This window comes from Pseudopodoces humilis, chromosome 19 (assembly GCF_049639895.1).
Source record: "Pseudopodoces humilis isolate 2021_Gansu_Grassland_sample_001 chromosome 19, ASM4963989v1, whole genome shotgun sequence".
Lineage (NCBI taxonomy): Eukaryota > Metazoa > Chordata > Aves > Passeriformes > Paridae > Pseudopodoces > Pseudopodoces humilis.
The window spans coordinates 6,351,448-6,420,156 of record NC_142218.1 but is presented as its reverse complement, the minus strand read 5'-3'; the positions used below and the strand labels follow the sequence as shown (position 1 = coordinate 6,420,156).

The following is a 68,709-nucleotide window of genomic DNA, read 5'->3' as shown; positions in this document are numbered from 1 at the left end:
AGGTAGGATGTGTCACACACGGTGCCCCAAAAGCACATCAGATGTGTAATTTTTCACAGTACAGCTCCAAGCCTTGCTTGGTTCTGGCAAAGGCTCAGCTTTGGTTTCCCAAACCACAGTTTCCTCTTACAGTTATCAAGATTCCAGAAAGACTGGGACTCCCAGTGCTTCCATTTCTTTGTGTTGTCCTGAAAGCCAATGCTTCCACCTGCTTCTTGCTTTTTGCTTGTTCAGGCACATTTCCTGGAGGATTGGTGATGGACACAGAGCTGCTCAGGGACTGGCAGGAGGAACTGCTTCAGAGGGGTGCTTTAAATGCTGTTATTATCTGCACTAATAACTGCTGGATTGTCAGTGCCACAGAGTAAAGCAGCCAGGGGAGTAATTACCTGCAATTATCCTGCACAGTGTTCCAGGTCTGAACCAAAACAAAGCTTTTTCCAGTGTCTGCAGGCATTTGTCTTGGTTTTGTTTCCTGATCTAACAAAGCCAGTTCCTGGAATGGGTTTGAGGAAGCAAATGAACCCCAACTTCTCTCTGAGAACATTTGTGCCAGGTTTGTCCCTTCTCCTCTCCCACACACAGTTTTATGACACAGTCCACATTCTGAGGGCTCCCAGCATCACTGTGAGCCAGCAGCAGTGGGATGAAGTGCTGGAATTGTGTCTGTGTTAGAGTCACTCCAGAGCACTGAAATACCTTGGATTATGTGAGAAAACACACGTGCCCACACTCCCAGTCCTTGCCACAAAAGTGCAATAAGGGACAGGAGCTGCCATTGCTCCCAAACCTGGGGCTGTGGAGGGCAGGGGTGTGAGGCTGGCCAGGACACAGAGGACCTGGTGCAGGCTGCCAGTAGAGCCCTAAGGAAGCCAAATGGAAAGAGAAAAAGAGAATAATTTGTCCTTTAAAACTGACCCAAAGGTGAATGAAATATCATGGGAAGCAGTGAAAAAGACATGAATTGTTGTCTGCCAAAGAGCAGCATAAGGTTCCCCAGAGCAAAGGGGAAAACACTATTTGTAAGTCAAAGCCTGGGGACAGTGCTGCTCCTTGGGCTGAGGCAAAAAGCATTTTATCCACCCAGGTTTGTGCAGCCCAGGTTTAAAAATTTGCCTGTGAAACATTGGACTTCAATCACTCAGCATCAGAATGACCCTTCACACTTTGGATATGTGCCTCAGTGTCTGGGATTAACAGGACACCTCTGCCTTTAATTGAAATCTGATCTAATAAAAAAGAGAGTTGTCCCCTTGTCTTTTTTTCCACTCCACGGGTTAGGGGGCCCTTAGCACAATTACTCTTTCAATTTGAAAATTCATTCTGACAGATTGCAGAGACATCAGGAACAAGCATGGAGCTGGCAGCAAACTGTGGCTATTGCTGACCATCAGGGATCTCATCTCCCAGCCTGACCACCAGGGAGATACCAGATATCCCAGCCTCATTGTTGGAAAGATTTGGAATCTTTGGGTTAAGCCTTCTCCCTCAGAAGTGACACTGTGCTTGTTTGGGACAGGAGGTTCATTCAGGGGTTCATTCCTCAGCCCAAGGGAAACGGGAAAGGTTGTGGATCTCACTGGCACCGCCCTGCTCCTATCCTCCTGAGGATGAGGAATAAAGGACTCCCCACCCTCGGCTCTCCTTGTCCTGGGGGAGCAGTGAAGCTTGTTTACTGGCTGGGGACACAGGCACCCACAGTGCGGGGTCCCACTCACTGCTGGGGTACTTGCAGCCTCTGCACCTCCCCACCCTGGCACCTCTCACCTGCACCCCCATCCCCTGCCTGGGCTCCCTCCCTCCTCCTCCTCCTCCTCCCGCTCCGTCCTGCCCAGCGGTGCGCTGGGACCCGGCGGGCGCAGGCGGGGGATGCTGGCGGGAGGCGATGCGGGGTCCGAGGGGGCTGGGGGCTGTCCTGGGGGAGCCGGGTGGTTCCCGGGGGTCCTGGCGGCTAAGGGGAGTCCTGGAGAGCCCCGGGAGCCTGGGGGTTCTGGACAGTCCCGGGTGGTTCACGGCAGCTCCTGGAGACCCCCGAGGACTGGGGGGATCCTGGCCGCTCCCCGCCCCTCCAGGCGGAGAGTTTGCAGGGGAGAGGGATGCAAGGAGCAGGGCGGCTGCAAGACTTGGGGCGAATCGTGGAAAAAAAAAGGCGAGGGAGGAGCCGGGGTGGGCGGGAAAGCGGGGAGGGGGCTCGGGGACAGCCCCGGCTCCCGCTGCCGCCGCAGGGTGCGCGGGGCTCCGCCGGTGCCTGCAGGCGCGATGGAGAACGGCTCGGCCAGCGGCAACCAGAGCCTGGGCAGGATGCCCCGGCAGCCCCTGGAGCTGCAGGTGGTCACCATCCTGCTGGTGCTGCTCATCTGCGGCGTGGGCATCGCCGGCAACGCCATGGTGGTGCTGGTGGTGCTGCGCACCAAGCACATGGTGACCCCCACCAATTGCTACCTGGTGAGCCTGGCCGTGGCCGACCTCATCGTGCTGCTGGCCGCCGGGCTGCCCAACATCTCCGAAGTGCTGGCTTCTTGGGTGTACGGCTACGCCGGCTGCCTCTGCATCACCTACTTGCAGTACCTGGGCATCAACATCTCCGCCTGGTCCATCGCTGCCTTCACGGTGGAGCGGTACATCGCCATCTGCCACGCCATCAAGGCACAGCTCCTGTGCACCGTGTCCCGCGCCAGGCGCATCATCGCCTCGCTGTGGCTCTTCACCTCCCTCTATTGCCTCATGTGGTTCTTCCTGGTGGACACCACCCAGGTCACCTTCTCGGATGGGGCGCAGGTCACCTGTGGCTACCGGGTCTCCAGAAGCCTTTACATGCCCATTTACTTCTTGGATTTTGCCGTCTTCTATGTCATCCCGCTGGGGCTGGCCACTGTCCTCTACGGCCTCATTGCTCGCATCCTGTTCGCGAGCCCCGTGCCCGGCACCCCGCAGCATTCCCCGGGCTCCGGGCACCAGGGCAGCTCCCTCAAGCTCTCCTGCCGGGGCGGCAGGGCTGCCCTGAGCTCCCGCAAGCAGGTAGGGGCTCCCCGCCGTCTGGGGTCTGCTCTGCCAGGGGCTCGGGGCTTTGAGGGCCGTTCTGGCAGGGATGAGGCGCCACAAAGCTTTGTTTCCCTTTCTGGAGGGAGTGGGGAGCGTTGGTTTGCTGCAAAGGAGCCCCTCAAGCCCAGCGGGAGTCTGGCAGCACGGATGGGCTCCCCCTGCTTTGGTCGGGCTTGGTAGAGCAGGACAGGGATTCAGGCGGGGAGAGGCAGGAGTGCAGGCACTTCTGCTGGCTAATTAATTACTGATTGCCTCCCCGAGGAGGAGAGGGCTGGGTCACGTTATGGCAGTGGGACTCATCTCTCAGACAGCGTCCTGTGCAGGTGAGCTCACATTTAAAGGAGCAAAGAGAAGGGAGAACTGTCTTCCCTTGGAGACCAGCCCTGGCTGCAGCCCCCCCATCCGTGCAGCCGGGGGAGTCACTGCCACAGCGGTGTGTTTGCATTTCGGTGGTTCCTGTGTCTCTCAGCTGCCTCCTATCTCTCCGTATCCTTCTCCTCCCACCTCCTTCTGTCCTAATTGCTCATCCTTCTCTGTTCACATGGGCAATCACTGCCTCGTGTCCCATCTCTTTGGGCAGGTCAGTATACAGACAAGGGACAGTCCCACTCTGAATAGGCAGGGCCCATTCAGCTTTCCTTTTAAAGAAAGGGGTTGAATCTGGGACTTTGGCTTGAAGTCCATTAAATCACTAGTTCTGTTGTGATTTCCAAAGTAGGCTTCAGCCTGCCCTATAGTCCTTGTGTTTCCAGCTCAGTAGCTTGTTGTCTGCCTTGCACAGGAACCTCCATTCCCCAGGAGAGACGAGTCAGGGTCACAGAGGGGAAGCAAACAGCTCAGAGAACGTGTATTTCTTCATGAACTTCTGAATCTTTCCAGTCCAGCTTTTCCTCCCTTTTTCTCTGAAAGGTTTAAAGCAAGTGCTGACTTCTTCAAAAGCATTTGCCTGTTCTCCCATGGCCACTGGCTGCTGCAGGAGCCTCAGGCAGGGTGTTTTGCAGTGAGGGCTCTCGACTGGTTGATGGATCTCTCCTTCCAGAGCAGCTTGCTGGAGGGGCTGTGCTGCTCCCCCTGCAATGCTGTGCTGTGGAGTGGCACAGCATGCTCCAGCATTTTTGGGACAAGTGGCTGCTGGGGCATTCCAGCTCCTGGAAACATCTTCTGCTCTCTTTGCTGTTACACCAGGAGTTGACTCGAGATTGGCATTACCTCCCACAATATCCTAGCACACAAAGACTTCCTTGGAAAGCCTGACATCACAGTGCTGCCATCATAAGGAATAAAGAAGGCACTAAGTTTTTAAACTGTAAAGCAGTTTTCCAGGGCTTCCAGTTGGTGTGTGTGTAGCTCTGGAGGTGCCTCTGACCAGAGTACAGACACCCACATCAGCATTTCTCCTCTGGCCTCTCTTTATAGGGGAACTGGCTCTTCCAGGTCCCGTGCCCAGAGTTCCCTGGGAAAGCTCCTAAAGGGGCTCTCTCAGAAGGGCCTGTTTTTCTCCCCTGCCTGGATGGCTGAGGGAGATTTTCTGTGGCTGTGCTCCTACAGAACTGCCCTGCTTTTGGGGTGTGAAGGTGCTGCAGTTCTCTCACTGGTGCTTCTAAAAGCACTTAAATCCTGAGCAGGACAATAAACAAGGTGTGAGCTTTGCTGTATTTACCACTTCTACAAGCACCTCCAAGTCTGTATTTCTCCTCCCGAAGAGGGACCACTAGAGGGAGTGGGATTCCTAAAAAAAGGCTGTACAACTCAGAATGTACGGTGCAGGAATAAGGAGGGAGGATACTGGCTGGGGAGAAGCATCTGTGGCTTCCAGGAGAGGAGAAGAGGCTGGACACAGCTTTGTGAGACACCACTTGTACATTTTCTCAAATCTTTCCCAAAAGGCAACAAACTGTAGCAGCAAACAAGTTTCAGTCTTAGCAACAGCCTCAGCACTCATTGTATCACTGCAAGATCTTATTTTTGGAAGTGTCCTCACATTTCCATTAAACCACACACAGCAAACACCTTCTATTTTGGCCACAGCTGGGTAATAGTCCCTTTCTTCTAGGGAAAGTTTTGTTGCCACAAGCAATGACTCCCAGTTTCTACTCACGGCATTGCAGGAAGGTATAGTTTCTTTTGATGAAGTAAAATAGCACTCCAAGAAAAGCTGAGAGACTCTAAATGTGATCCCAGTGCTTATGTCCATACTAAGAACTGGATTATTGCACAACTCCCTTTCTGACATTTGAAACACCACTGCCTAGATACGCGTGTGGCATCAGTGTTTAGTCATACTTTCCTCCTTGGGGACGTGTGTATTGTGTTAGTATTTGTTTGAGGAGGATTGCCACTTACCAGAAATAGCTGTTGAAATTATTAGGATGACTGGTGTTTCAGTGCAAAACCCCAATTTCCTGAACGAGCTTATTTTGAGCTGAGGGCAATTACTGCTCACTTTTGAGTTCTCAGTTTCTTTTTGTTCCCAATATGTTTATGTAGTACTCCCCTAGTGTGCTGAAAATTAAAGTAACCCATGGTAAGTAGCTAAGTAAGCCCTATATCAGCACAAGTAATAAAAGATTCCTGACAGTCTCCTCTGCTTCCAGGGTTGCTCTGAACCAAAAGCCTGTTCCTGGAACGATGTAAGTGATGTAGGAAACCAGGAAACCCTAGGCAAGGAGATGAAGTGCATTCCCTGACACCCCTAAAACCTAGGTCCCTACCTTTAGACAAGTATTTTCCCCATTCATTTACTGTTATGTAAAATTTTCAAATTTGTTTTCTGGTACAGACATTCCCATGCTTATCCTAGCTCATTACAAGGATGGTGAATACCTTTCCTAAAGAGATTTAGAGGCTCTTCAATAGTAGATGACAATCTATAATTTCTGGTTTTATTTATGCAAGATTATTTCCTGATTAAAACGGTTTCAGCAAGAACTAGTGCCATGCCCTGGGTGTTTCTTTTAAATGCTTAGAGAGGGGAACTAGCTGTCTGCACCAGTGCTACAGTGGGAAAGTTGTGCTGGAGATTTAGCACCATCTGGCTATTTCTCTTTTTGCATCTCCCCCCCATCAAGGTGACCAAGATGCTGGCTGTGGTGGTGGCCCTCTTCGCCGTGCTGTGGCTGCCTTACCGCACACTGGTGGTGGTGAACTCCTTCGTGGACCCTCCGTACCTCAACACATGGTTCCTCCTCTTCTGCCGCCTGTGCATCTACCTGAACAGTGCCATCAACCCCATCATCTACAACCTCATGTCCCAGAAGTTCAGGGCTGCCTTCAGGAAGCTGTACAAGTGCCAGGAGAAGGGTGCTGAGCACCCTGCCCCGCCCTGCACCCCGGTGTACTACAGCACTGTGAAGGACTGTTCTCACGACAGCTCTGACCACAACCTCACCGAGCAGGAGGATCTGAGCAGGCTCCCTGCACCTGCAAAGAAACATAAACAAATCCCCTGAGACTGAAACAACGCAGGCAGTGGGAGCTAAGTGGCTGTACACACTGTGCTGGGAGAGTGCCAAGAGGAATTGCTTTGGCACTGCAGCGAGCTTCATTCAATACTTCTTCAGGGCATTTAAGAAAACGTATTGTTATAGGCAAATTAATTTGCTTTTCCTTAGTGCTAATTTATTCTTGTTTGGTGAAGTGTTAGGCACATGTCAATATTTAGCATCTCCAAAGCATCTGTTGTTAAATATAGCAGTGCCACCCCATTTTGTTATGTGCAAGTGCTGAGCTGGACCAAAGCACTGAAAGGAATCCCAGGAACAGAAGACTGTTCAAGGAAAAAATACACCCTTTTTCTAGTGTGAGTCTGTCCTACCCAAACTGACATGCCACAGACACCCCATGGAAGCTGCTCCTCTGGAGTCCTTTTGAAGTTAATGAGGACAATTAGGCATTTCCACGTGTCTCATCTCACCGCTCTCCTGTGAGGAATACATCCCCACAGAGGAGATAAATGCCTCCAAGATACAAGCCCATTGACTGTAAAGGGACTCTCAGGGGGAGACTCCTACACTAGGAATAACCAAAGCTGGGTGTCATGGGCCTCATATCATGTCTCTGGAAACACTGCAGTGCTGGTAGCACAGAAACCCGAGATCCAGACAGATTTGCTACAATTAGCAAACTAATAATGAACAAACTAATAGTAAATGCTCCCTAATGTAACAGAAGTACTTCCCATGTTGTGGTCTGAGTTTCTTTTGGATAACTTTACCTTTCCTGTCCAAATTCCTCTGCTTGCTTCAGCTGGAAGCTGTACTCTTGTCCTGTAAGCCCCAGTGATCTGTGTAGTTGTGTACCACAGAGCAGTGTTGCTCTCTGCCCCAGCTACAGGTGCATTTCCATGGCAGGTGAAGAAATTCTCTTATTTCCTGGAAATCATTTGTGAAGCCCTTTAAGTGTTTTGTGATTACTGACACAAACATTTATTGCTGCTGTCAGTAGATATTCATACCCTGCAGCATCCAGGAGACCAAGGACACTTGCCCCAGACTTGCAAGAGACCATCTGGACTATGAGCAAAATCAAAAAGATTCACATGAACCAAACCCTAAGCTCATGCCAAATAAAACAAGTGTCTGCCACCAGTTAGCCTTGAGTGACTGTGAAGTATCACTTGAACAGCCAATGCAGCCTCACTAGTCAAATTACCTTAGTTTGGCTTTCACCAAACTATAGTGTTAAAAGAGCTTAGAATTTTGCAGCCACTCGGGAAAATATGGGTGTGATATTTTCAAGGGCACAAAATGTTAATTAACCATTCTGCATCTACAGGAAATCACTTCACTGAATGAGTCAGGACAAGAACTCAAGTCCCCTCAGTGTGTTGGAACTGTCCAGGACCTATTTTGTTGTGTTTAGGGAGGTTTTGCATATATGATTATTATATTGCATGTTATTAAACCATCAATGTTACCCCTAAAATAGATGAGGATGAGGGAACAGAACACTGGCTTTTTGCAGTTATTTTAAACATAATGCATTTGGAGTTTAAGCATTCATGCTATTTTTGCACTGTTTTGTGTATATTGTATAATGTGAATTTATGAACAGAGTTCCTATTTGTTGTTGTTAAGAAAGTTCTGCACAGAGATTTGGGATTTACTTCTTGAAGAAAATGGAGGTGTTTTTGCTAACATGTGAGGATTTGCTTGTAACAATCTTTTTTATACTACAGACATTTTTTTCCCCCTTAGAACAGATTTTTCCTTAGCAGCTCAGAACAAGATATTGATAAAGATGTGCAGACAAAGCAAAGCAGTAAGGATCAGGGTAAGGTGGAGGAGTGGGAAGGGGATCCCTGGGTGACTCCTGGGGCCTTGAGCACAGGCAGAATCTTCCTGGGATGGGCTGTGCTGTCTCCTCCAGCCCTTCCCCTGAAACTGAGGGGGCAGAGCTGGATGTGGGAAGAGGATTTACTGCTGGAACTTGGAAACCCACCTGCATCCTGACCTAAGGCATTTCTCAGGCACGGGATGGGCAGTTTGACAAACAGCCTTGATCTCTGCAAACACAAGGAGCTGCTTGATTCTGAAGTATCTCCAGCAAGATGTTTTCCACTCCTCATCACATTTCCTATCTTCACTCTTCCCCTTTCTGCTTCTCCCCCCAGATGGAGACACCCTAAAAGCATTATTTTCTTAATTAAATTTCAGGCCAGCAGATAGAACAGATAGTTCTGAAATATTTGTTCAACATACTTGAGATTCAATTAAAACCTGATTCTCTTCTCCCCTTTCTGCTCTCAGCTGCCAAGTACTGCATAACCCTTTGCTATTTTTTGAGAAGTAATTGGCAGATAAATTCTCCTGGAACCACGAGATCTCCAACAAATGCACCAGTGTTAAACTCTGTAGATGAGGAATGAGTTCCTGGTCCTTCCCCCTGCATGTATTCTGACACTTTAGGAGGAGCTGAGAGACTTTTAGGTGGAAGTGGAGGCAGAAGGTCAGCACTCAGCTGCTAAGGAGATTGTGGTTGAGATATGCATGCTGCTAGGAAATAAATCAATAACAGAAAAGAATTAAAATAAATAACTCATCACTGTAACTTCCTTTGGATATTCAGGGCCTGAATAAAAACCTCAATTCCTTATAAGAAATCAGAGATCACCCTTGAAGCTTCAGCCTGCATTACCTAGTACCTTGCAAAATCCCACCCTGCTCATAAAGTCTCAAGCCGTATTTTACCCTCAGCATTTATTTGTCTCAACAGCATGAGTGTGGGCTGTGAGTTTATAAACATGCCAGCAAATAAAGAATCTATTGCTCCTAAGTAATTTATTGCATTGAAGTGTAACTCAACATGGTCTAACCTGTTACTCTCCTAATTAAAGCTCATTATTTCTAACCCCTGCCCTTTCAAGGGTTGTTAACCTGGTAAAACACCATCTGGTTTCTTCAATTACAAACAAGTCCCCTGGCAGGAGAGGAGGGATCTGGCAGTGCTGCAGAGCCCTGGGGTGAGGGGAAGAATTTGTGAGTAGTGCAGAGAGGGGGATGGAGGAGGCAGAGGCTTGGGGAAGAGCTGATGGGAGAGTGGTGAGGTTTCTGTGCCTGAAGAACCATAGGTTGGCTGAAGCTCCTAGCATTCATCAGGGAGTTTCAGCTTAGGAGACACCACATCCAGGACATTTACCTGAATTTGGCTGGTCCCAGTGATAGAGGGCACACAGCAACTGCCTGTATGCAGGGCATGGATGGGACCTCAGCAAGGGTTATGTACTCTGGCAAAACACACAAGTTTAAATAACTTATGAAAATCTGTAGTTAAAGGCCCTATCAGGTTGTCTTCTTTGCCTCAAGATTTGGGTGGTGGGAAACCGGGGAAATAGGGCATCTATGCCAGCCTATGTCACAGGAGAGAGATCATGCAGGTGGTTTTTTGGGAGAGCCTGACCCCTACAATGATGGCCAGCACGCTAAAAGCCAGCCTGCTCCAGGGACAAATTATGGAGTAACACAAAATACCAGCAGTTCCCTAAAAAGAAAAACAGGATTAAAAGACCATGAGGGCATGCAGCACCTCACTGCAACCAGAACAGGCTTCCACTCTGTGGCACCCAACCATGTTTCTAAAATAAAATAGTGGTACCTTTAAATGAAAAATGTTCAGGTCACCAAAGAGGATGCTGAACAATTGCTTAAATTTTTAAGAGCCACAAGAAAGGGTTGGACCACACAGTAGGGAAAGAATTGGATGCAGCCCTTTTTCAATCTGGTCTGGCCCCAGCTGCTTCTTTGAGCTAATTAGTTCAAGCAGATCACAATTAAAGAGCTGCTAATAAAACCTCGGGATAGTCCTACAGCAATATTAATGCAATCATTCACAGTTGTTTATTTTGCAGTTCCTGTTTCCCAAGGCTTCTGGAGGGCTCTTGAGCCAGCGCTGCCCCCAGACCTGCCTTCAGGCTTGCACTCGCTCAGGGATTGCTCCTCAGGACTCTTCAAACCAAGGCAGGAGTTCCAGAAGTGCCCTGGGGCACACAGCACATCAAAGCTTGCCAGTCCTGTGGGACTGACTTTAATTTACTGCAATACTCTCAGTTTAGCAGTTAACCAGCCCTACACATTTCTGTCCTGACAGAGGCTAAATGAAGACTTTAATGGGAGGGCATTGCCTGTGCCCCAAATCTGGGGTGTGTTCCCTGGTACTGCCTGAGGGAGACAACATGATGGCTACACACAGGCCCCTGTGCCATGGGTGATGAGCAGAAGTATTAAGGACAATTTGTGCTTTATAATTGATGAATTTTCTTTAATAACCACCTTATGAATTGGGCTCTGAGTGTGCTGTTTCTATAGAGACAGGGGATACTGTGAGTGCACCAGTGGCTCTTCACTGCTCTGCCAATAGAGAATTAATGCCTGAAAACACAAGCTGTGAAGCCTATAAAAACTTTAACCTCTCAAGGAGAAGGCCCTGGGGTGGTCCTGGTGCTAACATGGTTTTGAGGTCCTCAGCAAGAGCCCACTGGGCTCCCAAGCTGACTGATCCTGTCTTTGCAGGCACAGTGTGGGTGGTTGCTCAGAGGAAGTAAATTAAAAGCTACTTCTTCCAGCTGTGCAGTGCCAGTATTTCTGACAAGAGGAGAGGGTTCCACAGTAAGGCCCCTTGCTGCCAGCCCCAAGCTGGGCATGGGATGCCCTTGCTGGTGGTGCCTGTTCCCTGATGCATTAATGCTCCTGGGGCTCAAGCTAGCTTCCAGGAAGGGTCCTGAAGCAAAGGCAGTGCTGTGGAACCAGACCCATTCCTGGCTCCTTGGCCAGAGAGGACTACAGGAACCCTTCTGCATGTTTCAGCACCTTCTCAGTGCCAGGGTCACCTTTACCTCAGCTCTGACCCTTCCTCTTGTGCAAAGATGAAGACCAAAAGAGAGGGTGGCTCCTGAGAGCCCCCATGCCCCACTAGGACAGCGGAGGACAGTGTGGCTGTCCCCAGGATGCCTGGGCAGGTCACTGTCAGAGGACACTGGGGCTCAGATTGCACCTTCCCTCCCACCAGTGGAGGGTAAGGCTCCTGCCCTTCGACACAGGATCAGGCCAGTGCCTTTAGCTTGGTTCTCACATATCAGACACCTCCCTGCCTGCCCTTGGGGACATTTGGCTGGACACTGTGGGGACATTATCCCTGAAACCAGCAGCTATTGAGGCAGAGAGACACGCACTGTCCCCACTACCCTGGGGAAGCTGCAGATTTTTTGTTCTGCCTTAATTAATAAAGCAATGTGTCATTGCTTCAGCAACAGACCCACCTCCCTCCCTACTGCCTCTGTAACACGTGAGCCAAAGACCTGCTCCATCCATCAGCCTGAGATTTATGAGGTGCACAAGCTCCAGTTACCCTGCTGCCCCTGAGTGATGAATGAGATGTAGCTGGTTCCTTCCATACCCAGAAGCAAAGCAAGCCCAGAGGAGAGTAAAGCCATCATTTCATTAAACTCAGCTCCTTAAGTCTCTACCAGGGCATAAAATCTGCCACGAGACCCCTCACACCCACAGAACGCAGGGACAGCACTTCTGCCCATGAAGGCTGAGCCTGTGTCCCACCAGCCTCTCTGCACAGCCTGGCTTTGCTCATGTGGAACACTCCAGAAATAGAAAAAGGATTGGAGGTTTTGGCTACTCTGGATTCCTTAGGCCCCAGGGCCCTGCTGCCCTGGGCTGGTGCTGGGCTCTGCTCATCCATCCTCCCCCATAAATCACCCAGCTGCCATTTCCCTCTGCCTCGTGCCTGAGACAGCCGGGTTGTTTCAGGAGGCTGAGCGAGAGGATGGGGCACAGGCAGCGGAGAACAGCTCCTCCCCAAACCCAGGAGGAGCAGCCAGTGACACACAGCTCGGAATGAACTCGGCAGCAGCCCTGGGCTCGGGAGGCAGCAAAGGGACCTGGCAGCAGCCATCTGCATGGCCTGGGCAGGCTCTGGGCCAGTGAGCTGCCTCTCCTCCTGGCTCTGTGCAACCCCTGCCAGAGGCCAGCATGATGGGAGCACGTGGAGTGTGCTCTCAGACTCACAGGGTCCTTAAAGGCTGCCTAAAAGCAGTTAGTGGAAACAACTCTCTTTGCAAAGTATCCCCATCAATAAAAAAAATGCAAAATTTTATAACAGGTAATTAAGAAATAGCTAAAAACATCCAGATGCCACCAATAAAATTCTGCACTACTCTGCTTTAGAACTGGCATGAATGTGTCAACATGGAAAGAAATCTGGATATTCCCCTGCAAAAATCCACATGGATAGAGTGAGCAGATAACTGTTTATTATTGCACATAATCCAGCAGAACAACCAACAGAAAACTCTGGACAGTAGTACACAGACTGTAGTAAACAGCTTGCAAAATCTGTGATGAGGGTATTTTTGTGTGAAGAGTGAAAGGTATCTGCATCTTTGTAAGACCTGAAAAGTATAACACAAAATCCTAATCAGTTTTGAAAGCATGCACTTTGAGGTAAATCTGGTATTTTGCATCTAAGGAAATGAAATCCCTAAGGGGCTCTCTCTCTATGTATATATATCCATATCTCAGGGCAATATGGATACAGTTATACATCACATAAAAGCAAATCTACCTACTTTTCTCAGAAGGTTACTAGGAAGAAAGCACATTACTGAGTGCATATCACATGCATAAAAAATAAGGAGGGGGGGAAGGAATTACCTTAGCACTGTTGAAAAAGATCCATTTTTGTGCTTAGTGATAAATAAAAGCCCCTCAGGTCTCTCAATGGAAATTGTCTTGGTGGTGAATGAAAGCAGTTGGCATATTGAAACTGCAGAGTTGGCAAGTGAATGCCAGCAAATGGAGATAAAATGTTAAAGGAAGCAGAGCCTGGGGTTTGCAATACATTTATATTTAAAGAAAGAAAAAAAAAATAAAAGAAAATAAGGAAATTGCTACTAAACTATGCTCTGTGGAAGTGTAGATGATGCTGCACAGCTTTCCCAGGACTGGTACAGCCACATGGCTTTTAGGAAAGGATTATATTCACTTCTTCCACACTTAATACCACATATTGCTACTGTGGCAATGTTCCTGAGCTGAATAAGGTTAAAAAATAGACTTGGTTCACAAAGAAAAGTACTGAATTATTCTCACTCTCTTACGCCATAACTAGAGTAGATAAATTAGGCAGGTTTTGCCCCCTGTCTCCAGTGAGTGTAAACCCCTGTGTGTCTGCCACTCCATCTCTGAAATCCTTTCAGATTGACCTTTGAAGCAGACCAGGCATCTGTTTTTTTCCTTAACTATCATTTCCCCATTCTTTCCAGTCCAACAAGGTTTTCCCACCCAGTCCTGTGCTGTGGGACTTCAGGATACACAGAGGTGCACAACCAACTATAAATAACATCTCTGATTATCTTAAAAAGGGATAGGAAATACACATTGCTCTTAAAAGAAGGAAGAAACATGTCCAAGCACTCAGCCTCACACTAAACTGTAACTTCATCTGTGTTGACTTTCTAAGCTCGCACTAAGGATCAGAGCAGACTGTGGTGGAAATATCTCCTTCCAAAGGTCACTCCCTGTCACAGCTTTGGGGAAATTGATACAAATCGCCCAGACCTCTCAGCCTTGCACACATGAGCAACAGCTACAACTGCCCCACTGTACTCTGCCACGGCTGAAAGCCTGGCTGCTGCATATTTCTGAGCCCAACATCCAAACACACTGCAGTCACTCACATCTCTGCACCTTTTTTCTTTCAGGAATAAGGTAACCTCTCCCACGATAGCCACCCTACATCCTCTGGCTGGAAAGTCTGTTTGTTGGGTGCAATGAGAGGCCAGGATCCCCTGCAGCCCGGAACACCAAGGGGAGGAACCTGCAGGTGTATGGAGGCATTTTCAGCAAGAACCTCCTTTTCACTGGAACTCACAACATTTTCATAGAAAAAAAGGGGTAAAGGGACAAATTCAACACACCTACTGCCTTCCCTGTTACAGTGGGAAGCCACCCACTGCAAGACACTTCTGTGCAGAGCATTGTTGGTGGCAGGAGAGCGCTTGGATGGTGCCTGGTCCCAAAAAAGGCCCCATCTCCACCCAGAGCACCCCCACAGGCACCAACAGCCTTGGATCCACCAGTCCCTCACACCCCACCCCGCGGGCCCATCCATGGTGCATCGGCCACCATGGGCAGGACTCGGGTCACACTTCAACAAGCCAAATTTCAACTTGCTCCCCCTCTCAGTCCTCCATACATGGAAAATGATGCCAGGTACCAGGGGAAAGGAAAGACTTTTTGTTCATCCCTTTGGATGACTTCCAAGCACGGAGAGCAGCGTCGTCCACCCCGAGCCACAGCGCGGCTCTCATGAGTCATTCTGGTTGCTGCATTGCTTCATCTCCATGCCGTGGATGACAATCTTTGGAAAATCTCTGACACCGAGTCAACCAAGGGAGTTACAAAACACATCAGTGTGCACGCATGAGACCTTCTCACTCGTTTTCCTACAGCTACAGATAAGTCCCTCATCCCTGGCATGGCAGGACAGTTGATGGCTTTGGTGAGAATAATTTAAGGCAACTGCTATTTTATACAAAGAAGAGGAGACCACAGTGCAGAAACCCTGGCTTTTCCTTGGTAGATTGCAGAGGCCAGCCACAGCCTGGGAGCAGGAAACTGAACTGATCTTCAGACACTCTCATTTAAGGTTGATGTTTGCAGTGTAACCTTGGGATTTCAAGTCCTCCTCTTAGGTGTTTCCAGGTGGCTGAGCTTTAATCCCCGCCAAGGTCTGAGGTCTCCACCAGCAGCAACGCCTGTCCCAGACACAGATAAATAGTAAAGTCAAGGGAGAGCAAAACACCTGTCCAACACAATACCACAGCTGTCTGCAAGGCTTTCACCTGTGCAGGCTGAGTGAGACTAAAAACATGACAGAAAGCTGTGCCCAGCAGAGCAGTTTTGTCCCCCAGGAGGTCCTGGGAAAGCAGCCCAGTCTCTCCACGGGGGCTTAGAGGTGTCTCTTGTGTTACATTCACAAATTGAGGATAAAATCTCATTCTGCTTACCTTGTTCAAGAGGCTCATCATGTCAAAAAATGTACAAATAGGATGGCCAGACCAATGTTCAGTAAGATGACCATGCAGATCACGATTGTGTTAGGTCCCTGAAGGAAAAACCCAAAACAGAGTATTACACACCACAGCTCCAGGGGAGGAGACAGACACAGCTTGATTCTTCTGTTCAAAAATACCACAATCACCCCCTCTCAATGCACTAAAATCTGGCACCTAACAACCAGCCCAAATTTCAAACTAGTTTATCCTATCCTATTCCTACTTCTCTGCAAATTCATTTGAAGGAGGTTAAGTCAGGCTTCTTTTGCAGCTAAATTAGATTAAATGAAACCGTGATAACAGGAATTGCTGATCCCATGTCAGGCTGCTCCTCCCAACTCCCTTCGGCATCCACATTGCCTGTGTTTGTAAACTGGCCATTTTTAATATCATAGAATCATAAAATGCTTTGGTTTGGAAGGGCACTTTGAACATCATCTATTTCCAAACCCCAACAAATGAACCCATGTGAGATTGCTGTAACTTCAGACCAAAGTATTTCCAAGCCATGCTTTTCTAAAGTCACATTGGAATCATTCGCGTCCAAAGGGCTGCAAGATGGGACTCAAAGGGCTAATAAAATGTCTGGGTTTCCAGCTGTATTTGCCAAGAGCAAAATTGAGTTTCAGTGACTATATTTTAAACCTGGGAAATTGGCTGGTGATTCAACACCACAGTTCAGCTTTTGAGGTGCCCCTACAGAAAAAAACATAAGTGAAATGGATAAAACAGAAATACACTTGAGCTTTTCCTGTTCCCCTCCCCCAACTTTCATATCCAAGTTGGCTGGTAATAGGGTGGGAAAAGAAGGTGAGAAAAGTGGATAAAATTAATTGGATGATGCCTGGTTTTGCACAAATTTTGAAATACAATGTGTCTGAAAGGATATCTGCCCAGGCAGAGAGAGGAGGTCAAAACGGGTGGGTTACGAATGTCAGGCCAAACACATAGGCAGGGAAGGCAGCAGGAGAGGGGGATACCAACACTCTCCTCCAGCGGCTCTATGATCCCAAAAAGAGCCACCAGGCACCACCTGGCGCCCACTGACTGCAGCCCCAGGCCCAGGGAGTCTGCATCCCTCTGGGTCCTGCCACACCTCATGGGAAACAATAAAGGAAAGGCAAAGGTGGCTCCCAGGGATGGCTCACGTCACCTCTTCACACTCCTCCGCCTTCTGTGCTGCCACCACTGCTTGGGCCGGGCCGCGCTTGGCCCCTGCCCTGGGCTCGGTCCGGCCCGGGGCCCTGGCCTCAGTCTTCCTGTCGGCCGCGGGCTCGGCCCGGCCCGGGGCCCTGCGCTCGGGGCTGGGGCGCTGCTGCGGCTCCTTGGGGCGAGGCGGCTCCGCCTTGGCCTCCGCCGCCACCGATGGCTTCTCCTCCCGGCCCTGCGGCGGGCCGGGGGTGCCCCCCCGGCGCTGGGGCTCCCCCCGGGGCTCCGGGGAGGGCGGCTCGTTCTCGGGGAACGGCTCCTCCTCATAGTCCGTGGCGGGGGTGACCGGGGATGTCCGCACGGCGTAGCTGTGGTAGCCCTTGAAGAGCTCGACGTCGGGCTCCCGGGCCATGCGCTGCAGCGGCCCGATCTCCATCTGCTCGGCGGGGCGGCCGCGGCCCCGCGACGCCGGCCGGGCCTCGCCCTCGGAGGGCGCTGGGCTGCCGCCCGCCTCGGCCCAGCTGCCCGGACGGAGGGCCCCGTCCTGCCGGGGGGCCGCCTTGGCCCGCTTGGCCTCGGGAGGGGTGGCGGCGGGGCTGGGGGCCGGGCTGGAGCGGGGCCGCGGCTCCTCCTGCTCGTGCAGCTGCGGGCTCTCGGGCGGCGTCGGGGGCGGCGGGGCGGCCTCGGGCCGCGGCGCCTCCTCCTCCATGTTAACCGCGTGCTCCGCGTTCTCGATGATCTCCTGCAGCAGCTTCCGCTTCTGGTACTCGGGGCCTGAGGAGAGAAGGGCTGGTGAGAGGGGTCACGCCGGACGGGGGACAGCAGGGTACCACGATGGCACCATCGGGGCTTCCCCCCAGCAGCAATGGGTTTGGGGACCGTGGTGCGAGGGTCCAAGCTGGAGTGTGGGACAGCGGGTACTCCCAAACCAGACCCTGCTGCCAGGAGAAATTTCCTTCAGGAACTCCCAAAGGCTCCTAGCCTTACTGTGGGCTGTCCAGTTGGGAAGAGTTGAAGGAGTGGGCAGGAGCTGCAGATGAGGTTAAAGAAAACAAAATCTGCAGCCCAGCTTCTTGTGGTCACACAGATGAGTAGTGCTGAGGCTAAGGAGGACAGCTCCCAATGAATTCTGCTGGGGTTTTTTATTTAATGGCTGGGAAACTCCTCCAAGAGGCTTCCTTGGTGTCAAATAGCACAGTAACTTCACAGGATGCACAGGATGACCAGTGAAGATCATCAGGAAAGGCAGGGTCCCCAAATGATCTATGTGCCATCCATCATAATAGGAAAAATATGTTTCTTATATATGGAACAGGGTTGGAAGTTATAGAGCTGTATGTCTTGTCTGCCCTGAGCTCCCCAATAGCAGCAAAATTACCTGGCACCATCATGAAAGGTGACTCAGGGCTTCAGATTTCATTTCGACCTCATCTCACACACTGACTTGTGAGATCCCAGCAAGCTTGTTTCACTTCAGTTGTTCACCTATTATTAAATCTTTACTCCTTATTAACCCTACTACAAATTGCAGCCCAGCCTGGGTCAGGGGAATTCATACAGAGCCTGACACTGAAGATACCCACCAAAATGCATCACTAAAGAACTGGTAATATCTTGTGGAATAACAACCCTCTACAGTGCTCCACATGCTGAGACATGCTGGGAGAAGGGTCCCCACACATCACTGTGATGCTCATAGCAAGTGAGAACACGAAGAGCATCCTGTGCAGTGTGAGGTTGCAGAGCAGCTTCTTTGAAAGCAAAGCACCTGCTCTGGCCTCATTCTGCTGAACCCCAGTGATGCTGATGAGTGCAGATGTACAGGGCTTGCTCTGTGCTCCTGAAGAACACAGATCCTGGAGTCACACTGCCTCTGTTTACCTTAAGGTCCTTCCCATCATCTCCTTCATCTCAAGGACTGATGCGGACCTGAGTCTGGTTGAGAAATTTGGCTTGGTGCTCCTTTCCCTCTCAGAAGTCAGTGGTATGATTTGCACACTGCTACCTCCTGTCCATGCAGGCAATGCCTCCACTCGAAGGAGCAGTGGGGAAAAGGAGGGCACTGATTTCAGCTGCTCTGCTCTGCCTGCACACTCCTGTCAATCAGCAGGTGACCCATTCAGGGCCATTTATTTCTGGCTGCAAGTGAGTTATTTGGAAGCCATTTCAACAGTTGTTCAGACTCCTCAAAATAGGCTGCCTGCAGCTCCAGGCTCCTTGCTCTCTCCTGCTGCTTTCTTCTCTTCCTGAATAATTTACAACACAAAAGCCCCCAGCTGCCTAGAGGGCAGGAACTCACCTCCCCACCTTCATCTCCCAGCACATTTCAGCAAGGGTTTTGGCTTACATCCTTCTCGAAGTTACTAGGGATGATACCCTAACTGAAATTCAGGGCTCAACAGTTATTAGGGATATGGGGCTTGCTGAGCAGGATTGCCTGTGCCAGACACAACACAGTCAATCTGCCAGGACAGCAGGGAGAAATGCAGGTACCAAACACTGCTGGGCTCTCCTGGCTGCGTGAGCAGCAGCTCTCAGTCCTAGCAAAACCCAAGGCTGGACTGTCTGTCTGTTCCTGAATGGTGTGACCATGCGAGAAGAGATACATTCTTGTGCACTTTGGGAATTGAGAGGTTTAAAAGAATCATAGAAGAATAACATGCATCAGGAGCTTAGAAGGCCACTGAGAGAGGCCAGGACCCAGGTGAGGCTCTTCATAACAGCAGCAAGAGGCTCCAGCACCTGAGGAGCCAGGAGTGGAGGTCAGGCTGCCCCAAGTTTTACAGACTGTTTCAATTGTCTCATTGAATTGCCATGGGTGGAAAAAGTAACCTAGCTAGATGTCCAAAACCTCCCCTCAGGAATTCCAGCTTCCTTTGTCTCTGTGCTATAAATACCCCAGTGTGCAAAGGGTGAATGTAGAGCTGTGAGTGGCAGCTGGGGGCTTATGTGAGGATCAAGAACCATTTAGCCATTGTTAAATGAAGTGCCACAGGCTGGCTCATGCCCATGCCCGGGTGCCCTGGTGTTTCCCCACTCAAAGCCAGCTCCAACAGGCCTTGCTGGGTGCTGGGGAGGAAGAGGCAGCCCTCCAGCATGGCATTTCCCCAGCTCATATGTGCAGGACAAGGCGAGAGTACAGGGAATTTAGGAAAATCTGTCAGCATGCCTCTCCCCAGCCAGGCACCAGCTGTTAGCTGTTCCCATTTCCCACTGTGTGCCTTGTGCCAGGGTGTGGTACAGGAGATGCAGAGACACCCAAATCAGAGCAGAGGCAGGTGTCCAGTTTTGCTGAGCACAAGTCAACCTTTGGCTTCTACCCCCATTTTTACTGCTGTGATAGTGCCTTGTGATCATGCCTCAGTAACCATGGGACACCCACTCCAGGCAATAAATCCAGATAATAAGAAAGGATGAAAATGTAGGCACTTGGAATTTTATTTTCTGCTCTGTTTTTACTGTCCCTCTCTGTACAGGAAAGTTTTCCAGGAAGAGCATATCTCTAGCTAACTCAGTCCAGGGAAAAGTAATGGCATTCACAATGCTGCTTCTAATATTACACTCCCCATCTACTAATCCTCGGTGCTTGGTCTCACAGAAGGAACCTCCCAAGTGTTTTCCCAGCCAAATAATTAGCAGTGATGCTAACAAATGAATAGAGAATCAGGGAAATAGTATTTTGTATTAGCTTCTTTCTTATAGGATATTACAGACCCTAATTAATAGAGTCTGATTGTTCTGAGGCACCACAGGATATGGGTTTGTGAGTCAATGTGCAACGCTGTTCCAAGAAAAAGCCACAAGGGATGTATCTACAGGAGAGCTGCAGATAGACCCAAGCTTGCTGCCTGTCCTGCCTGCTCTTCTGAGGGCTTTGATGTGTGGAAAAACATGAGAAGATAAGAAACCGTGGGGTTCTCCTCCAGGCTGTGGTAACACAGTGAGTGAAACAGTGGTGTAAGGAAGGCAGCAAATCAGCCAGGGCAAGGGGCTGGCTGCAACTGAGCAAAAGAGGATTTAGGATAGACAGGAGGGCAACTTGTGGAGGTATTAAGTGGGTGAAGCACTTGAATGGATTCCCCATGGAAACTGCAGGATCCCCCTTGGAATATGCCTCTGATCCTACCTGGCTGGTAGAAGTCTGGGGAGAGCTCCCTGGCCATCATTCTGGCTATGCCTGATTCGTTGTTGGCTGCCTGAGCTGCCTGCTCAGAGCCTTCAGCCTTGGCTTTGGCATGAGCCGTCCTGCAGAGAGAAGAGGGGAGAACAGTGAGCATCCTCTGAGCCAAGGTCATCCCAGCTCACACAGCAAACCCTTGCTGGCACCAAAATTGGATCAGTCCATCTGGCATAACAGCGCTCAGAATTTGCCCACATGACCCAAAATCCTACACTCGGGGAGAGAAGATCAGATTTTCAGCATGGAAGGGGCCCAGATGCTCAAGGGTAAGGTGGAAAGGCTGCACACAGGGATCAGGCAGGTGTATTTGCAAATGTCAGCATGTTTACATATTGCAGTGAAGCAGCAGGCACTGCAGAATGGGCTCATTGCTGTGCTGCACAGAGGAGTGACCAAGGTATCACACCGGCATCATTGGTGGTTGAACTCCTCTGTGTGTCACCAGCCCTGAGCTGCTGCACCTTGCCAGAGGCAGCGTGCCCCTGCTCAGCACACAAGATGGGTTTTCCCTGAAATTTCTATCTTGTAGCTCTCCAGCAAACAACATGCCTTGCCCAGGGGCTCCTTTACTCACTGCAGCCTGACGGGCTGATCCCACCAGAGCTATTGTCTCCCTCTCAGCTTGGCTGGCTGAGTCCTCTCTCTCCTTCCCAGCACATCCCCTCCTTGCTCCATAGGGCTACAGGCTATGGGAGTTATTTTACTGGCCAGCTGTCATATTCCTCACATGCCTCATGCTTGGGCCCCTGTGATCTCCTTGCTAAAAGCAGGGCTGGCTTTACAGCCCAGCTGCTCACAGTCTGGGAAGGAGCTGACTTCAAACAGCAATGTTGCACCTTAAAAATAAGGGTGGGTGAAGCACAGTATATTCAGCTGCTTTGTTGCACTCAGGACTTACTGAGAGCTGCCTTCCCTATGCTCTCACTGTCATATTTTCCGAGGCTCCCCATATTGCCTGTTTCAGTACAAAGCCACATATTTTTGTATGATAAGCAGTTAGCATTCCTCAAACACCAATTCACCCTAAATTATAGCTTTTAATGTGGTCCTGGGGTGTCTGATGAGCCCTTTTCAGATGCAGGTTGGTATCTGGTATGTTTTAGGACAAAAAAGGAGAAAAGATGCAGTTCTCATTCCTGCAGTGAAAACACTCCAGAGGAATTTTTGGAGTGTTAGTCATGAAATGAGGATTGATGCCTTCCCATTAAACTGAGATGCAGTATGCAGACAAGCTGAAGTCTGAGTACTCAACAGGTGCAATGAAAATATTATAGAAATGCTGTTCTGAGACCCTTACAAGGGAGAAGATACATACATATGCCATTCTGAGTAGCTGCAGGGAAAGAACTAAAAGTAGGGCATCAATCCCAACTGATACAGGCAGCAGTGTGACTTGACAAGGGGCCAAAAACACTGTTCAGGGCCCTGCGATAGAGAGGGTGCAGAGCTGCTGTGGCTCAGCCTGTCCCTCCCTGGGATGACATCCCACTCTGCTGGAGCCATGATTCACCTCCCTGCCCACACTCACACGTTATCTCCCTGCTTTCACTGCAGGTTGAGCTGCCTGAGATTGCAGACATTCTTGGTCTTTTTATCCAAAATTATTACAGTTCCTGAAAAACCCAGAGACATGATGAGGCAGAAAACAACATTTTTAGGCTGTTGCTTGCAAGCAGGGGGTCTGAGCCAGTTCTGAAGGGAGAAAGCACCTCCTTTTTTGGTAGCATATAATCAGCATGATTAATTCCACTATAATCTGGCAGGGGCCAAGGGGGATGTGTCTGTGCTCTCCATGCCTGGGGGATCAGAGTGGGCTGGGTGTGCTGTGCCTGGGGCACACAGCCTGCTTGGCGCCAGCCCCAGGGAAGAGGCTTGTGAAGGGAGGATGCAGCTCTTCATCCTGGCAGGACGTGCTCCAGGCTCTGCCTTTGTCCTGCTGCTCCTGGAGGATGAGATTCACCATCAAGAGATAAAATTCTCCTTTTCATTTTCCCTCTGAGCCAGGCAGATGCTATCCTGACCAATTCCCAGCCAGACAATCAGCCAGCTGGCCCCAGCTGGGGGAGCAGCAGGCAGCTCCTGGCAAGTGCCTTCCTCAAAGGAGCTCCCAAAGAAGGAGTCTGGAAGTGCTCTGGATGTGGGGTCTGCTCTCACTAGTAAGGACAGAGCTGGATATGTCACCAAGTGGGTGCAGATGGCTCCTGCACACTCAGCTCTCTCCCAGCACCTGGGGACAACACAAGAAAACAGCCTGGGGATGTTGGAGGTTGAGGTAGCTCCCAGTTGTACTTTTCTTCTGCTGGAGTTTTGCTTTCCTCCAGAGAAGCTGCTGGATGCTATTTGATTGCAATTCCTGCAGAGGGAGAAATGGCAAGACCAAGAAGATCCAGCCTGGGTGGCAGAGGCTGCACTGAGGATGCTGTGGGTGGTGGGGAGCTGAGCCATCACTGTGAGACACCACGGCCCCAAGGGCAGCAGGGCTCTACAATGAGGGGTGTGAGGGCAGGGAGAGTCTGGGCCAGCTCCTGGGCTGCACACACAGAGCAGTGACAAGAAGCTGAGCAGTAAAACTTTGGCATCCTGCACTGCCCCACGGCAGCTCTCACCCTGTGAGACACAGCTGGGCTCTGCTCCTGACCCCCTGCTTGCAAAGTCATCCAGAGTTGTTTGATCTGGAGGGAATGTGGTCAACACTGTTGCACTTTCAAATCTGGCACCTCCAGCAGACCCCACAGCAGCCCTGTCAGGATCCCAGGAGAGCACTGCTGTCCCAGCCAGCAGCCTGGGCTCAGCAGGGATGCTGATACCCTGTGTTGGGTCCCTCCATTGCTGAGATCATTTATTAGGCAGCAGCCAGGTGATGAATGTTTGGCTTTCAGAGACATGGCACGGTGTCTTAAGTTCATCTTCCCTGGTTGAGCTGCACATCCCCAGAACACCAAGGGATGCAGTGCTACTCACAGCCCTCCAAAAAAACCCACTCTGAGGGTTTAGAAGCACTGTGACAAAGCCCAGCCTAGAGGAAAGGGTCCAGCCATAACAATAACATATAACTGGCCTCGACTATCCCTGAATTTATTATTTATCCAACGTGGCTGGCAAAGCCTGGGAGCTCAGCACAGAGGAAAACTTGGCCCTGGCAGCAAAACAGGAGACAAAAGCCAGCCTCCCTGGGAGAGCCCAATGCATGCAGCACAACAGCCTGTCCCATCCCACGGCCTGGGGTCTGCCAGGAGCAGGAGCTAAGGAAAGAAAAAGCCCAGGGAGGTTTGAGGGTGCCAGGAAGGTGATTTTCAAAGCTCAGAAGTGAAACATGCAAGAGGAACAATTTCTTTGGAGGTTAAGATCTTCTCAAAAAGCAGAATGAGCTTTATCATTCTGCTCTAAGAATCTCTTTATCAGCTTTGATAAATTTGATGCTATTCAGGCACACTTTAATCAGGGCCACACTTTTCTTTTTACTGCTGTTGTGTTGTCAGCTCCCAGTAACTCTGCAGTAAACAGCCCCTGCAAAAACCAGCAGAGGATAAAGTCTGGAGATAGAGGAGCTCAGCGGGAAACTAAAACAGAGACCCAGGAGCTTTAGAGCAGCCAGCAGCAGAATCCAAAAGACCCTTTTCAAGGCAGCACTAGACAATGAGCCAGGAACACTAAACACATCCAGTTGGAGGAAATAAACGCAAAGAGGGACCTTTACAAAGCCACACCGGTGCTCCCCGTCCCAAAAGGCAGCGCTGCCAGGATGAGCGTTTCCCAACTGCACCCTCCGCCATCTCCCCGGGCAGTGCTCTTAAAAATAGCTCCAGTGAATTCTTCGCAAGGAGGAGCAGCAGCTCGGAGCCGAGCTGAGGGGAAGCATGTGGGCAATGTCTGCAGCCCCTGTCACAGCCCTGCTGCCACTGCCTCCCCTCTGGATCACAGCACCTGCCGGGCTTCACACCCCAGCACAACGGGAGGGTTAAATGCATCTGCTGCTTTATTTGCTCCTCTGGCATGGCTCTAATGCTCTAATAATTTTTGTACTAGTGCAGCACAGAGCACCACTCCTGTCCTTCCTGGCCATGTCCCAGAAACACTGCCTGAATCATTCCTCCAACTGCTGCTAAGATCCCCACGGACACACGAGCCGCAGCTGAGCACCGCGCTAACAGGTGAGGCCCAAACCCAGCCAGCACGCCCGTCTCTTTGGACAGTTTATGTGGTTTTGCACATCCACATTGGATTAGACTGCAAATGAAATTGGAATTAGCAGGGAATACTGCAAATACCAGACAGGGCTGGGGTGCCTGAAGATGCAGCATGACCTTGCAGCTAGAAATAGGGGAAGAGTTCAGCTCTCTGCCCTCACATTTGCTTATTGGGGGAATGTCAGACCTGTCCAGCACTGTCCTTCTTTCTCCAGGGTCTCCCTTCTGTAGATTCAGCAAACCTTGAGAAAGGACCAACTGAACACCCCTCCAACCCAACCCATTCTATGATTCTATGATTTGTGGCATTCTTGATTATTAGGAGCTGTCTAGAAGACCATTAAGCAAAAGTAATTAATGAGTCAGTTCTAGGAAGAGAGTCTTCTGCTGAACTCCCCTCTCCTGGAAACTGGCTCTTCCACTCCCAGCCAAATCCCTGCTCCAGCATCCAACAGGAACCATTTTGTCCTGAAAAAATTTAAAATAATTATTTGTCTTGGCAGGAATGTTTGCAGCACTCAGAAAGGATCAAGGGAAAGCTGAAGGAGTGTTTTTGTTTATGGCAACATGGTCCTTTCTGTGAGCGGTCCATTCCGTGCTCACATTGTGAAGGGCAAGGGGACACACACCTGACCAGCACACACCTGGGCTGGGGCTGGATGACATTTAAAGGTACCTTCCAGAATTCTATGATTCTGCATCCTGACTAGGACAGAACTTTCTGGCTTCTCTATTTGACACACCATCTTCATACCTGTGCCACCTTCTCTAGATGGAGCATCCCTTTCTTCCTGCTGTCCCAATCCATCTCCTTTGTGTCTCTCCCTCTGCCTCCATACACAGACAGTTACCAGCAAAACTCTGCTACCCTCACTTGCCTGTAATCAGCCCACAGGACTGAATATCCCTCTTCAGTCCACCTCTCATGCCACTTTCCCTGCCTTCAGTCAAACTCATCCATCCCATCCCATGGGTGTCCTGCCCTGACGAACAGCTGTACCATTCATGTTCCTTTTGCTCTTTTTGCTCCATGACTCACAGGCATATACCCACTCCACTTCCACTCTGACAGCCCTGGGGTGCATGAGCCTTTGCTGCTTTATAATACGGGCTCTGCACCTACAATGTGTGATCTAAATTGTGAAATAAGCATAAATCAACACAATTTGCATCCTAAAGGAAACACCTCCATGCTACTGAAGCAGAAAGCCAAAAAGATAAACCATCCTGACCTTGCAGAGCAGCTCATGAGATGCCCCAGGCTTTTCCCTCTCAGTACCAGCACTTACACAGAAGTGGTAACACTTTGTACATGCCTAGGCTACTTGGCTGGATAAATCAGACCTTTTCTCCCTTCTTCCACAGAAAGGACATGACCAGGCCATTCAGCCCAGAGAAAAGCATCCTTTTCTGTGCAGTGCTTTAGGAGCACAGGCCTGGCAGAAATCCCTGCCACCTAACGAGCTCAGCCTTTATGATTACTTGGTGAATTTTTAAAATACCGAAATGTTATCCTTAGCTCTAAATAGCTCTGAGCCACTTGCATCTTTCACTGAGGGATACTTCCCCTTGGAACAGTTAAAGTGATATTAATCTTTCAGCAGACAGATCTGCAGCTGTCTTCAATAAGATGACAACCTGCTCAGCCCAGCCCCACGTACGGGAGAATCTGCTCCATCAGTCTCTGCCAGCCCGAGTGCCCCAGGAGCTGAGTGGGGCTGGGTGGCCAGCAGGAGCCCATGGGCTGTGAGGAGCCTGTGGGGCTGGCACAGCCCACAGCTGCTCTCTGTTTCCCCCACAGCCCCAGGATGCAGCTGACAGCTGCCCAGAACCAGCTCCAAAAGGAGGGGAGCAAGCCAGAGCCTGCCGGCTCAGAGGGCTGCTGGCACCAGGATGACACCACAGCCCAGGGACTCTGCACCACGAGCAGGACAGGCAGCTCCTGGTCCTGCTGGAGCCTGTCCTGCCAGCACAGCCAGGCTGGAAGCAGCTTGTCAGAGCATCCACAGAGATATTTTTGGGCAAAGGAGGATTTGCAGCTGCCAGCTGGACCGTCTCCTTCTTCCCCTGGTTTTCAGGGCCACCCTGCTGCTCTGGGTGCAGATTGAGTGGAGCCCCAAGGAGCAGGAGCAGGTCCCTCTGAGCAGCACAGCCTTGGGGCTATGCCCAAATGCCAGTGATTTATTCCAGCTTCCAGGACAGCATTACCAAAGGGGCTCAGCAAATGCCCTGGGGACCCTGATTTAATTAGGTACCACTGCAAGATGAAAGGAGCTGGGTTATCCCACTGACTAGCGCATCAAAACATCTTTACAGCACCTATGCAGTTAGAGTCCTTCAGCCTTTCCATCCCCCCTGTGCTCCTGCCTCCTTGCCTGTACCTGCACTGAGGGAGCAGGGGCTGCTCCCTGGCCTGCCCTTGGAATTCCCACTTCCAAGAAAGACCAAGGATACAGCAGACATTTGTTTTGAGGGAGCCCACCTAACCCAGGAGCTCCTGCCTGGCCCCAGGCTCTGCCAAACAGACAACATCTATAACAGTGTGTTTTACCAGACTTCTGCATCCACCAGTATTAAAATGGGTCAGAAAGTCTATGTTTTCACTCTAAGATTGTTGGTTTTTTCAACCAAAAGTTTTAGCAACTTCTAAATCAAATGTTTTTCACATTTCAGCAATCCAGACCAAAAGAGTGAGGAGCTGCTGTATCTGTTTTGTGGAGTTTTATCCCCAGTCAAAAAAAGAAAAGCAGATTTTTTTTTTTAGGAAATGAAGGCGTATTTCTTAAAATATTGCATTTGCCTGAAACCCCAGTTACTCATCAAGATTTAAAGTAGGAGCTTTTTTCTCACAATGCTGTGGGTCTCTTGAGTTGATGCTCACAGATCTGAGGTGAAGGAAAAAGCAGAGAGGGAGCTGGGAGGGTACCCAGCCCACATCCCACACTTTAGTGCCTGCAGTTCCCAAGGCTGCTGAGAGCACCCAGGCAGGTGTGACACCACGTCCCTGCCAGCCCTCACTGGAGAATCATAAGGCTTTGCAGGAGCAAAGTGAAAGAACTTGGACTGAGAAAGCCAAAGGGCTCTGGCTCAGCACCAGGATAAGCTGAAACAAATGCTCCTCCTCCAAGAGAAGAGAGAGTTTCTGCCTCCCAGGCTTTCTATTTAAATTGGACATTTTACTTAACTTTATTTCTTTTTTGAGATAAGGCTATTTCACATTCCACTGAAATGATGATAAGCAAGCAAAGCGTGATTGATTTCAGTGATTTCAAAGCTCAGGTCCCTGCCAGCTGGTTCCAAGCATTTGGATGGGAGTCAAAGCCCTCTTGTTCCACGCAGCAGCCGATCAATTCAACGAGATGCTATCATTTTCCACAGTCATTTTTGCAGATAAAAGTCACACTTCATTTTTCCCTTTCTGTGTTTGTAAGCTGTTGAGATAAGGATTTCCCACAAGGTCAGAATGAACAGCCCATTAATTCCACTTTCCCTACCTGTCTGGCTATCTGAATTGTACCCATCCCTAGGGCTGACATCCCATCTCTGCTGCTCTTGAGGGGATCCCTGCAAGACAGAGCCTCGCTTGCCTCAACCCTGATAACCCAGGAAGCCCTGGAGAAAGCTGTGTGCTGTCCAGCAGATGCCTTCTCCTTGGAGCTACTGAAAATGCATGTTCCTTCTTACCCTAATAAGGCATGAAAAGTGCCTGAGGAAATTCATGTGAGGTGGGTGGAAAACAGATAAAGCCGTGCACCCTGCTCTGGAGTCAGAGCACATCCCGCGTAAGGAGCACGTGGGCCAAAAATGTGTCAGTGCTGGAACTGCAGCCAGCCTGGATGAGGCTGTTCTGGGAGAGGGCTGGAAGAAGGGGGTGAAGGCATGACACCATCACTCACCCAGGGACACTGAATCCCTCCAGCCCACAGCACCTCACACATGGGGGACACACTGTGGGTGTCTCAGCTGGGGTGGGTGTGTGATCCTGGCTCTGGACCCCAGCACTGGGGCTCGCTGTCCCCATGAGCACACCGCATGAGGAACAGCAAAGAGCTCACCCAAACCCTACAGCCCTCTCCCTGCATGGCTCCAGAGGATGGGTGGAACGAGGATTAGGCAGAGGTTTGAAAACAGCAATATTTCTGCAGAGCTGGAGATTGCTGTGCCACACAGAAAGTGGCAGAGTCCCAGCCCTGGGCTTCAGCTGCTGCAGAAATAGATGCCAGCAACTGGGTTTCTGTTAACCAAGGGTGATGAAATAGGATTATCCTCTTTATAAACACCGAGGTCTGTGAGAAACATCTTTACTGGGACAGCAGGACTGGGGAGCATCCCCCTCAATGCTGTGTCCTGAACCCAGCTATAGCAGGGAGCCATGTGGCTGCCCTTGTTTCTCCCTGTCCATGTGCATACTCACTCTCTGAACCCTGTCCATGGGAGCACCAAGGTGCAGATTCCCATTATAGGGGCTGTGAGGCAGACAGAATTCCTGGAGCAGCCAGAATACCCAGCCATGAAGGAGCTGTGCTTCAGCTCAGGCCACTCCACTGCCTCCAGGTGTGGTTGTACCTTGAGTGACCCTCCCACTGCACCCCATGAGGAGGTGATGGGTAGTCCTTGGCCCCCCTGCACCTCCATGCTCTTGTCATTTAAGCCCCATGAGAGCTCAGGCTGTGACATCTGTGATCTTTGGTGTCTGATCAATGACAGCTGCAGAAATGCTGCTCCCAACTCTTGTGTCCCTCCCTGGCAAATAGGAACCAATAACTCACCCAGGGCTGGGAAAAGCTCTGCCCATCTCCTGCTTGCTGCTGCCTCCTAATTACATCCATCACACTCGGAGGTGTGGAGTCCTGGAGCAGAGAGATTGTGAGGCTGGGAGAGCACAGGAGGATCAGTTCCTCCCTCCTGTCCTGAGCCATGGCTGCTGCTGCCCACTCTCGCAGGGTGGCCATGAGCATCCTGCCCTCCTCTGGCTCTAGACCTAAAGGTCTGGGAATCTGTTGAACTCCTGAGGTGTCTAATGCCTGGCTAAAAGCACATTTTTAAAGAATCCTTTTGCATTTTTAGAGCAAACCCCAAGTCTGATTCAACAGACCTAAAATCTCAGGTCTGAAATGTGGCCTCAGGGGAAGCTGAGCTGTGCTGTCAGCCCCAAGAGCACCAAGGCCATCGTGGCCACCAGCCCAGCGCTGCACTGGACACAAACCACACCTCACCAAAGAGGTGCCTCAGGAAGTTGTCCCTTTGGTTGCCCGCTTTCCCCACCAGCAGCTTGAACCCCCAAGAGCCAAGTGGGGACAAGAGCTGTGCCAAATAAAGCACCTTCCGAGTGGGAGCGCGCAGCCGAGCCCCAGCAGCGTGGGCTGCCCCAGCCCCGGCTCTCAGCTGTCACACTCAGGCCACGCTGATAAAGCCCTGCTGTGCCTGCCCTTATTTAGTCAGGAGCCTCTGCTGACTCCAGCGATTTTGGGACGTCATTTGCACCACCACACAGCCGCGTTCCCCAAGGAGACGCTCGCTGCTGCCCAGCCACGCAGCCTGGAAATGCTGAGCGCAGGGAGACAGCGGCGACACTGCTGGGAATGCAGCCAGGCACAAGGGGCTTGGAAAGTGACACAGGAGCTGTCAAGTGCTCTTGTTATTTGAAGGGAGAGCTAAGATGTGCCCCAAAGTCATGGGTACGGATAGAAAACCAACTTAGGCTTCAAAACCAGGCAACAGCTCACACTGTGAGCAATGCCCATGTGTTGGTGGCAGGGAAGCCACATCAGTGTAATGCCTGGCACTGGAACTCTGTTGTGCTTCCACAGAGCCCAGGCTCACCCTAATGAGCAAGCCCCACTGAATCAGGAATTGATGCCACACACTTCAGAACACAGTCTAGAAATTCCTGCAGATATCTACTGATAGTAGATTAAAACAAAAATAAATCCAAAATGTATTCACACGTAGTTGTACTCTCCAGGTATAAACCACACAGGGGCTACAGGGCCAGCACATGAGGACAAACTGGTGAAGCACAGCAGCCATTATAGCCTCGAATATCTTGCTTCCCTATTGATCCTGTGACATCCAGCAGATGTATCTGAGGTGTTCCTGCCAGGACATGCACCCTTCAAAGTATCTCAGAGCTTGGCCAGACCTGTGCCTTGCAGGACACATGGCCAAGTCCCTCCATTGAGTTTGGTCCAAGTCACTGGGAAGCACAACCATGTGCAGAACAGGCCATGTCAGATACTGCTGCAGTGGGACAGACATGGGATAAATGAGTATTTACACTCATTTTGTCCTTAGAAAGCAACAGAGAGAAGGAAAACCCCTGTAAAACCTGCCCAGCTACTGAGCACACAGGCTTCAAAAAATCAAAGGTTCCCCCTGCAGACAGTCCTGCCCTTCCTCTTACTATTTTATTTTATTTTATTTTATTTTATTTTATTTTATTTTATTTTATTTTATTTTATTTTATTTTATTTTATTTCATTTTATTTCATTTCATTTCATTTCATTTCATTTCATTTCATTTTATATCTGTTCTGAAGAGATGAAAGCTGACCATTTTCATGCTTCTTCTCCCTGTATTCTGTAGAACCCTCCTTCCCGTTTGACAGGCAAACACATGCTGCTCCCCAGGCCCAAGGAACATCAAGTACCCGGGCTGCAAAGCACCCTATTCTGTACCAGCCCATGTGCCCAGAAAGCTGCAGGGCAGCTGTTTCACAACTTAGCACGGCTTTGAACCAGCTCACTCATGGCCTGGTGGCAGTTGTCCCCTCCTCACAGCCTTCCAGCCAGTTTGTCTACTTCAGCTCCCAGGAGGTGAAGCCCCAGCTGCGATCCCAGGCTCTCCCAGTGCTTCCCATCCACCCCAAATTGTTTTCAAAGGAGTCCCCAGTCAGGCTGGAGGGTGGGAAAGGGGAGGTTGGAGGGACACAGCAGGTGCCTTCACCTGGCACTGCAGGAACAGCCGTGTCCCAGCTCTGCCAGGAGTCCCTTGGGATCACAGCAGGACAAGTCCTGGAGCACCAGCAGAACAGGGCAGGGCTAATGAGCAGCACATGGTGTGTGTTAAGGGTGCCTCCCTGGGCAGGAGTAAAGCCATGTAATGCATTCCAGGATGACTTTTCTTCCGAGTGAGAGCAGCCTGGGTGAGGATTCACACTCCAGCTTCCATCAACTCCATCCCTCTGGGAGAGATGTGCCCAGGGTTTTTACCCAACGTCTGAGCAGCACCAGTGAGCTTTGCATGGGGTGAAGCCTGGATGGGCAGCTCAGGACAGCATGACCCCGTGCCAAATGATTTTCACTGAAATAAGTAAAAATGATGACACTGAGCTTGACATGACACTGACACTGAGACGATGTCCTCAGCTTCTTGCACAACTGGGAAAGCAGCTGGATTTCCAACCCAGGAGGATTCAGGAGGAAGCTGAGGCGGCCACCCTCGGAGCAGAGCATGGCACAGGGGAGGTTTGGTGACTGCACTGCCCATTGTCCCTGGCTGTCTCTGCTCTCCTGCCCAAATCTCACAGACAGGGCACCCCTGAGTGCTGCTGACAGCCCTGGGCCGTGCACCCCAGAGCTCAGCATGTGCCTGGCATTCCTGCAGTGCAACTGGCCAAGGCAGCTTCCAGTGCTTGGGCTTGTTTTCCTCGGAATTTCTATCCCTTAAAAGCCTTTTATGGTGCAAAAGGGAGAAATCTGGTCTTCTCCTGGCATTTCACCCCCAAACAGCAGGAGGCTGGATATTATGGCAGTTTAGCTCTGCAAGGGGCTCCCCTGAGTGCCACAAGCAAATGAAACTCAAACATCCACGTACAACAGCACAGGTGTGCAGAGGCAGCTGGAAATTTGCACAGCCCACCTGCTGTGTCCTGATAATTAGTGCATAGTAATAATCTTACATACAGAAATGTCACATCTCCCCCCAGGAAAGGATGGGTGTAGCCTCAAAGGCATTTTTTTTTGGGTAAGGGACACACTGCCATCAGAGGAGAAAGGTAAATGCTCCACCTCACAGTTATGAGCTCAGGCAATGCTAATGACAGTGCAGCCCTTCTGTAAACAGTACTAATCCATTTTCACAATCTGTCTGAAATTACTCTGCCCTGGGTGTGGAAACTGAGGCAAGGTTCAAGGCCAAAACAAAAGTTGGTGGCAGAGCTGGGGTTTAAACTAAGGACCTTTACCAGTAAAAAATATATAGATTTATTCTCTATCCCAAATCTGAGGTGAAAGGAGGAGGGAGGAGAGCACTAGTTGGATTTACAAAAAGCATGAGGTAGAGAGAGCAGCTCTGCCCTGAGCAAGATACACCAGGAATAAACACTGATGGAAACGCTGAGTTATTGTTTGAAGGACAGGCAGCCTGGATTCCCCTCTCCCAGCGGGTCCAGCTCAGCTGGAAGCTGCAGGAACAGGGCTGCGGTTCCACACTGCCAGCGAGCACAATCCCTTCTCTGCCCAGCAGCCACACCACCGCAGGATCTGCTGGCTGAAGACTCCCTGGAGGAAACCAGCTTCCACGTCTTATTTCCTCCAGCTCCAAGGCTTCCTTAATAGGAAATTATTCCCCGGCTGCACTGGGGAGGGATGCAGTCCCCCGCCAGGGCAGCGGGCACATTCCAGCCTCTGACTGAAAACACGGCAGCACCGCTTTTGATCCAAAGTGTAAATAGTGTATAATAAAAAGAGGTTTGTGTAAACCAGCCAAACTCTTTGGGAGCAGTGTTTGCAGCTCCAGCCTCCTTATTCACGCCGTGGCCACACGCTTTCCCTGGGCACTGCAAAGCTGGTGTCGGGCTGAGCCTGCTCTGCCAGAAAGATCCAGGGCCCCAGCCTGTTATTTTTATCCTAGCTGGCCCTGAATGGAACTTGCAATCCTGCTGGGTTTTCTCCCCCAGTCCCTGAGGGAACTGGATTTCGTTAAAAAAATCAGCCGTACTCCTCACAAAAGTTGGAAGAAATGGCCGCCAGGAGAGTGAAGTGGGAGTTTCTCCAAGGAGTGGAATGGGGTTTGGGAATAGGTGTCCTCCTTGCTTATTTCCCTCCTCTGGTTGATAATGAAGTAAGTGATAATTAAACAGGAATTAAAAGGAGTGAGACAGGACAGCCATGGAGTCACAGCCACTGCCCAGCAGCTGAGCAAAGCCTGTGCAGGGTGAGGTTTTCTTGGTGAGGTCAGGTGAAACCTCAAGGACTGTTACAACCCCTTTTCCCTAAGGAAGAGGAGAGGAGTGAAGGCTCCAGCCTTGTCTCCCAGATCTCTGTTCTCTGCCAGGCTGGCTCTGAGACCGGCAGGAATGCTGCAGGAGAAGCATGCTGCCAACACAGCTTGGACACAGGCAGGGATGTGAGCTGGAGGAGGAGAATTTCCCCTGCCTTTTCCAGGCAGACCCTGAAGCCACTCATTTCCTCTCTCCTCCGTCCCAGGAGGGACACTGGAGTAATTACACTCAGCTGCTAAAATTGACAACTCCAATGCATCCCACAAACTTCCCTCAGAGGAAGCCCCCACACTGGGGGCTCCAGGGCTAAATTGTGTTCTGCTGCAGCCCCAGTTTGTCTGGGACACGTCTGGCTGCTCATGAGCCTGCTGGATTTATCACCATCAAACCCTCTGTTCCTCATGCTGCCCCATTGATGCCCAGCGGCTCTCACAGCCTGGCACAGCATCAGGATGCTCCCCATCCTGCTGAGTGCCAGGGCTGGTAACAATTCCTGCTGTCCAGCACCTCCCCTCTGGGCCAGGGCTGCAGGGGGACAGGAGAGGGGATGATGAAAAGGACAGCTCCCGAACACATGGGATGGGGACCATCACCACGGGAACCCGCGTGCTGGAGCTCCAAGCACCCACCTGGATGCCGCGATCTCTGACTTCTGCCGGGCGATGGCCGCGGCCCTCTGAGCCCCCTCCACGCTCCTGTCCACCTTCTGCCGGATCTTGGCGCTCTTGAGGGGTATCACCCGCTTCTTCATGCCCTTGACCAGGACATTGTGGCGGTACTTGCCCTCCTCCTTCTTGCCATCGGGCAGCGTGGTGCAGCCGTAGCCGTGCCGCAGGTTGTCCAGCCATTCCCCCTCGTACTTGAGCCCGCTGGAGCGCTCGCTGACGCCAAAGCCGGCGCGTTTGTCGTTCTTCCACTCGCCCATGTAGGTCTCCGTGGTGGTGGCGTCGATGTCGGACTCAAAGGGGGTGTATTCCTCGCCCTCGGCGCCCTCGCCCAGGCTGACGGTGGAGGTGGCATCGCTGGCAGCCGAGCTGATCCCGCTCTCGCTCTTGAGGAAGCTGACACGGCTCTTCTGGCTGGCCAGGGATGACTTGGACTCGGACTTCTTCAGCTTCCCCAGCAAGGATCCCCTGCGGAAGAGCCCCCCTTTCTTGGGCTTGCCGGCCTCCGCGTCTGCATAGAGGCTGAGGGCGAAGCCCCCGCGGGTGATGGTGGGCGAGAGCGGCAGGCTGTCGGGGCTGGCGGCGGGCGAGTCCTGCTGCGGCAGGGTACCATTGCTGTGCTCGCTGCGCAGGGAGGACAGCGATGTGCGCAGAGGGGAGCGCACCACCGAGGCCATGCCGTAGGGAACGCTCTGCCGCACGCCGTAGCCGTGCCGCATGCCGTTGGTGAACTGGCCCTGGTAGGTGCCTGGGGGAGACAAGATGGGCAGCGTGAAAAAAGCGCCTTGGTCCTGGGAGAGCGAAGGGAGGTGAGCCGTGGGGTCGCACCCATGCTAAGTCACCCGCGTGCAAAAGCATCGGCGCCTAGGGGAGCGGAGGACACCAGCCCGAGAGCCCCTGGTGCCTCTTGCGAAGGGACCGAAGCACCAGGGGATGCTTTGCAAACCCAAAGCCGCTTACTGTACGGGATCTGGATTTTCATCCGGAGAAGAGAGCGGGAGGCAGCCCCCAGGGGTGGAGTGGTGGCAGTGGGCACGTGAGCTGCAGTGGCACATCTCTGCTTGGCTTGGTGACAGTCCCTTCCAGCCTGTTCTGCGGTCTGTCACCTGCAGGCTGCCAGGGCCAGCTCTAGACCCCTGAGTCAGGATCCCACATGTCCACTGACTGCCCTGAAGCCACATCTCCTTAGCAGTGACATATGGCTTCTCTGAGTTCCGGAGATCAAGGCTTGTGCCACACTGCACAAAGCAGGAGATGGGCAAAAAAGGGAGGAGAGAAGCAGCTCTTTGTGGGGTTCCTTCAGCTCTGTCCCAGAAAACACCACCCCACCACACTCCTCCAGACCCAGCTCAAGAGGGCAGATGGTGCCATATGATGGGAGACAGAGAACCATGGCCAGGGCTGCACCTTGGGTACAGGACCCTGCTAAGAACCAGCAGGACTTTGGCAGTGACACCTTGAAGGCTGGGACACTGCTCCTCCCCAGACGCCCTGATCCCAAAGGTGAGCACATTTGCAGGCTCCAGCAGAGTGGAGATCCTCACTCTGACTTTTCTCACCATGATATAAAGAGACTTAAATTAGCTGCATGAGAGGCCCCGCAAGAAGAGCTCTTGGGAAGTGCAGGGTGGGGCAGCAGGCAGCCTTCTCCCACAGCACCCACCACACCAGCACAGGGAAGATCAGAGCATCCCTGAGCCCTGTGGATTGGGATGGGATGAGCCTGGGATGAGCCATCTTCCCAGCCTGGCTCTCATCAGTCTATAGATGTGGTTGCCTCAGAAACCAGCAAACCACCCAAAACAAAGGCAGCACTCCGCTCCACTCCTGGCATTACAGGAGCTGGAATGGGCCACCCCAGACCAGCACCCCGTGGAACAGAGGCTGCCAGCAGCTCCCTCAGCCTGGGGCACAGGCAGAGGAGCACAAACACCTTTGGAAAGGCCACTTTGTTCTCCCAGGTGCTGCTTCATGTGAGCAAAGGGTCAGCCATGCTGGGGGATTTTCACAGACATCTATCCCAAACCTGGTTTGTAAAAAGCAGTGACCTACCAGGAGACACATGATTCTGGGGAGAGCAGGCACTCCCACGGTCCTGGGGAGGCTCAGCCAGGGCTGGGCTGAGATGGAAGGGGGTGACCCATCTTCATGGCATTAATCTCCCCCCTCAGACACTATTACTGAGCCCAGGGATGACCCTGCTCCCCAAGGAGCAAATCCAGTTCCTTCTTTGGCGATCGTGGGAGTGCATATTTTACAGTCTCCCAGGCCATTTCTGCAGCATAATCTCTCCTCCCAAGCTTCAGGTTTCGTTGAAATCCTCTTTGGACCTGCCTGTGGAGTGTTAACTTACAGTGCTGAGGGCCAGGAAAGACAAGAAGTGCCCGAGTGGCAGCAGCTGCTCCCTGGGTGAGCTGCCCCCAGCCAGCCCCTGCCCACCCTGTGACACAGGGGATTATGTATGGGGTCCCTGTAAACACTTGGTCTCCCCTACAAAAACGGGCTTCAGGTAGTACATGGCATCTGCAAACTGCAGCCAGCCACGGGGAGCCATCTGCCAGAGCAAGGGGACATTTTCCATTTTCTTGGATGAGTTTGAAGCTCTTCTAGGGAAAAAAAAGGGAAAATAAGCATGGGTTTGGGCACGAGTCAGGAGTCAAGGACCATCACTGGAGATCCCAGGCATCTGGGCATGTTCCTCACCATGCTCCCAAATCGCTCTCCATAAAATGGTGATGAGACTTCCTTCCAAAGTGAAGTTATAGAGACCCCCCAGTGCCCCCATGTCGCTCCCTGCTGAGGTCAGTGCTCCATCCCACCCGCCCAGCCAGCGAGCAGGGCTGACACATGATGAGGGTGACATTGGAGACTTTCTCCTGGGATGGGAACAACTTCACACGTATCAGGCTGCAGCTGGTAATGCCGCCATGTTAATTCCCTGGAAAAGGAACTCTGGAAAAGCCTTGCAGGTTAAGGGGGTTCAGCCACTCCTCAGGGGTCAGGTCAGAGCAGCTGCTGCAGTCCAGCAAAGCCCCAGCCCCCTCTGTCCCTCTCAACAGCACCAGAGCCAGCTGGGTGGGAAAAGCCCACATGGCACAATGAGTCTCCAGGGAGCAGGGATGGAGTGCCAGCCTCAACACAGGGTTCAACACCAGCTCTGCAGGCTGCTCTCAGCTCCCTGATTTCAGCCCAAACAGCACAAACAACATCATCCCTGTGACCAGAGCTGCCAACCCTGCCTGGATGAACGGAGGGCACCGACAGTGCTGCCCACGGCTGCCCAGCCAAGGCACTGTCCCTGTCATGCTGCCATTCCCTGCCCGGCTGAGGCTCCGTGCCAGGAGCCATAAAGCAGCCTTGGAGCGGAGCCAGAGGCTGCAGGGAGCGGCTGGAGGCGCTGGGGCCGTGTGTCAGGGCACGCAAGGTTTGAGCAGAGCCAAGCCCTGCCTCACCAACACGGCCCAGTGCAGCCAGGTCAACAGAAAATGGGGCTGTGCAAAATCTCTCTGCAGCAGGGCTGCACGTGCCCAAGCCACCACCACACCCCAGTGCCAAGCCAGCCTGGGCAAGGGGACGGGCAGCGCACAGAGCTGTCAGCCAGGCTGCCACGAGCTCACACACGCCTGAGGTTCTGCAAAAAATAACTAAAAAGTGATGGACCTGGAACAAATAAATCTCTGTTTAGGATAGGAAGCCCACTTCCCTACCTCTCCAGCCCTGGTGATTCATCAGGGCAGTGGGACAGAGACACCTCATCTCATCAGGGTGTGATTAGTGGGGGACACAGCCCCAGTAATCCTTTATTGGCTGCATTTTTACTTGTCCTAATGACAAAAACCACTGGCTCCTCTGCAACCCCCAGGAATACAATTCATACCAGCACAGCCCCAGCAAGGGGATGCTGCCTGGTTAACTTCATAGGACAGGAAGGATTGTGGATTGTCAGTTGTAGGATTGATGGGAATGACATCCCTGCAGCCTTCAGCTCCAAACACTCCAAAGGGGTGGGAGCACCCTCTGCTTCACCCCAGCAGCAGGATGGGATGGTGCATGGCTGCATCCAATGCAAAACTTTCAGCTACCAGTGCTCTCCAGCACAGCAGCAAGATCCCATCACCAGCAGTGACACACTTCCCCTTCCCAGCCTGTCTCAAGGCTCCCATATAATTAGTGATGAATGTAAATAATACAAACAACCATGTAAATAATGCAGACAGCTCAAATCACATCCCTGCCCTACAGTCCCCTGCTGTCACCCAGATACTGCGATGACAGGCAGGTTAGAACTCAGTGTACGTGGCCAGGGGCATTTAAATGGTGCACAGCACCATGTGCAGGACAGGCCAGCAAAAACAGAGTGCTGCCTTTTGGTGCCAGCAGTAGTGTCTGATGGGTTCTGCTGGAAAAGAAAGGCACAGAAAACCACATAGAGGGGTAAAAAAATTCACTATATTCATTCATGGGTCACACTCGGCCAGGCAGGAGCTTTGCTACAGAGGCAGCAGACAAAAAGCCAGCACAATTGTGGCTCTCCCAGGCCCCTTTCCTCATTTCCCAGCCAAAATCCCATGGATGCTGCTCCTTCTGCCCCAGTCCAGGCCCCTTTCCACTGTGCTTGCCCTGCCACAGGGAGGAGTTGTGCTGCTCCATATCACCCATTTCATCTCCTCAGTAAAGCACTTCTGCATTTCTTTTCTCTTCTTCTGGGACCACTGACTGGTCTAATTGCTTTCCCATGGTTAATTGACACTACTGTTTTCCTTAGCACCCTAAAGAACAAATTGCAGTATCAAAAATAAGTTGGTTTTAGGCCACTTTGATTGCAAGTGAGGTTTTTTTCCCCCCCTCCATATAGATACATACAAGTTATTTGTAGAGCAAAGACAGGCTTTGGGCTGGATCATGGGTATACAGCACAACTCACCATTAGCACTGAGATTTTCTTCTGCTGTAAAACTTGACTCATGGTTTTGACTCACAGTCAAATGCACTAAAGTATCCAAAAAATGAGGCCTTCCCTACAGAATGGACAAAACTCACTGGGCAAAGGCAAATAATTACATGTTTACTCATAGCTTAAGTTGCAGAACAATGAGTTCCTTCATGCTATGCCTTCCACAGCCTCACTCACTGCCTGCTTCAGCCAGAGCATTCTGCCCCTCTGAAGGGCTCTGAGCTCTTCCCTGGTGACAGCAGCACACACCAGTATATCCAGCTTGGATACACAAAGAGATATGTCAGAATGTCACTGTATCTGCCCAGCCACAAACAAAGCTCTGAGCCCCTTGGCTGATTTCAATCCATGTTACAGAAGTCTCCTTAAAGCTGTCAGTCTCCCATAGCTTTCACTAAAGTAGGCTTTTGGTAGTGGGGAGACAAACAAATAATCCACATAGTGCCTGGGCTAAACTGTGCCATGACCCTGGTTCTTATTAGACACCAAAAATCTAAATGGGATTTCAAAAAGTTTCACTGCAGATTTGAGCTTTTTTTTAGCCACCAATCTTGGCCAGACACAAGATTCAAACATGGACAACTCTATAATTATATTTTAAGTGTATTTTGAAATGTAAATTTTCATGTATGTCTCTCTCTCTCTATATATATATGTATATATAAAAAGTTAAGATCTATTTTAAAATATCAGAATCAGCTACATTTCCCTGAAATCTGCAAGCAGTCCAACCATGACCTAAAGTTTCTGACGACCTGGCAAGGGCTGCACATTCCCAGAGCCCTTTTCCTCGTGTGGCTGGCTTCCAAGGGGCTTGGGAATCGTGTCCCCTACTCAAGGGACAGCAGATATCCAAAGCCTTTCCACATGTTTATCTTGGCAACCCCAAATTCAAACATTAACAGGTCCCATTAGCAGTCTGGCCACATCTGGATCTTGCAGGTGGTTGCTCTGTGCAGGTGAGGAGACAAAACAGGAAAAGTTCCTGCAGGTCACCCCTGTCCTTTGGATGTGATGCTGGATGGTGACCCCTGGCTTTGACTGGAGTTTTATCCATGTTCCCGTGCCATCAGAGAAGCTCATGTGTTGAATGAACAGCTCAGATCAGCCAGGGTGTGATGACCCAACACATGGAGCAGCCACTGGGCACCCCAGCACAACCCTCGTGAGCCTTGTGGGGCTGAGCTCAGGGTTTTGGCAGGGCACATCTTCATTGGATCAGGGCTGAACTGCCAGCCTCGAGTGGCACCAGGGATCACACAGCTGGCACGTTCTTGGGTGAGGGTCAACACCCCGGGGAGTGCTGTGCTGACAGAAGCAGGATATTCTATATCCTTACAGGAAAAGCATTGGCTCATCTTTCCCTCTCTTCTGTCCCAAGCTTTCAGTCCCCTATCTAATCAAACCCCTCTGTCAAGTCTTACCACTCAAAATTCTCCCCTAGAACATTAACTGCAATTCCAGTAGCCCTTCACCCTTAGAAGGATTTGCATTTTAGGAAGCAGTAAGGAAGCAACCATGCAAATTCAAAGGAGACCTTGACATCTCCAGAATGAAATTCCCAATAGCCGCTGTTGCTGACAGTGACCTGATTGCTGCTCTCTACTCATCAGAGAACACCTTCCCTGTCACCTGCTTGTCTTCTGGCCTCACATGAGGTTCTGTGCATGCAACCTGCACCCATTAAACCATTCCATGGCCGCAGGACAGAAAGGGGGAAAAATTTAAGGAGCTGGAGTGGAGGGATGTGTCAGTTTTTGTCTGTACCTACAATATCCAAGGGCACAAGGAAAATGGGTCAATTTAAAGACTGTATTCTCAATCTTAAAGTTATCCACAAACCCACACAATTTATTGAGAAATATTTATGAAAAATATAGCCCTGAAAGCCAGTCTCAATTTAGTTCATTTTGCTAACGCCTAAAAATGTGATGCTTTTCATTCTGAAGGTTTATATTATAGTTATTTTGCTTTATAAACTAACTCCAATGTCTGTCTTAGATAAATATAGATGCAATTTTGATCCATATTTTGAAGGGTATTTCTTTCAAATGACCCTCTCTATTTAGCTATCCTAAATGTGGCAGCCCGGAACATTACAGTGCTGAAGAGCTACAAAATTACTGGCACAGAAATTCTTGCAATGTTTCTAACCCCAGAATTGCCACTAATGCAAGAACACAATTAGACCAAGCATTTACAGAGCACAACAAATACCTGACTACATGGTGCAGTTGTATAGTAGCAGAGGTTGAAACCGTCCAAATAACCAAAGGGATTTATTTTGGGGAAAGGCATGCGGCTACATATTCTAAACAGCTTAGATGGACTCAATCAAAACTCTTTGGCAAAGCAGATGTGCAGGCAGCCTGTCAGAGGCATGCAGGCAGTGTTTGATGCATAGGGAAAGCGTGCTGGGATGCTGTGGGTGGTTTATATCCGACACAAGAACATTCACCGCTCGCTGCCTGGTGAGAGAGCGCACGGCTCGCTGTGGCCGTGCACCAGCTGGGACTTTCTGGGTTGGTTCAGCCAGAAGTTGCAATAACCACCCCAGGAGTCAAAGACTACACAAATCAAGTTGGTCGGTGTGAGCTACCAATAGAGACACTCTATTCCTCCCTCGTGTCTGCAGTCGGTGAGCTGCACGTGCTGCACCCAGCTGGGAAAATCGGGGCACGCACACATTGATGGGAAGGTTGCACCCCAAGCTCCCCTTCTTGACTGAAGCACCCCAATGGCTCATTGTAGAGCACTGTGCCTGTCTAGATCTCACTAGTGGGGACAGGACCAGGTCGCCCCTTCAGCAGGGACAACATGAAACCTCTGTTGTCACAGGCTGGGAGTGACACTGCTCATCCCCCTCTCATTCCCTCTGGAGCCACCCTTACCTCCATCGGCGTAGGTCTCGGTGCCGTAGCCATCCTGCAGGCCATTGTTCCATGTACCCTCGTACTTGGCTCCGCTGCTCATGCTCTGCCTCGCGCCGTACCGTCCCTTAAAGCCATGGGTCCACTCGCCTCTGTAAACCCACCGTCCTTTGGTCTCGATTCCCAGGCCGTGCCTCTTGCCTTGGGACCAGTAGCCTTCGTAGGTGTTGCCGCTGGGCCACGTGTATATGCCCACCACCTCGAAGCCGTAGTTCCAGGAGCCCGAGTACTCGCCCTGACCCTTGGGGCCGGTGCAGATGCCGTGCCCGTGGGCTTTGCCCCCCTCCCAGCCCCCGCAATAGGCGCCTCCATCATCGAAATCAAACCTGCCGCCGCTCATGGTGCCCTCCGGTGCCCCTCAGCCGGGCTGCGTTCCCAGGGGCAGCGCTCCGGGGCTCCCGCATCCCCGGAGGGAACGGGCTGGGCGCCGAGAGCGGCCGCTCCTGCCTCGCCTGGCCCGGCCGAGGGGCTGGGGCACGAGAGGAGAGAGAAATTGGACGAGAGGGAGGGGAGAAGGGCGGGCCGAGCCCCAGCCCCCCCGTAGGGGCAGCCGCTCCGCGCCGGTACCTGCCCCGCGGGCACGGACATCGGCCGCCCGGGGAGCCGCCCCCGCGGCCGAGGGAGGGATGGGGGTCCCGATCCCCGCGGCAGAGGGAGGGATGGGGGTCCCGATCCCCGCGGCAGAGGGAGGGATGGGGGTCCCGATCCCCGCGGCAGAGGGAGGGATGGGGGTCCCGAGCCGGCCGCTCTCCCCCGCCCGGCCGCCGCCGCCCGCCCCGTGCCGTCCCGCTCTCCTCCCCCGCCGGGAGAAAGGTCAGCGCTGCCCTAACAAGGCCATCGGATCCCAGGAGCTGCTCCCAAAAATAACCCCCCTGGAGCCCGGCCCCCGCCTCGGGGCCCTTTTATGAAGGAGGGGAGAGACACATCCCACCCCCCCGCCGTCCCCCGCCCCGGGCAGGGATCCAGGCGGAGAAGAGGCTGGGAAAGTAAATGTCTGCTTAAAATAGAGCCTGGGAAGGGGCCACCGCGCTCCCCCGGGCCGGCAGCCGCTGTCCCGCTCCGCCGGAGCCCCGCGGGATGCGGGGACGGAGTGCCCGGGGCCAGGTCACTCACACCGTGGGTAATTGGGCAGGGGTAGAACAAGGAGCCAGAGCACAGCCGCCACCCGAGTGCAGCGAGCAGCTCACTCAGCCCCGCTGCTACTTCCAAAAGTGACTTTGCAGAGCTGCTTTAGGGTAATGAAAGAAGTTCAGTAGTAGTCATTTACCCCTCTCCCAAACAACAAACTTGCCAAATTTCCTTCTGTTTAACAGCCAGCACACTCAGTCTGTGTCACAGACACACGGAGTAGTGACAGGACACCTTGTGTGTAATAATGTCATCAAATGCGGATGGCAGAGGACAAGGACTGAAAGACCAGGTAACAGCACACCCATCCTGTTCCTAAAGACACTGTCCCAGCAAGACCATGGAGAAATGACCCTCCCTTACTGACCACCACGCTGAGAAGCTGCAGGAGCTGTGGGATGTTACCAGCCCTTCCAGGGGAGATCCCAAAACCCCACTGAACTCTGGGGCAAAGCTGCCACAGACAGTGGTGGGCTCGGACTCAGTTTTTCTGCTTTCAACCTCCTCATTGGCATTTGTAGGAAGAAAAGGTACAGAGGAGCCACACAATATATAACTGTGACAGAAGCTCTGTGTATGGACAGCATAAACACAGAACACCTGCAGGCACAGGTGAGAAGGACCAAGTTAGAAATTTAATTAGAAAGGGCTTCACTTTTATTCAGCCACAGGAAGGAATGAGCTCTTTGGTAATGGACTCCAATATGACTCAGAAGTGCCACTTGGCAGAACCAGCCCTCTAAAGCCTTCCTTAAAAAAAAGTCAGATTTTGAAACTGGTTCAAGTTAATTTTTTTTTTGTTTTAAACTAAGTTTTTAGACTGCTTAGGCAAGTTTTCAAGGTTCTTGCTGCATGATTAAGGAACATAAATTCACATTTTCTCAAAGCAAAACCAGAAGGTTTTGATCTATGGTTTCTGCAAAAACCAAAACATCTGAAAACACCTTGAGGTAACAGAAGACAAAGCGTTAAGGCAGCAGTTGCAGCAACTCATGGTTTTCTATTCCATGGTGTTCCAGCACTTATGAGCCCAAAGATGTCGTAACTGTCCCAAGAGGATGCCAAGTTCAGGACTATGTAATTATTTACTTAGCAACTTTTCCTAATTACACATCACAGTCGTGAACTGATTGCACACTTTGTTTAAACATTAATAACTTATGCAGATTTTGGCATTTAAAGAGCTTTTGTTGACCACCAACAAACCCACACAGACTGCAGAAAGCACTGACGGTCTGTGTGCGCAAAAGCACCACACAGAGCTGCTCTCGTGTCTTCATTTTGGCAGAAAAACTCCCGTTCTCCCCGAAGGCTGAGCCTGCTGCAGCAGCCAGACCCAGCCTGGGGCTGACCTCTAGTGGCACTGCTCGTGTCCCTTTCCAGTCAGCACCAGCTCACTTTTCTATTTTTACATCTCCTGGATTTCAATCCACTTTAACACAGTCCAGAGCAGTGGACAGTGCAATCCTAAACCCTGCAGTACAGGTCTGTGGTCACTAATGAATGAAATGGTAAAAGCAGTGCAGTCTTGAAAGGCACTTTCAGACCCACAACGGTGCTGTGGTTGGAATTTGCATTTGAGAACAGTTAAGAATAATTATTTAAGAAATAAAGTCACGCTGCACTTTGTAGCCCAGTTTTGTAGACAACAGCTGCCAAAACATTGCCTTGAATTCAGAACACAGGTAGCAGAAATGCAGAGTACAGGAAGAGGTGTGGGAGGGACCCAGGTACGTTCTGCACAGTGTAGCTGACACTTTAGAACTGGCAAAACAAGTAAACTTACACGGCCACTTGTTCTAAGACACCAGGTGCTGCTACAGAAATTGCAAAAAAGCCCCAAGAGTAACACCAAATGATTTTGCAGGAAAATGTTTGTCTCCATTTCTTCTCCACATCTTACACGTCAGAAAGTTGAGGTGATGCAAATAGTAAAAACAAACCAAACACAACTTTTCTCCCCCTCAACAAATTCTATTATTTGATCAGCTGCTCCTTTGCTAGACATTCATATAAGGTACTATTACTGGAAAAGTGGAAAGCAAACCTTTTATTGAACTTCCAACAGGCCTTAGAGACTTGTCTGCAAGAGAAACACCCTGCATTCTCGAGGGGAGTTGCTGCTGTGGTTAACCAAAGGAAAGTGAGGGCATGGGCTCTGCTCACTGTATTTGTTATGGAGACCAAACCAGAATTTCCTTGTTTCATTGGTCTTTATTCGTACACTGTCTGTCAGTTTTGGGGCTTTTTTAGCTTCTTTATTAGCCTGCTCTATAGGACCAAGTATTACCCTTCCTACAGGCATTAAAAACCAGAGACTGGAGTGAACAGTTGTCAGCTGTAGGGAAATCTTGAGCACTGTGTCTCCATCTTTCTAAACCATCATCACTTTAGCTGCCCTGTCCAGCTTCAAATTCTCCTGGAATTTACTTCTACAGAAGCAAGCAGCTCTCCATACATAGTGTGCATCAGCACAGTGTCTCTTTTCTGAGTGTCTAGAAAAGGAGTATCCCATCAAATAATATTATTTGCTGAGGGTGAGAAAAGTTGTATTTGGTTTGTCTTTACTATTTGCAGTACCTCAATTTTCTGGCTCCTTTATGAAATAAAATCAAAGGCACAAGTATCCAAAAGCACAAACCTGAGTCTTACAACCTGAGGTCCAAGTGGTTTCAAAGGAGCAGAATGACACCAGGTGTCTCACAAGAGCTCTAATCATCAAGCAATCTAGGAACTCCTCTCCACCAAAGCAGAGAGGACTTTGGAAATAAAGTAGAATTAAGTGTTGGGTCTCCTAAGTACAGGGAGGTATGCTCTAGGTTCATTTACCACATTATCTACTCCAAGCTTAAATTATAATGCTGAAACTAAACTGGTTGTCCAGCTTAAATAATCAACATCAGCTGAGATGCAAAGAAGTGTTTTTATTGCAAGCACAGTGAGCAGGGAGTGGGTTGCATATTCACATCACGTGCCTGAGGGCAGATTTTAACCAGCCATCCTCCTGGTTTTAGTGCTCGTTGCTGTCAGGTGTACATCATTTCTGCCATGTGAGACATTTTCTTTGGAATATACAAGTAATACTCCATGTATCCTGAAAGATCTTCAATTGTCACATCATCCACAAAGGCCCTGGCTTGCTCAGAGCAAGAGCGTGGAGAACTTGATGGAGTTCTTGATGGCAAAGGCTGGGAGTGATCCTCAGAAACCGTTCTATCAGGTGCCAGTGGGAGGGTGTTCTGCAAGCCAGAGAATTTGTACACTTCCATATCTTGCCACAGTTTGCACTGACAGGCTTTATCTGCACATGCACACGGCTCACTCGCGTTCAGCTTGGACATAGACTGGAAGTCAGAAAGCTCTGTAGTCTTTAGGCTTGTTTTGGATATTGGAGAAGCTGCAGATGGAGAGTTCTCCTGTGTGTTCTCCGATGTCAACTGTGCAAAAGGAACTCCCAAAGACTCATCAGCTCCCTTCTGGCCAGCGTCCGGAGCGACACCGCAGCATTCGTGTGCACAAGGTTCCTTTGGGACTGGCATCCCAAACCCACTGCTGTCCTCCTGGGCATCAGCCTGGCTCTTCTGCACCAGCTGGCTGCATGTGGAGTGTGATTTTGTGCTGCAGTGGATAAACTTTGGAGGATGAAGGATTGGAGACTTGGAACGCCTGCGACGCTGAGTTCTCACAACTCCTCTCGAGGGCTTCTTCATAGACCTGCCAGGAAAAGACACAAAGAGAATGAAGATTCACCAAAATACTTATTGCTGAGTTATAAGTAACACTGGGCAATTTATGCATTATATGCATTATATATGCATTTATATTGCATGCACGAGCTTTAGGTTTGGAGTATTTGTTCAGGCTATACTGTCTTGGAATTTGACTTTGCTCTAGACAAGCAGTTGTATACAGTATAAAAGGAACACCACAGAAATGCATCTCAGAGAGTGGGCTTTAAAGCTCAGAAAATGAGTAAAGCATGTGAAACATGGCAAAACAATCTCTACAAGAAGGACAAAGCACAAGAAAAGAGGACAAAACTAATGATTCAAGGGCAAAGGACAGTTTTGTTTCAGATGAGCATGAAGTTCTGCAGAGATACTCTAGAAACCAATTCTTTATTTTAATCTAGTTCCCAAGGCACAATGACAGCTTCTGCAGTGTCAAAAAACGATTGAAAGAGATGCATTCATGACTGTCTGATTCAAAACCAGCAGCTCACATTTGCATTGAGAAATATCTATAACATTTAGCCACCTACAGGTGGCCAGCATTTCCTTTCATTTCACATAACTGTAAAGAATAGCAGTCATACATGAAGAAAAAAAGGTGGTGTATTTTAGAAAGTTCTTTGGAAAAGATAATTCAGGTCCTTTGTTTAGAGGGGCACCACCCAGAAACTGTCTACTTAACATTCCTTTTCAATGCAGTATCATTTAAAATAGTCTGATAATCTCAAGCTTCTCTTACCCATGCCAGGTTTCCTTAGAAGCACACACATTCTTAGGTTTGGTTTCATCTGCCACTGCTCTAACTATTGCTCTGGGACTTGTCCCATCACCCACAGAGAGAGAAGAGGTACATCTGTGAGAGACAGAATAAAGAGTTAACAGCCTACACTGGTTAACGTTATGATTACAAAAATAAACCTTTGTGTATCTTCTTTCCCAGAAAATATTGCTCCAAATCATTTAGAACACATCTTAAAAGACCTGCCCACAAGGACCCACATCACAAGGATGAGTGTTGACACGCTCCTATCTCCAAGGTTTGTATAACAGACCCTTTAACCGAGAGATGCCGTTCACAGCTCCACTGCAGAGCCAACCCTGCGTGTCAGTGACAAACACACACAATGGCCAAATTTCAGCTTCCCAGGAGAGGGGAGGGCAGAAACACCATCACTGAAGAAACACATCTCTTTTTCCAGAGACAAATAAGCCATTCTTTCCTAAAAATAAATGTCCTTTGGACATAAATAGACTTTGTTTAGCTGAAGAACACTTAAGCCTCTGTCTAACATAGCCTGTTAACCTAAGCTAAAACTCTTCATACTCCTGCAATTTGAATCATCTGAGAGACACAGAATTGTGTCAGACCTTCAACTTCTATTCAAAGCAGGGACCTTAGGAGATTTACTTAACTTTCTGGTGCTGTAAGTTCATTCCACACTCTCATTTTGAAGGACTTGCAATAACCCAAGAACAATTCTTTCAAGTTGCGACTTCACATATTACAGTGGAAATCCCAAGGAAATTGTTTTCCAAATGCTATGTTAAATTAGTTTGTAAACAGGACAGATTCCCTGAAAAGTGAAAGTGAGTCCCCACACACTGATCTAGGATGGGGTTAAGAGAATCCAAACTATTAATCAAATTAATTTCCATTTAAAGGACAATGAATACAGAACATGATATCAAAAGCCACCAGTAAAAACTCCGAAGTAATCAAATATGCCCAGCTGGAGGATGGTACTAGACATACTGAAGAAATGAGAGATAATTCATTACTAATGAGTTTAATTACTTAAACAAAAGGTAACTTTAGAAGCCCATCTATTCACAATCTCAGCTCTGTGGTAATTCCAGGTAAGGCAGCATCAAGATGGTAACCAGATTAAAAAAACATTATATGGAAGCCTTCCTTTATTTAATTTCAGGTAAAAATTATCATTACCAACAGAAGACACATGATGCTTGTGTTCTGCCACCTGGGAGAGTGTAGTGGCACGTGTCAGATCTCCACAAACCAAGACAACACAAAAAGCATTCTTTCCCATTTAGTGATTTTGGTTATAAATATAAATTTTGTGACAGCAATGAAAATAGTTTGTGTGGGAATGATGCACTGAATCTAACGCTCTTCCTTACTGACATGGAAAGAAAGTTTCTCTCCTGGGAAAAGATGTGATTTTATTCTCATGACAGGCCTTCAGAGCCATGGCAATACACTAACTTTGACAGTGGACTCCTAGTTCTATGGACTTTAGTACTGGTAACCTCTGGCAGCCAGATTCATGCCAAAATTCATTTCAAGCACATTGTCAGCTGATCATGATTGTGAAGTTTCTTTCAACCATGCTGCAAGCTGACAGCAATCAAATAATTTACAATTCCTTAAGAAGTGCAGTCTGCAGGTAGTGAATTTCAGTCTGTTTAACTACAATGAAAGCTTTCTATGCCTAACCTTTTGCAATTACCTCATTCCCTCAAATTTCACAGCAAGGGTGTTCCCTTTGAGTCCATTTGTAAGATGTTAAAGTCTGTGCCTCCCTGTGGTGTTACTCACCCAGCTGTGTCAACTCTCAGCTTTTTGAATGCTGTCTGCAGGCTTTCCTCTTCTCCATCCTTAGCTTCTGATTTCATCATTGGGATGGCCAGAAGGTGATAGAATTACCATGTACTGCTACAAGCAAAAAAAAAGACACATGAAAATAAGGGCCAAATCCTTGCTAAAAACATTAGTTGCCCAGCAGCACCATAATACATGAAAAGAAACTCAAAATAGCACACTGAACACACAAAGCTGAGGTCATTCTTGTAGAACATTTTTGAAAGCTGACTCAGAACAAGAATATGAATATGATACCCAAGAATGAAACAAACAGTCTTCTGCACAACTGTAGGTGAATTAACAATTCAAAATCAAATTTGGTGTCAACAGCATCTTGCACGTACATTACAGCCCAAACAGACTGTTCCACTTGTCTTACAGTGCTACCAGAATAAGTGTGGAAAAGGTCAAAGTGAGAAGGAACAACACCATTAGAAACAGTCAACTTTCTACAACTCTTCCTTCCAAATCTGGGACTCAGTGTTACACACACACTTTAAGAAAAACCCAAACCAAGAGATTTTTCTTAAAACAAGATAAAAGTTTTAAGTCAAACAAAACTTTTTGACTTTATGTCAAGGTCCCAACTAGAGTTATACGGTCCTATTGGAACACGGTATTATGGTTACAAATAGCTGTTAAAATTTTCCAATATCAGCTTGTGAACAAGTACAAATATAAACAAATAAAAGAAGCAATCAGAAAGCCTTGCTTGAAATAATAAAAAAAATAATTATAAAAACTGGCTATTTTTTTTTTTTTAAATCTACACTGGCCATCATTTAATCTTTCTACAAAGGATCTCAAATCTCTCTAAGTTTGATGCTCTTTGGGTTTGCTGGAGGTCAGGCATTAGTGGTGTATCCCAGGGTCAGGACTGTCCAGTCCTTTTTAACATCTTCATTACCAATCTAGATGATGTGCCATGGTACCCTCACCACATCTGCTGATGTCACCAGCCTGGGATGAGTGGCTGAAACACCAGTGGGACCTCAACAGGAACCCCATGAACTTCAGCAAAGGGAAGTGCACAGCCCTGCATGAGCTTTTTTTTATAGCAAGGAAAATAACCCTCTTTTCACTGAGACCTTTTTTTCTAAAGCTCTACAGCTCAGTTACTTAGGAGGAGGGATGGGGATACATAATAATAATAATCTCTGTTCCCCCACCCTCTCACTCCAGCTGGAGGTGGCAGCTCTCCCCACTGCTGCTCTGGCTGCTCACTGTGCTGTGATTTCACCTGGGTGCTCTGGATTGCAGACAGCTATTATGACACACACAGAAGGATAATGTATCATAACAATTTCAAGGCACATGATGTCCAATGAGTCAGACAGGGAGTAAACAGGAGAGGAAGAAGCTTAAACGCTGACAACATGATGCTCATCTGAGCAAGTTACTATTTAATATTTTCTCTTAGACAAATACTACTGCTCTGGTGAAACAGATGGTCTCTACTTCACTTTTATTCCCTGATCCCCAAGTCATCCACAGATGACTCTTTGAAAAAAAAAAATAAAAAAATTCAGGCTACATAACTTTGGGGTTTTTTAAACAGCAAACTCCTGTATTACGTAACTTCAGCGGGAATATAAAAGTAAAAAGTTTTAAAACCATTGTACATTACTCAAAACAGAGTACCAGTTTTTAGACTAAATACTTCATCGTGCTCCCCTTCATCACCAACACTGCAAACCCTCAAAACAATGCGGAATTTATTTAGATAAAAGTCTCACTGGGTGATAGCAAAGTACAAGCTTAAGCATTTTTAGACGCACGAGCCAAATAGCACACACTTAAAAAAAAAAAATTAACGTGAAAACCAGGCAACGTTTACCGCGTCAAAAAACACACTGAAACTTACGTTTTTTACCTCCCGGGAAAACACACACCTTTTCTTTGCCGTTGTATTTTCGGCTGTATTCCCGGTACCAGCGCACTACAGCCCCAGTGAGCTCCCGCCGTGAGCACGGACCGGCCACGGGCCCCTCATCCATCCCCTGCGGGCTAACGATGCTCACAGCCCGGCCGTTCCGGGCCGCGGCCCCAGGGGGCAGCCCACGAGACAGGAACTTTCGTGGTTTTAATTTTTATTTCATGTTTTTTAATTTTATATTTTTAACCGCTCGGAGTTCCCTTCTCGCCCGCGCCCCGGGGAGCCCCAGCAGCCCCCGCCGCTACCCCGCGGCCCAGCTCCGGGGCTCGCCCGTGACTCAGCACCGCCCCGCGCCCCGCCGAGGCTCCCCCAGCGCCCTCCGCCCTCACGAAGGGACCGGCAGCGGGAACCGCGCGGGAAGGTCTCGCCGCGGGGACACGACGGAGCCCACCGGCCCCCGGGGGAGCAAGGGCGGCCCCGCGCAGGGCAGTGGGATGAGGACGGGAACGAGGACGGAGACAGGACGGGACCCGCACTCACCGCGCTCCGCGGGCCGGGCCCGGCGCCCCCCGGAACCGCCACCGCTCGCGCACGCGCACCCGGCGGGGCGGGCGGGGCCGGGGCGCGCCCCCGCGGCCGGTGACGTCACGTCCTGTTGTGCTGCGCGCCCCGGGCAGGCGGCGGTGGGTGAGTGACGGCCCCGCGGTCCCCGCGATCCCCGCGCCCGGCTCTGCCCGGCGGGACGGCAGCGCAGGGGCGGCTGCGGGGCCGGGGGGCAGCGCAGGGACCGCCGCGGCTCTTCCCGGCGGGGCGGCGAGGGGAGGCCCCGGGGCAGGTGGTGGAGCGGGGCTGGCGCTGGGCTGCCGCGGCGGTGGAGCCTCCGGCGGGCGCGGGCCTGGCTCGGGCCTGGCGCTGGTCCCGGCCCCGCGGGGCTGTCGCGCCCGGCAGTGCCTGGCCGCCCCCGCTCTGCTGCCGGTGAGAGAAGGCTCGGGAGGGATCTCAGCAAAGGGGGAATGCCTCAGGGGTGGGCACGGAGAGGAAAGTCGGGCTTTGCTCACTGGTGCCTGGGGACCGGAGCAGGGGCCGTGGGCACACACTGAAACGCTGCCTGAGCATAAGGGAACGCTTTTCTCTAAGGGTGGCTGAGCACACGCTGTCCAGGGAGACGCTGGAGTGTTTCTCTTTGGAGTTATTCAAAGGCTACCTGGACATAGTCCTGGGAAACCAGCTTGGCTTGTCCCTGCTCGAGCAAGGGAGCGGGACCTCCAGGGATCCCTGCCAACCTAAACCATCCTGCGACTCCTGAAACCTTTCTGAAGCTTTGCTGCAGGTGCTGTGCTCACAGCTCAAAGTTACACAGGTTGCTAGGATCTGTATTCACCCATTGATTAAAAGACACTTTGATATTTTTAACAGAGGCTGTGATTGTTCTGGAAAACTCAGACTTTGGAGTTCACAGTGAAAAGCTCAGGGTGGGTCTGGTCAGAAGGCAGTGATGTTGCCCACGGAAAAATGAGCACCCATCATGGTGTCAGCCAGTTTTGTGCAGACCATCTGTGTTCAAACCTCAGTATGAAATCCAAATTTCTGTGTTTCAGTTTATTCTATATGGCACGGTTGATTACCCACTGAGAGCACTTCAATGGACTTGGAAGCTAAAGATGAAGAGGAGGAGAGTCTACAAACAGCATTCAAGAAGCTGAGAGTGGATGCAGCAGGGTAAGTGAGCAACAAAAAAGGCAATGTAATTTGTCAGGTTTTTATTACATATTTATATTTGTTTTCTATTATTTTACATTTCAAAAAGAAAAGCCATTTGGTGAAGCGTTATTTGCTCTCCAAGGTTCTTTGCTCTCTCTGAACTGCATCACTTCAGATGAAATGCAGTCATTATAACTGTCTAATATGCAATGCAGTACTTTATTACAGTGTGATTTTGACTAATATCCAACTGAAATCACACAGCAACTGCATGTAAACATGAAAAAACTCACTTAAAGCAGTGAACCCACTTTCAACTGTTGTAGCTGTAGTCACCTGGTGCAATACAGAATTTGTTTCTCTGTTCCTGTAAACACTGGTCCATGTGTTATAAGCCCTTATTTAGTGCACAAAATTTTGGTTGGAAGGCATCTGGACAACAGCACCACCACCTCAGAGTGTGCTGGGGAGCCCAGTCTCACTGGGAAGGGCCAGGCTAAATATGAGCTCTGATCATTTCTGATTTCGGGGGATTTTGTGGAGTAAAATGTCTGCAGACATTCTTACACTAAAAACTTAGTAAGATACTGGGTGTGCTGATAATATGTAGTGTAATAAAATTACAGTGATAAAATTATGCAGTCTAACACTCTGAGACAGTTCACTTGAAGTCTTTTGGGAATTTACAAACACAAGAGGAAGTTTTGTGTTGACAGTGTTACCTTGTGAATTCATCCCCACAGCCATCAACACTGTGAATTCAGGATTTCCTCTGCATGTGGAAATATATTTTGCTTTGCTGCTAATTTCTCTGCTTCAGGAGATCTTCTGAGCAATGTGGAAAAAAATAGCTGTTCTCTATCATGGAACTATGGTTATTAATCATAACACTTTTGATGTAGTACCACTGGCAGACTGTGTGGGCTTCTGGTTGATTCCTGATGACATCTTAGGCATAAAAAGATCTTGTTTTGCAGGCATGTGTTGTGAACAGCTCAAATCTTGTGACTAATCAGTTAAGATTAACTTTGGGCAGAGTGTTTGGGCTGTTTGATAGAATTTCAGCCTCATTTCTTACAATTTCCCATGTTTAAAATCACACCTGCAGCCATCATAACTATAAATACAGATCCATGTGCTGAGGCATTTATGTTTGTGATCTAGACCTCCAGGGTCAGATGATTTTTTCACTCCATGCTCCACTCAAAAACTTAATGAGAACTAAATAAATCAGTAATCTGTCCTTGCCTGTTGTACCTCATCCACTTCTCCACTGACTCCCCCTCAGCCTGCTGCTCCAGGTGCCTGACTTTGCATTTAAGAGGAGTAGGAGACTATCTTTAATGACTCTTGTCTGACAAGAACGTTTGGAACCTCAGTTTACATTCCTTTAATGCGTCATTTTAGTACAAATAGGGCATGACATCAACCTCTGGTCATTTTGGCTGCCTTTCATTTTATCTCACCTATCTTTAGCCATTTGACGAGGCCAGTATAGTAAGAGGGGTCGGATAAATCTCTATATGGCCATGTTTCTACCCACTGACTACAGAAGGAGTCAGTGCACCAAATTTGATGGGCTTAGCTGAGCATCCAAAGCACATAGGCTGAATGTGGGCCTCTGGAGCCATATGTTCAGGCATTTCTGTGATGTGGCATTTCCCTTTTTACCCAGATGTATTGCAGCTCTGTCCGTGGGCGACGGGATGATTCTCAGAACAACGACAAGAGCAGCCATGGATGGAGCCAAGCAGCAGACTGCCAGCTCCAAGGAAGCGTGGCATGGGTAAAACATGACACATTGAACAGTTGCAGGATGCTTTCAGTGCGAGTTGTTGTCAATTAGTTGCTTCAAGATATCTTTCTATCACAAAATGTTTCCATAACTGATGCGTTGTTTTTAAGGGGATTTATCAAAGTCTTTAAAAACAGTACTGCATCTTCTCTTAGAGAGGGTTCCCAAAACTTTTATTTTCTGTTGATTTAATCTGTAGTACTTTTCTGCAAGTCTTAAACCTTTGTGACCCCCTCTCACCTCACTCTTGGGTTCTTTTATTGCTTTTGAAGTACCTGGATATTCAGTGTGACTCTGCCAGCAGCTCCAACTGATCCAGGTTCTGCACTACAGTTCAGTTTGGGATGACAGAGTATCATCTGCTTAAGGCAGAAGATTTGGGGGGAAGCACCTTGAATAAGAAGACTTGGGGGGAAGCACCTTGAATAAGAGTTCCTTGTATGTATCTTTCCTTTGGGGGAACCCGAATTTCTTCAGAGTCCGCCACGTTTTCTGTCAGAGATTGTAAGTGACCAGTCATCTGGTACTTCCAAGCAGAAAAATAATCTTGTAAAATGTTTTTAATCACATTTTGGAGGTGACTGAGCTGTAGTGTATATTCTGGAGTTACCCACTTGCTCACCTGTTGAACCCTGCAGGTGTGTGAGAAAGCCTTCCCGAGGATCGGCAAGGGTCCCGCGGCGCCGGCGCTCCAAGTCTCCGGTCCTGCACCCTCCCAAGTTCACCTATTGCAACATGAAAGCCAACAATCAGCTGAAACACAAACCCCAGGCAGACACTTCGAAGGGTATCATCAGCTCAGATGTTTTTGTCCCAGCAGAACATGGCACGAAGGACGGGCAGGATTCTCACCTTGAGGCCAGTAACGACAGAACTGAACCGTTGGAAGCTTTCACCGCCGAAGAGCCTTTGCAGAAGAGGGGGGAGAACTGCCCTGCTCTCTCCTCATCCTTTGAGAACAGCTTGCGTTCTAAGCAAACCTCAGATTTCCAGTCCTTATCCATGCTTAGCAAGGGCAGGCAGTGCCCTTGTACGGACAAGAAGTGCCAGTGCAAGCAGTGGTGCACCATGGAGGTGTACTCCTTCTCCGGGCTGCGGAGCGTCCTGTCCGAGTGCGAGAAGGCAGTCCTGGGAGTCCATGCCCACTCCCTCCAGAACAGATCTCCCTCTGGGACAGCCTCAGCAAGCTCTCACAGGTCTTGTTCTGAGCAAGCTCGAGCCTTTGTGGATGACGTGACTATTGAAGATCTTTCGGGATACATGGAATACTACTTATATATTCCCAAGAAAATGTCTCACATGGCAGAGATGATGTATACTTGACTGTAAGCACTAGAGAATCCTGAAGCAGAGTTTGTTACAATGGTTGGGCTAATTGCCTTGTCAGTGCCATGTTTTCACTGTTGTGTGTTTGATTAAATGTTTCTTTGCCTCATACAGTTTAGTTTTCTAATAAAATGAAAAATTAAATATAGTTTCTGAGCTTAGTTCTAAAAAGAGTGCACTAAAGTCTCTGAATACCTTAACAAAAGCACACTAGATCAAATGAGCTCTGTTTGGTTTTTGGTTTGTGCTGTGAATATTGAAGCTCTGTATGCTGTTTTCACTATGTTTTGGAAAAAGCCCAAACAAAACCAAAAAACTTGTAGGGTTTTTTTTTTTTCTGATATTTTGAAGTGTTTGGAATGTTCATTCTTAATGTATCTCAGTACTTAGAGAAAAGTTTCACAGCTACAGCTCCATCCTCCTTATCCTGCTCTAGAGAGAAGGATGAGAAGGCATTCAGCATTTTGGATAGGATGTATCTCCTTTCCTTGAACACTAGCTGGCTTCTTCTTTATTTGGATCAAGTTGTGAATGCTTCTTCCTTAGGAATTTTTTGGGAGGTCCAGAACATGCAGGTGTGTACTTGGACCCTTCCTCAATCTAACTCGCTCACTCTTAAGCAGTTCTATTTTTCTGCAGATAAGTGAAGCTCTTAGAAGTAAAGATATATTTTGTTATTTGTGCTTTACAGATGGAATAATTTAGGGGGAAGTGAAGCAGGCTATCAGGTTTTTTTGGGCTGTGCGGTCTCAGAAGTGGAGAGGGTTGAACCATCTATACAGGATGTTCCTGAGCACATCTGATACACAAAGTGGTGTGGAAAGGGGGTGAAAAAGATGTGTGTATCATCCTGGCTTTGTGCTGTAGAGCTATGACATTCCTGCTGGTTGAAAATACTGCAATAAAAAATTCTGTTGCCGAGACTTGCATTAATAAATGTTTGTCAAAACCCAGCAACTTAAAGTCTGAATAATTTAACTTATATTCATCTTCCCTCAAGACCTTTTTATTTAAGAAAAAAAAAAACAACCAAAACACAACAAAACTATAGTTTCAGTGTCATCTGAACATGCTCAACAACCATGTCTGAGTAAAATACTGTAATTTTTACTCACATGCTGAAAAATGAGTGGTCGGGAAGCCAAGGAGTCACAAGCAGTTGTGTATAAATAGATGAAAAGCAGATGCGGACAGTTGGCCTTGTATTCTTTGCTGGAGAATGCTCAGACATTCTAATGATAATCCCTGTAGATTTTATTCTCACCATCCCTAAAATTTACAAGTCCAGGAAGCTGAGATTTAAAATCCAAATAAATCAAGAAACATAAGAATACAGCTACAACTAATTTTGCTCTTAAGTTTCATGCATATATTTAGCATGCAGTATTTGCTCTTACTCAAATTAAATGTAACTGATTGCTACATTTTCTTGTGTCACCTCCCTTTTCCAGCACTATCCTGCAGTACCCACACACACTTTGGGTTTCCTCCACTTTCCCTTCTTTCTCCCTACAGAAAATCTGGTATCATATGTACTTTGCTTTTAAACATAAATATTTAGTACCAGTTATCTTTGCTGCTGCTGCTATTTTTTGAAGGGTGTTTCTGCTTCAGCAGAGGGTATCTGCTCCTATTTTTATTCACGTTTTGGTTCTGTGCCCTCTTTAAAACCATGGGAATTGTTGCTAGACAGAGGGTTTTTTCCCTTATAACAGTTTCCCTGCCTCTTTGCCAGCATTGATCCAGAATCCACGTGTGTGAAGCTGAGGCACAGCTCTTCCACGTGCACAGAAATGGTTCTGTAAGCCTGGTACTGGTTATCCCCACTCCTCACTGTATCTGGAGCCTTACTGAGGGGCACAGCAAGGCCCTTCTGCAGAAATGTGCAGTGGCAGCCTGGTCAAGGTCACCTTGGGGCAGTTTCTGCTGTGCTGCTCTTTAATAAAGTGTGCAGAACCCCAGGAAGTGTCTGGACTGGTGTTACATAAACCCAGTTTGGATCAACAGTGTTGGAAGGGCACATTTTCAGTAGTGGAGCAGGACAATGTGCCACAGACCTGCTGTGTCCAGGCAGAGAGGAGGAACTGGGAAATTGTGGAGGTTAAACCAGTCCACAGTAAACCCTGAAACTGAGGGCTGAGAAGTGAATTCAGGTTGCCAGAACACCAGGTGGGAGGGAAAAGCCTGAGAGCAGGTTCTGAGGGCACACTTCCACGGTGTCCTGTGGAGGCTGGAAACTGCTAGTGAAGGAGGAAGGAAAAGGGAAAAAAGACAATAAATCAGTTGTTTTGTTTTCTGCCTGAACCCCTGTTTTTGCTAGTGTTTAAGCACATCTAGTGCTGCCTGTGGCAGAGCAAGGCAGATATTTTGGTTCTTGACTGCAATTGTGAGGTTTGCAGTAAATGTACTGGAACACTGCTGCTGACATTTGCACAGCACAGACCAACTCCTGGGGGTGAATGATGGGCCCTAAGAGAGGCCCAAACTTACTGTTTCCATCAAAACCTTCTCAGTTCAGCTCATCCATATCACTCTGATAACGCAGTGACTTTTTTCTGCTGCCTGCCTGAAACCTCAGGATTTATTGGAAAACTGCATCTTCTCTGGGAATGCCTGCACAGCACCTTGAGCTTGATTGATGAGTAGAGGTGCCCTGGTAGAAACAGTGCTGAATGCAGCCCTACTGCTCCCCGCTGCTGCTGTACCTGCCCCAACAATCCTGGGGTTTTTTTTTCTGTGTGTGGATGCTCTAGGATCTGTTCCCAGTCAATCTACAGAATATGTCTGAAATGTTCTGAGAAAGCACCAGTGGATTTGCAGTGCTCCCAGGAGTTTAATCCAATCCCACCTCTCTAGTTCCTATCTCAGCAGACCCAGCCTGTGTGTTTTCCAGTAGCTTCCCCACTCCCAGCACTTTACAATTCCTTGTCCCTCTACTTCCAGGACTAGTTAAACTGAAGCAGGATGCAGAAGGGCACCCTGGATCAATGACATTTCTTTCTTGCCTTACAGAAGCCAAATTCTGAATCCAAGCTGAGCTTTACATTGGCAGACACCGAATCAGGCCACTGGGGAAAAAAAATCAATGGAGCCGTTTCTAGAGCCTGCTTTCCACCCTCTCCTTCTAAAACAGGGAGGGTTCGTCTGTGCCTGCAAAGTCCCGTGACCATCCTCCTGTTCTCTCATCTCTGTAACCTTTGCATCAGCTCTGAGATGAGAACCTCCCCTGGATTCGGGATTTCCAAACTGTGGCCAGCAGCCACAATCCTGCTCCCATGGCACCTTCTGCCAGTGTCTGCCAGAGCTCAGCATCCCATGGGGCAGCCCCACGCCGACCCTCCTGGCAGTCAGGGAGGCTGTATTGAAGAGCTGGGGATGATCTCAAGGTCACACAAGGTCAGGACACCCCTAAAGGGGGCTGGCATCCCTTGTGCCCTTCAAGCCTTGCTCAGTTTAACAAACCAAAACCCAGCTTAAATAAGCAGGTCCCTACAGAGGCACCGTGTACCTGCAGGACCCAGAGGGATGCAGCAGCCTGTCATGTTTCACTCCCCACGGCGCAGCATTAATTCATCACAAAATGTACCGCTAGATGGGGCCTTCCGGACAGCGATCCAGGGAGAACAGCTGCTGCCTGGACAACCTGCTCCCTGCCTTTTCTACACCCACCGCGTCCCCTTCCAGTGCCAAGAGCCCCCAAAGATGCTTGCGAGGAGGGGAAGCTGTGGAGCAGAGGGCAGGCTGGTGCTGCATGAGGGTGCCAGCTCTTCAAAACTCAGTTTTCCTTTGTTTTTGCAGCCCCAGGGCAGAGGCCAAGCAAGAGCCTGTCCCTGTGGGTGACCCTGAGGCCAGTTCAGGGACCTGGGAAGACCTGGGCTGGGGAGAGAGCTTGTTACTGGGGGCTGTTGCCTACCGGGGGGAGAGAAGAAGGAGGAGCCAGGGCAGAACACAGCACTCCCCAGCCTCACCCCTCTCATCACCTTCCTGCACACCCCGAGGAACAGAACATCACAACAAACAAACAATTCATTTTCATCTCCCAGTCCCTAGAAAACTGCTCCTTGCACTATATTTATGCAGCTGGGTGCCAGTCTGGCCCTGCTCCCTTCCAGTGCCCCTGGGTGAAGCATGCCTCAGTTTCCCCACTTGAAGCAGCTCTTCTAAACCTTCCTGTTTCTACCCTCACCAGCCCCAGTGGTTCACACTGAGAGCCCCCACACAGCCCTGAGACACAGGCTGGCTCCCTGTGCCTGCACAGCCTGTCCCAATCCTCACCAGAACCTGCCCCTACAACACCCCCAGCTGGACTGGCTTTATCCCCTGGCACTGGCAATAGTTCCAAGGGTGGGAAAATATCTCCAGGCACCCAGATTGCTGAAAATGGGGCATGACAAAGCCAAGTGTCATAAAGCACAAGTCCAGATGTCCAGGTCACTGTATTCAGCTGCCTACACATCTGTACCTGCAAACCTCTGGGTGATGCTCATAGGGCAGCAGCTCCAGAATCCCCAATGCTCTCCGAGTCTCCTGGCCCGTTTGGAATTGTGACACACCTTGCTGATTCTGGAAGCGACCCCCAGCTGTGCCTACTTTGTCCAGCTTGGGCAGGCATCCCTGGCTCTGGTACACACCAAAGGCTCCTGGGCTCTGCCCCTGTATGGGCTACATAACACCCAATAGGCAGAAATTAATTTGTGCTCTCCAAAAGTAATCGAATACCTTTAAAGAGCCATTGCTCCTTCTTTTAGTGAAGGTTGCAAAGCAGGCAGGACACCTTCTAGGCATTTTAAAGCCAGTGTCCATCACCGTGGCTATTTATTACACCTCCGCCATATCTAAATCAGTAAAAAATAATAATAATAAAAAAAATCTTAATCTCTGCTGAAAAATGTTCTTCAGGAGCCGCAGGGGTTGGAGCTGCCCCGGATTGCCGAGCTGGCAGGCAGGCAGGAGCCTCCGCTGCTGCCTCCTCTATTGAAGCGATGCCTGCACGTTTCCGTGGGAGCCCCGCCACGAGCGGGGACGGGCTGCGAGCCCAGCCCCAGCCCCAGCCCCGGCGGAGCCGGCAGCAGCCTCTGCCGTGACCCCGAGCCCACCGCCCCGCGCTGCCCACCCCGGCCGGGGAGCCGGAGCGATGGGCTGGCAGGAGCCCATGTGATGCTGGGCTAGCGCCGCTCGCTCCCCGAGCCTCTCCCGCTCGCTCGCTCGCTGTCATGGCGACTCCCAATAATGTTACTCCCACCAACTGCAGCTGGTGGCCCATCTCGGCGCTGGAGAACAACGCGGGGAAATCCACGGAAGGCGAGGAAAATCACGACCCGACGGACCCCGCTCTCAAATCCCAGGACAGATTGGTTTTGTACCACTGGACCCAGTCTTTCAGCTCGCAAAAGGTAAAGAAAACAATCGCTCGGCCGGACTCCCGGGCGAGAATCACCTCCAGTTCCCAGGGCATCCCTTTGCCTCGGGAGGATGGAGGCGCTCGGGGGAGAGCGAGGGGCTCAGCCCCGTGGCTGCCCGGGGCAGCAGCGGCCAGGCAGATCTTTGTGCCTTTTAACAGCATCTGCCCGGGGAGGGGATGGGCACGGGGATGAGGATGGGGGAGCAAATCTCGCCTTTGCTTTGGGATCACGGCTCGCACCGGGAGCCGCCTCGGCTTTTGTGCTCGCTGCCAGCCCCGCACTGGCGTGGCCGGGAGCGCAGACAAAGGCAGAGCCGGGCCCCGGGACCACCCTGCTGCTGCTGCTGCGAGAGGAGAGGCAGCCCCGAGCCAGGCTGGTGCTCAGGAGAGCATCCCGGACCCCAGCACGCAGCGATGATTCACCTCACACTGCAGCAGTGCCCTGGATATTCTATTCCCGGGGTGCCCCAGCAAGAAATCCCTTTTTCCAGACCATAGTAAATGCTCATTTCGCAGCACAGCAGCTGTGTAGCAAAGCCAGCCTTCTCCCCCGGCCCCAAACCCCCCGCATTCCTAAGCCCTTAATGCCATATGGAGAGCGGGCTGTTGGAGGGGTGGGTGGAGAACACCAAGTTCCCGGAGCCAGGGCCTCCCCGAGCTCCGCAGCCCCGCGGGAAGGCCGGGGCAGAGGTGCCCGCTCCTGCGTGCACACACAAAGGAGGGAGGATGCCCAATGCAGCAGAGAGTGCCCGCACATGGTCGGCACCGCCGGCAGCACGGGACTGACGGGCTCGGTCGGGATCCGCACTGGCGGGGGATGCTCGTGCCCGGCTCCCCGCGGAATTCCCAGGGAATGTTTTGTCTCCCCTGTCCGGGATCCCCCTTTGGGGAGCTGGCACGGGCTCCCCTTGCCCTCAGGCACTGGGGTACCTGCCTCCTGCCCAGCAGCTGCCTCCTGCCAGGCCTTCAGCTCCCGACAGCAGAACAGGGAAGCGCAGGGAGCTCGGGGCTGGATACCCCAGGTGGTACTGGCTGAGGTTTATTTATCAGCTGGGAGGAAAAGGCCAGGAGCGAGTTGCAGTTGAGGAGCCCAGGCTTTCTCTTGTTTGACTTTAAAAGAAAAAAAATAACTTGCCAGTCCTGTGAATAATTAATGACTAATTCCCCGGGAACTCTGAAGTACTCACAGAAATGCTTATATATGTTAAATTGTATTTTTAGCTGCTGCTAGTTGGATGAAAACAAGTACTTTTCCCTCATTCAGTGGTTCTGGCTTTCTCACATCCCCCGTGGGCTTTTTTTTTTTTTGTGTTTGACATACTTAGTTCATAATAGTCAGGTTTTATAACCCAGAAGCCTAAAATGCCATCCTGAGTGCATATTCAACACAATCTCACACACAGAGCAGAGCAGCAGGATCAGCCCTGAGGGCTGGCAACTGGGATGGGGATTGTGATGGTGTCCCACATCCAACCTCACTCCTGCCTCCTCCTGCCCCTCTGCAAGGCTGGATTCACCTTTCCCACCCCTAAGATGTGTGGGTGCCACCCCCACAGTGCTGCTGGCAGGCCCAGGAGGGCAGGGGAAGGGAGAGGCAGCAGGTTTGACATGAGAGGTGTGAAGGTGCTGGGTGATGCCCTCAAGATAATGTCAGCATGGAGGAGGAGGAACGCTGTGCAGGGTCACAGGGGCTGCCTGGAACTTCCCATGGACCAGAGCCTTCACCTGCTCAAAATGTGCTGGTAAAGCCAGAGTCCAGCACTCCTGAGAGTGGAACATACCTGAGTCAGCATCCAGATCTCCTTCAGCCAGACAGCAGGACTCATTGCTGCAGCCTCTGTTTCCTCCTCTTCCTCTTCCTCCTCCTTTTCTTCCTCAGGTATGTGCTGGGCTATGCTGGGATCCACAGCAGCATCACTCATTCTCCCCCAGCTGAGACCCCCTGCCTCCCTCCACCCACTGCTGAGGGATTGGCTCTCAGCCCTCCAGCTCCTCTGCCTGTCACACAGGCCACCAGGACCAGGGAGGATGGCCCATGATTCCGAGAAGACAGGAAGGGTTTGGGTATCACCTCTTTGCCAGGAAAACAGATTATTTCGTGTTGCCTGGATTTTGCAGCTGTTCCATGGCACCAGCTGCCTGGCTTCTCTCAGGGCCAGCACGTGACCCTGGCATGTGTTTAAGTTTTAGGGAAGGGTCTGGGGGTGTAATGGGGTAGGGGGGACTGGAGACCAGCTCGGTGGGTGGGCTGAGCCCTTTCTCCCCGGCCTTTGCCCAGGTGCGGTTGGTGATCGCAGAGAAGGGGCTGCCCTGCGAGGAGAGGGATGTCAGCATGCCCCTGATGGAGCACAAGGAGCCCTGGTTCATGCGGCTCAACCTGGGCGAGGAGGTGCCCGTCATCATCCACAGGGACAACATCATCAGCGACTACAACCAGATCATCGACTACATGGAGAAGAACTTCACGGGAGGTAATGCAAGGCTGGGCTGTGCCTCAGAGGAAATTTGTGTCTGGTCCAGATTCTGTTTGCTAAACAAATCCACTTTTTCCTTTAAAGTTTCATCTTCATCCTAGAAGATCAGCAAGCCACCGGCCCTCCCCAGACTTCTATGTTTTCCCATGAAACTGAAGAATTTCCAGCAGAAATCCCCTGCTGGAGGGCTTTGAGGGGTGTGAAAGCTGAGTCCCTCTTTTTCTGTCCTGGCAGTCACGCTTCCAAATCAGACAATTTCTCTCAGTCCCTATGGTGCATGGTGGCATTTCACCTGAGTCCCCACTGGGGCACAGCCCATGGGAACACTTCTGACTTTAGGCACATTTGTGCTTTGGCCCTGGGTAAATGAATAAAGGGGCCGTAAGGGCCTCTGCTGAGACAAGATGGGTTTAAGCCATGTGCTGCTGCCCCTCTCCCTGCTTCCTCAAGCATTCCTGGGCCATGGGCAGGGGACCCTGCTGTCCCTGCTGCTGCTGTACCTCAGAGGACACAGCCTCTTTAAAGTCAAAACCAGCTAGTGGTGCTGAGGACCACGGGAGGATGATGTGACACAAACCCAGAGGAAGGGACAGCCAGGAGAGGGAAGCTGGCTCCCCAGAGCAGGGACATTCCCCCTGGAGCAGGGCTGCAGGCCTGGCACACTGGGATGCTGAGACAGAGCTCCAAGTCAGCTTTGCTCAGCAGCTCCCTGGCATCTCACATCTTCACCCTCATTCCCCTAGTCCTGGGGGCTGCTGGGCCGGGACACCCACTGGGCAGCCTTCAAAGCTGAGCAGGGATCTCGGGCTTTGCCATCACGATGTTCTCCCCAGCATCCATCCCCTTGCAACAGAGACATCAAAAACATCTCAAAATAGCTCCCCAAGCAAGGGCGCCTTGCCAGCTCAGCTGCTGTCCTCTCCCGGCCCCGCCACTGTGCTGCTGCTCCGGGGAGGCTCACAGCTCGCTCACCAGTGGGGCAGCAGGGACGGGTCTGTCAGGACAATCCCACACCAGCAGCAGGTCCTAGGCAATGGCAGCTGCTTTCCTGCCTGGCAGCAGCACCAAGGGACATCAGGGAGTGTCAGTCCCTGCACCACTTCAGCTGGTCTCTGTGAAGGGCAGGTGGTCTGACATATGTGACAACAGGCTGTCCTCAGCAGGAGGGGGACACAGAGCTGTCTGAGCACTGGGAAACTCCTATTGTTGAGATTTTCCAGCCAGGTGCAGTTTCTTACCTTTTTGCTGAGAAATGGAGAGGGGAAGCTCCAGGAAAGAGGGCCCAGAGCATCACTCCCTGCTCCGTGCTCTGCTCCATCCTATCACTCAGCAAAGCAGCTGCCAAAAGCATTACCAGGATGTGGCAGCGCTGATCTTGAGTTTAGGGTCTGGGGGGGAATCAGCCACCTTGCAGAAATGTGTAGAGTTTGAAAAGGCCTTTACCAGGTATTTTTACTGAGCTATGTTTCCCCTGGGCTAAGAGCATGACCTTTATCAGCTGCTTACGCACATTGGGGACCAGCTATCAGTAAAGGGTGGTGTGTGGAGAAATATTTTCCTTCCCCCAAAATAGCAGTGAAGAGTGCCAATAAGCCACATTTGAGGGTGCTTCTCACTAGGACGCTGCCCAGCAGTGCCCAGAAACCACTGAGGAGTTGACCAGGGCAATATTTCTTCCAGGCTAGAGTGTCCTCCAAGGTCTGCACCCCCTTGCACAGCCATAGAGTGCAACAGCAACCCTTGTGTGCAGGCTGCTGTGGCTTGTAAAGGCAAGTCAAGCCATCCCAATAAAAATCCTCCCTGCAACGTGCTGAAGGTTGTGGGCTGCTGGCCAGCACACCGCTATTTCATTGTGGTTGCTCCATCTTCCTGCGGGATGGGACAGTCCCTCTGGATGTGCTGTTCCCAGCCTCAGCCCCAGCCTGCTGGGTGCTGGCCAGGAGCCCTGGGGAAGGAGAACACAAGCTATAGGTCAGTTATTGTTTCATTCATCTGGTCACTTTTCTCAGGTGGAAAATCCCCACTTGGGGAGCTGGAGCCCATGGCAGGGAGGAGCCACCAAAGCCCCCCTTTGCTCAGAGGACAGTGACACTGATGCCTATCCGTGGGAACACCTTTGTGGAGCCTTCCAGCAGGGACAGTCTGGGTCAGAGCCATGGGGGGATTTCCAGTACAGGAGGTACCAAAATGTGCCTGGCTCTCATCCAGCCATGGGCACCAGCAGGCACGATAATGGCAAGGCAAGATCCCTGCCAGGCAGGCACTGCCATGCCTGCAGCCCAGCTCCTGCCAGCCCTGCAGGGCTGGGCAGAGCACAGCTCTCACTTCAGGCCCTGAAACAAGGGGCTGCACTGGTCACATCTGCCAAAGTCCTTCTGCCAACGTGACCTAACTCAGGTGGAGACAGCGGCACGCGGAGAGCCCAGTGCTGCAGACAGGATGAGGGCAACAGAGTCCTGGTGATGGATTTACTCACCTGAGCTGCTCTCTGCAGACACTATAAACATTTATGATCCCTTAAAAAAACTGGGAGAGATAAAAAACTTGGGGGAGACAAGAGCAACGTTTCTCTTCTTCTGGTGTCATCTGCCATTTATTTTGAACTGAAAGTGTAATAAAAGGAATGCAAACTGCCACTCATGGAAATTGAATAAAACCCAGCAAGGCAGGGAAGAGCAGAGCCAGCCAGGGCAAGAGATGTTCCTGCAGCTGAGACACTGGCTGAGCATGGAGTGAAAATACACTGGGCTCCTTTGGTCATCTACTCACATGGCCCATTTTTGGGATTTTCAAGGAAACCCAAGAGAATGGGGTACTTCAGTGTCATTGGAGTAAAGAATATATAACTCAGGAGATCCTAAACTAAAATCCTCTCAAATTAGCTCTTTTCTACAGACCAGGAAGATTTTTCTCCCATTCTAAGAGATGTGAAGTTACAGTGTACAAATTCAGAGGCTGTGGGGACTCAGGGCTGGCTGCACTGAGCCCAGGGAACACGAGGGCTGTGGGGCTGGGTAATGACATCCGCACACTTCCCTGTGCTCCTGCGGGTTTGCCCATCTCGGGGCATGGGCTGGCTGGGATGGGCAGCGGGGAGGGAGAGGGCAGAGCACGACAGACCTGAGTGAATGCTCTGCCTCAGCCAGCCCTGCTATGTCAGCAGGATTGCACACTGCTGTCCAGAGCAGGCTGATGAGCTGCTGTGGAGCTCTTGAGCCCTCCCAGGAGCTGCTCACACCCGTGCCTTTGCCCTGCAGAGAACGTGCCCCAGCTGATCCCCGAGCCGGGCAGCCTGCTGCACTCGCGGGTGCTGCAGTACCGGGAGCTGCTGGACTCGCTGCCCATGGACGCCTACACACACGGCTGCATCCTGCACCCCGAGCTCACCACCGACTCCATGATCCCAAAGTACGCCACCACTGAGATCCGCAGTAAGTCGCCTTTCCGGCAGGGCTGCCCAGGGCTCCCCGGCTCCTTTAGGCTCCACAGCCCAGCCAGCCGCCCTGCTCCTGCTCATCTCCCCTTTCCACCAAAGCAGGCAGGGACAGAGCTGGGAAATGGCAAAGCACAGCTGACCTGGGAATTGCAGGCATCCTAGAGAGACTTCCCGACTCGGGGGGTGTCCTTGCTCCCATGGGGCATGCCAGCTTCTCCTCAGCTCTTTCTGTGGCACAGGAATTTGCCCCTCTCCCTCCAATAACTCTAAGGGCAAAGGCGGGAGAGTGCAGGCAGATTGAGTTGCAGGCAGTGGATGAATCGGCATAAGTCTGTGTACCTGACCT

The 68,709-nt window shown here is 50.4% G+C and overlaps 5 protein-coding genes across 13 annotated transcripts in view; 3 read left to right on the top strand and 2 right to left on the bottom strand.

Moving 5' to 3' along the window:
• LOC102100543 (thyrotropin-releasing hormone receptor-like) overlaps positions 1-6,491 on the top strand; it is a 7,011-nt gene extending 520 nt beyond the window's left edge. The window contains exons 1-2 of the mRNA XM_005524907.3: positions 1-3,018; positions 6,111-6,491. The exon at positions 1-3,018 is cut by the window's left edge and continues 520 nt beyond it. Coding sequence (XP_005524964.3) covers positions 1,870-3,018; positions 6,111-6,491 — 1,530 coding nt within the window. The 5' untranslated portion in view covers positions 1-1,869. The remainder of the gene's footprint in view (positions 3,019-6,110) is intronic.
• A 6,286-nt stretch (positions 6,492-12,777) lies between these two features.
• Positions 12,778-43,438, bottom strand: JPH2 (junctophilin 2). The gene is made up of 6 exons (XM_005524906.3): positions 42,855-43,438; positions 34,974-35,757; positions 20,880-20,998; positions 16,758-17,527; positions 15,557-15,654; positions 12,778-15,304 (listed from the first exon to the last, which is right to left on the bottom strand). The coding sequence occupies exons 1-5, from the start codon at positions 43,231-43,233 to the stop codon at positions 15,574-15,576; spliced, it is 2,133 nt and encodes a 710-aa protein (XP_005524963.2). The 5' UTR covers positions 43,234-43,438; the 3' UTR covers positions 12,778-15,304; positions 15,557-15,573.
• A 3,487-nt stretch (positions 43,439-46,925) lies between these two features.
• On the bottom strand, positions 46,926-52,845 carry LOC102109902 (oxidative stress-responsive serine-rich protein 1). 6 transcript variants are annotated; one of them, XM_014254214.2, is made up of 4 exons: positions 52,771-52,845; positions 50,310-50,426; positions 48,492-48,605; positions 46,926-47,735 (listed from the first exon to the last, which is right to left on the bottom strand). In XM_014254214.2, the coding sequence occupies exons 2-4, from the start codon at positions 50,387-50,389 to the stop codon at positions 47,048-47,050; spliced, it is 882 nt and encodes a 293-aa protein (XP_014109689.1). In that variant the 5' UTR covers positions 50,390-50,426; positions 52,771-52,845; the 3' UTR covers positions 46,926-47,047. The 6 variants fall into 6 exon arrangements, with proteins under 6 accessions (XP_014109689.1, XP_005524747.1, XP_014109690.1 ...); XM_005524690.3 differs by having other exon boundaries at positions 50,310-50,423; positions 52,771-52,827; XM_014254215.2 differs by lacking the exon at positions 52,771-52,845 and adding an exon at positions 52,219-52,750.
• A 6-nt stretch (positions 52,846-52,851) lies between these two features.
• Positions 52,852-57,973, top strand: LOC102109725 (oxidative stress-responsive serine-rich protein 1-like). Of its 3 annotated transcripts, XM_014254251.2 has the most exons (5): positions 53,378-53,560; positions 53,647-53,702; positions 53,829-53,949; positions 55,607-55,717; positions 56,365-57,973. In XM_014254251.2, the coding sequence occupies exons 3-5, from the start codon at positions 53,873-53,875 to the stop codon at positions 57,047-57,049; spliced, it is 873 nt and encodes a 290-aa protein (XP_014109726.1). In that variant the 5' UTR covers positions 53,378-53,560; positions 53,647-53,702; positions 53,829-53,872; the 3' UTR covers positions 57,050-57,973. The 3 variants fall into 3 exon arrangements, with proteins under 3 accessions (XP_005524746.1, XP_014109727.1, XP_014109726.1); XM_005524689.3 differs by lacking the exons at positions 53,378-53,560; positions 53,647-53,702 and adding an exon at positions 52,852-52,917; XM_014254252.2 differs by lacking the exons at positions 53,378-53,560; positions 53,647-53,702 and adding an exon at positions 53,083-53,205.
• Positions 57,974-62,231: 4,258 nt separating this feature from the next.
• The window catches only part of GDAP1L1 (ganglioside induced differentiation associated protein 1 like 1), a 12,326-nt gene continuing 5,848 nt past the window's right edge, over positions 62,232-68,709 (top strand). For both annotated transcript variants that reach the window (XM_088064528.1, XM_005524685.3), the window contains exons 1-3: positions 62,232-62,445; positions 64,732-64,924; positions 68,185-68,358. In XM_088064528.1, the coding sequence (XP_087920654.1) occupies positions 62,266-62,445; positions 64,732-64,924; positions 68,185-68,358 (547 nt within the window). In that variant the 5' untranslated portion in view covers positions 62,232-62,265. The remainder of the gene's footprint in view (positions 62,446-64,731; positions 64,925-68,184; positions 68,359-68,709) is intronic.

Coding starts and splice junctions, on each gene's coding strand:
- JPH2 (XM_005524906.3), bottom strand. CDS start 43,233: ATGAGCGGCGGCAGGTTTGATTTCGATGATGGAGGCGCCTATTGCGGG. Junction 35,758..42,854: donor CGAGACCTACGCCGATGGAG/GTAAGGGTGGCT, acceptor TGTCTCCCCCAG/GCACCTACCAGGGCCAGTTC. Junction 15,655..16,757: donor AGGCGGAGGAGTGTGAAGAG/GTGACGTGAGCC, acceptor TTTTTCCTTCAG/GGACCTAACACAATCGTGAT.
- LOC102109902 (XM_014254214.2), bottom strand. CDS start 50,389: ATGATGAAATCAGAAGCTAAGGATGGAGAAGAGGAAAGCCTGCAGACA. Junction 48,606..50,309: donor CTGAGAGTTGACACAGCTGG/GTGAGTAACACC, acceptor TGTCTCTCACAG/ATGTACCTCTTCTCTCTCTG. Junction 47,736..48,491: donor TCTAAGGAAACCTGGCATGG/GTAAGAGAAGCT, acceptor TTTTCCTGGCAG/GTCTATGAAGAAGCCCTCGA.
- LOC102109725 (XM_005524689.3), top strand. CDS start 53,873: ATGGACTTGGAAGCTAAAGATGAAGAGGAGGAGAGTCTACAAACAGCA. Junction 53,950..55,606: donor CTGAGAGTGGATGCAGCAGG/GTAAGTGAGCAA, acceptor CTTTTTACCCAG/ATGTATTGCAGCTCTGTCCG. Junction 55,718..56,364: donor TCCAAGGAAGCGTGGCATGG/GTAAAACATGAC, acceptor TGAACCCTGCAG/GTGTGTGAGAAAGCCTTCCC.